Genomic DNA, 69,973 nt, shown 5'->3' with positions numbered 1-69,973 from the left:
GTGAGTGTGTAAGTGTGCATGCACGATGTGTGAGTAGGTGTGTGAATGAATGCTCTGTGAGTGTGCAGAGTGTGTGTGAGTGGTGGTGCCTGAGTGATCACATGTATGTGTGTGCCACATGCATGTGCAAATGAACACACAGGCCTTGGCTTCCCCAAACTTGCCTTATTCCCTACCCTCTTTTTTTTAAAATTTAATTTTATTTTGTCAATATACAATGTGGTTGATTATTGTGCCCATTACCGAAGCCTCCCTCCCCCCTTACCCTCCCTCCCAACAACCTCGTATCTGTTCACTTGTCATAACAACTTCAAGGAATTGTGATTGTTGTGTCTTCTTCCCTTCCCCTCCCCAGTTTATTTATGTATTTATTTATTTTTAGCTCCCACAAATAAGTGAGAACACGTGGTATTTCTCTTTCTGTGCCTGGATGGTTTCACCTAATATGATTTTCTCTAGGTCCATCCATGTCATTGCAAATGGCAGTATTTCATTCTTTTTTATAGCATAGCAGCATTCCATTGTGTAGATATACCACATGTTCCATATCCACTCATCTGATGCTGGACCTTTGGGCTGATTCCAGCTCTTGGCTATTGTAAAGAGTGCTGCGATGAACATTGGAGTATGTCAGGCGCTTCTTGTTCAGGCTTCGTCTTCTCCCTCCCTCCCCTAAAGTCTGGCTCCTTTTAACGAGTTTTCTCCTCAGTCTCCCTATTTTCCTGCAGTCCAGGGAGGTTTGGAAATGAAAGAGAGGATGATGTGGTGTGAGGTGAGGAGTTCTCACTTCCAGGTCAGCTTTACACATGTCATCCTGGCTAATGTTCTTCCACCTGCTCCCACCTACCCTCTACCACCACTTTCCTGCTCCCATTCACATTGAGGAGAAAACAAAACCAAGGCATAGCAGTGTCTGCCCGCTGAGGACTGGTGAGTTGAGACCTCCAGAGCTTTGCAGGCTTGCTGATCACTGGTCTTGCTTCTGACCTGGTGTCTTTGCTAGAACACAACCATTCAGCCTACCTTCAACCACTGTCCCTGGCTCCCTTTTCTCCAGCCATGGCAGGGGTTCCCCCAAGCCCTTGTCCTTGGACATCTTTTCTCTAGGGGACCTCAGACATCATTTGAGTCATTGAGACTTAGCCATTTTCCCAAGGTGGAGCCCTCTCCTGGGAAATCTTAGTAACTGCAGCAGCTTTCATGCCTGTGTGAGTGACTTCAGCTTTGCCTTCTCCTCCAAGCTCCAGCCTGTCTTCCCCAATGCCTGCAGGACCCTGCTCATGGATCCTCTCCATGTCCCCCTTTCCCAGTCATGAAGGTCCCTTGTGGCCCCACTTCCTAGGCTTATCCTCTGTTCAGTCCTTACAGCCACCCCTCCCTATTGCTTTTCCTCTACCGCCACCTCTGGCCCACTTCAGCCTCCTGCACACTCTACTTAGACAAGCTTCCCAATAACAGGAGTGTGGGGGCGAGGAGGGGGGTGAAGAGGGATGTGGGGGTTGGGCCTGGAGGATTTGGGGCTCAGAAAGAGCCACTCACAATCAGCTTGCCCTCCTTACATGTACCAGAATGTTTGATTTTTGGAACACTGATGTAATCATGTTGCCACCCTGTCAATGGCACTCTGCTCTTCTATAATAAAGGCCCCAACCTTCCTAGAGCCAGCTGGGCTCCAGCATACTCTGGCCTCTGTTAACCGCCCAGCCCCCTTTCTTACCATGTTCCCCATGCACTCCCTGAGACCCAGCCACAATGAACTTCTTCATGGTCTTTCCACTCTGGGAGTTCTCCAAGCCTCCTCTGTAGGCCACAGGGCTTTGGGGCATGCTGCTTGCTCTGTCTGAAATGCTCTTCCCTCTTCTCTTCACCTGTTTAACTTGTTCTCATGCTTCTGCCGTCAGCTCAAATGTCACTTCCTCAGAATAGGCTTGCTTCACTTCTAAGCCAGGTAAGCCTTCCCTCCCACACGCACTCCTGGCAACGGGAACACCTCTTTGGTTGAACCTGCTACACTTGTAGTTTATGTTTATGTGATTATTTCACGTAATGTCTGGCCTGCCCACTAGAGGATGGGAGGATGAGGAGTGTGTTTCTGTACATTACTGAATCCACAGGGCAGTGTCTGCTACATGGCAGGCCTTTAATAAAAATTTGAGGGATGAATGAACTAATTAGCAGTTTCAGGCCGGGCAAGAATTGTCACCAAAACCCAGGTGGTACCTGCTTAAGATCTGAGTCCCTTCATCATGTCATTTGCCTGGTCAAGAACTTTCTGTGGCTTTCTATAATTTCATAAACTAAGTCTAAATTTCTCTCCTTGGGTTTTTCATGCTCCAAATTTATTTTCTTTATTTTCTATCACTACCCTTTGTTTCCACCAAGCAAACTCAGTAGACTATAAATACACCTTGTTTAGTCTGTCATGCCATTCTTTCTGCCTAAAAGAACTCTCATTACCTCCTTTTAAAAAATTCTTTCCTTTATTATTCTTTTTTCTTCTTTTCTCATTTCCTCTCTATCTTCACTTAAATCCTACTCATCCTTTAAGGCCAACATTATGTCCCAGTTCTTAAACAAAGCCTTCCCTGCTGAGCTCCTATGATCTGTATTCTCTGTACATCTAGAATATCAGAATCTGTTAATCTTGGAAGGGCCCACAGAGAACACTGGTTCAACCAGATTCCGAGCACCCTCTAAAATCATGTTTTCCAAACTTTAGTATTCAAGTACCAACTTCACAATTTGTGCCATATACATATACCACCCGTAATATTATTTACTTGAGATTTTTCTTTAAATCAACTTACTATTTTTTACTCAGGTTTGTTTATTATTAAAAAAAACTTTATAGCATTACTGTAACTGCAAAACTAACCATCACTTGCTAAAAATAGAAAGTAATTATAAAAATAAGTAAAATAGGCTGTCAGGTTAACTCAGTTGGTTAGAGTGTGGTGTTATAACACCAAGGTCAAGGGTTTGGATCCCCTTACTGGCCAACCAACACACACACACACACACACACAAAAGTAAAATAAAAACAATGTTTTTTTTTATTCTAGTTGCATAACAAGCTGAGACCTCTTGAGGCTGAGGCCTCCTCTTTCTTTGTTAAAAAGGGAAAGAGGAAAAACACATGTTAGAGAGGTGTTAAAGATGCATTAGCACCAACTGAGACTTTCTTTCTTTTTTTTTTGGCAGCTGGCCAGTATGGGGATCTGAACCCGAGATATTGGAGTTATAAGGCTGCGCTCTAACCAAGTCAGCTAACTGGCCATCCCATACTGAGACTTTCTCTTTCATTAGACTTGAAGAATCAAGGGCCGGCCCATGTCTCAATTGGGAGAGTGTGGTGCTGATAATACCAAGGCCACGGATTCAGATCCCTATATAGGGATGGCTGGTTAGCTCACTTGGGAAAGCGTGGTGCTGACAACACCAAGTCAAGGGTTAAGACACCCTTACTGGGCATTTTTAAAAAAAAAAATTTTTTTTTTTGAAGAATCAAACAACACAAATGCTCATTGATGGAAAAGTGGTATCTCTTTTTCTTTTTTTTTTTTTGATTGTGATAAAGTCTACATAACATTAAATTTTACCATTGTAACCATTTGTAAGTGTACAGTTCAGAGGCATTAAGTACATTCACATTGTTGTACAGCCATCACTACCACCCATGTCCAGAACTCTTATCTTCCCAAACTGAAACTCTGTACCATTAAATAATAATCCCCATTCCCCTCCCCACTGCATTCCCTGACAACTACTACTCTACTTCTGGTTCTATGAATGTGACTACTCTAAGTACCTGATATAAGTGGAATTATACAGTGTTTGTCCTTTTGTGACCAGCTGATTTCATTTTGCATACTGTCCTCAACATTCATCCATGTTGTAGCATGTGTCAGAATTTCCTTCCTTTTTAAGGCTGAATAATATTCCATGGTATGTATATACCAGATTTTGTTTATCTGCTCATTTCTTGCTGTGTGCTTGTGTTGCTGCCACCTTTTGGCTGCTGGGAATAATGCTGCTGTGAGCATAAGGAAAATGATATCATTACAATCACCCGAAGCAATCTCATGCAATGTAATATTATGCTGTAGACAAAGCAAAAGAACTTAACTGACATGCAACAATATGGACGATTTTTAGCAATATAATATTATGTGAAACAGAATGTCCAGAAAAGTTATATACAGCCTGATGCCATTTTTAACAAAGTTAAAAACAATTAAAATTTAAAATATACTTTTTAGGAATAAGTATAGGGGCAATAAAACTATAGTGAAAGAAAGGAAACACAATGAGAATATGGGATTCAGAAGGCCTGTTGCCTTGGGTTGGAGGCTAGCTGTCAGTTATTGTCAAGGTCTGAGAGGTTTTGTTTTGGGTGATAAATTTATGGGATATTTTTAATATCATTTAAAAATAACTAATAAAGAAAATTAACTGAATATATAATGAAGTGTTCTATGCAAGGACCAATGATGAGAGTGTGTCATGAACCAAGGAATATGATTAATCCAGTTCTATGAACCCAAGTTCCAACAGAAAAAAAGAAGGAAAGAAAGAAAGAGAATTGACAAGGAAATAACTTTCTCACTATGGGATTCAGTCTGATTTAATGTCTTGTCAATGCACCATCGAAAATCATCTGGCATTGTGCCAGAGATCCACATCCCCCACTGGGTAAACAGCTCTAAAATATCATTACCACAAGACTGCCTGCTTCCTCCATGGACCTTGCTTACCTCCAACATGAGGGAACTCGGAACTTCTGGAGACACTTGCCTGGATAGGTCCTTTTGCTGGGATTTTCCCTTGCTCGGAGACAACTCAGCCTCCCAGCAACTTCTGCCCACCATCTCAATCTCCTCTTGATGCCTGGCACAGGCTTGGGCACATAGGAATCTGGAATTTGCCTATTGATTGCATCACGCTTGAGCCTCCAGCCCTGGAGCAGGATCCCAGCCAGAATTTCCAACTGAAGACAAAAGGATCCCAAACCTGTATGAGACAGAGCCTTTTTGCCAAGTATGATCCATTATTTCCTGCTAGGAGAAAATCAGCGTTCTCGATTAAATGCTTAAGCAATTTTCTGATAAACTTTTAATATCATTCAGATTTCTTCTCAGAAAGCAGTTTCCCACCTACCCTGCTGATTGTTAAGAGTTTGATGAATTTTATCCAGATATTACTTTTGTATGACCATTTAAAAAATGACTTCTTTCCTCTACATGTATCTACCAAAAGATAATCTTGAATTGCCTCTTATAGGTCTCTTTACTTGCAGCAAGATTGAAATAAAACTTTGACACGTGCTCATAAATAAATCGTCTAAAAGCCTTTTTATGTGTGGGGGTTTTTTTTCTTTAACACCACTGAATACCTGTAGGTGGGCTAGAATTTCTCAGCCATATTTTTACTAATCCCCACCTGGGATTAACTGAGATTCTTTCATCCCAAACCTTTGGCCCAACCCTGTGAAGCCCCTCCGAGCTCTGATCAGCCACTTTAATCTCCTGACAAAGTCCATGGCCTTGGGACTTCTGGGGCAGAAGGGGGAAGGGGACGAATATAGGCCTGAATGTATCTCCATAAAGCCTCACGGAACATCAGAACTACAGATGAGACTACCTACTGCCCCTCTCCTGTATCCGCAGTCCAGACCCAGTCACTGGAGTAGGAGGTAAAGACACTTTGAGCAGAAGCTCCCTCTTTTTAGGGGCAGAGGCTGGGGAGGTGCTGTGAACACTGGTGGCCCAGGTTACTGCTTGGCAGACTTAGTTTCTAAACCTGGCCCCCATCCAGCTCGGAAATGAGCCCCCCACCTCTCATTGGACACGGCTTGTCTTCAGGCACAGCTGACTCGCAGCTGCTGGTCTCAGTCCCACCCCCATGGGCTGCCAGGGATCACCAAAGCAGACCTGGGGAGGAGGCAGTGGGCCTGGGGTCTGCAAAAGTTCTGGGTTTACCTTTGGGGTGTCAGCTTGACCCCAGAATCTTCCTACTCTTTTTCATAATTTCTTAATTATAAAAGTAAATGTCGATGGAAGAAAATTTGGAAACTATAGAGAGGTATAAAGAAAATAAAATCATATGTAGTCTTACCATCCAGAAATACTGTCTATATTATGCTGGTTTTATTTCGTTTTTTTTTTTTAAATCTATAGATTTATTTTTGCTCCATAAATGTGGTCATTGTATACCTAGTGCTTTGTATCCTATTTTTTTCTTATTGTCTCCTGAAAATGTTCCTGCATGATTAAAAGTTCTTTGAAAATCTGATTTTTAGTGGGTGTAAGTTACCATAAGGTCCACAAGCTTTGAGAACATGGTCTAAGGAACTGTAACTATAGCTACTATTCCAGCCAGGCCAGGGGCCTGGGACCTCTCTGGGAACAAGAGGAGAACTAGGCCAGGCCACAGGGACTTTCAAACTCATCCTGGGGGCAGATCCCTTTAGCTCTGGTTGGATCCTGCTGCACCCACTCCCCACATCTAGGCACAGAGAAATCGCAGAGCTGTCTTTGCTTTGGGCTCATCCTCATACCCTAGTCATGCATGAGATCATTACTCTGACTCTTTTCACCTTCCATTTTCCTTGAGAAATGGGTTTCCAGGGTTTCTGAGGCTACTCAGGCAGCTCCTGGCCACTTTGACCAGCCTTGACCATTTCCAACCACTTCCCCACTTCCCCCTGGCTCTGGAAGCCCTGGGCTTGGGCTGACTTTCCTGGGAACAGTTAGTGGGTGGGTGAATGGGAGGGAATGGTAGATGGGGGTCAAAAGATGGAAGGGGACTTGGAACCAATGTTTGATGTTTGGGGTTAAAAAAAAAACACCCCTCACCATCTGGGGAGCTGCTGGGAGTCTCAGAATGGCCTCTGCAGTGATGCCTGGGGGGAGGAAGGATTGGCAAGGCCTGGGAAGACGGGGTTATACCCTTGGTGCCTGCACTTGATTCAGCAGAGGGGCAGCTGCTCTTCCCTTCTGCCTCAAAAACTCCTCCTCTCCCGGGCCCTCTTCCCAGCCCCCAGGACCCTGTCCTGACTGTGTTCCTCCACCAGCCCAAAGCCTTTCCCAGGGTCATTTCCATGTTGTAGATCCCCGGCACACTCAGCAGCCAATAGAAGCGTGCAAACTCCTTACTCCATGAGGAAATCTCTAAGCCCAGACTCTAGAGGCAGGCCAGTGTCAGGTGCCCAGCCTTGTCACCCAGTGTAACCTGACTCAGAGAAATAATGGGGCTTGAGAGTTGTCCCCAGGCCTCCTTCCCTGGCCTGATGCAGTCACAATTCCATCAATGGCTCATCTTGTGCAGTACTTTAAACAGCGCGTGCTCATATGTATCTTCTCATTTGATCTGCTAACAGTGCTATCAGGTGGGTAAGACTGGTCTTATTTTCCTCATTTTACAGATGAAAACACTGAGGCCTGAATTCAGACCATTGGTAATGTCAGCACTGAGGTCTTCTGAGCTGCAGATCCCCAACTTCCTCTGTACTCGGCTCTCCTGGACCCTGTGAGATCATGTTCCCTCTGTCTTGGTTTTCCACGCCTGCAGACTTCAGACTCTCTCTGGCTCTCCCAGACCTAAATGCAGCCTAATGTCTCCACCCAGGAAAACCTTTCTGTCTCCCAGGCATTTCTACTTATCTGAATATGTTCCCTTCAGTGGCTGGTTGCTGGGAGGAGGGGTGGAGAAGCTGCTCATTTTGAAACCTCTTCTAATTGATTTCTCTCTGATGAGGTGCCATAATCCTTTCTGGCTGCCCTTATAGCTTCTCCAGTTTCCTGAAACAGCCTCTCCATGTTCTTTCTCCTGGACTTCCACATATTCCGTGGGCTCCAAATGTCTTTCTTGATTGCTGTCTTGGCAGCCACCACCCATGACCGCCTTATGCCCCATGTGTCAGTCAGGAGAGCCCTGTCTCCTTCCCAGAGCCCTGCACACAGGTACACACAGGTACACACATGCACCCTTTGCTGAGGGCTGGGGTTTTCCACATTCTGCCCCTTCCACCATGTTCAAGTCAGACAAAGATGGATTTAAATAATTCTGCCTGCGGTGAAGCCTTTCTTGCCAAACCTGTCAATGGCTTGTTGGGGGCTGAGGGAAGGTTCTTTGTGCAGCCTTGGGACAGTTGGGGGACAGGCTTGCCTGGGCAGCGCTGACCCTGTGGCTAGGGAAGTGGACACAATTCTTCTAGGCCGTGGGCTGCCTTTGCCCATGGATTCCAGTGCCTTCACCAAGTCCCTCACCAGGACGAGTGCCACACCGGTGGTCTAAAGCAGATGCCTTCTGGCCCAGACCCTCTGCAGCCGAGCTGGATGAGAAACCGAGCTTCCCTCCCTATCATTCCCACCCTCCTTCATCTGGCCAGCTCTGCGGGAGGGGAGGAGGAGATTGGCTGGGTGCAATGCAGTGTTTCTGGGGACTGGGGGGCAGGGGAGTCCATTCAAATTGACAAAAATAGAACATCAGCCTCATATCATTTTTCTCAAAACAAGATTTATTGAAGTTCTGTCGGTGAAAATCGCTGCTGTGTGGAACGCTTAACTTATAGATTAGATTACTCAGTCGTGCCTTACTACATTTTTCATTAGAAAAATATTGGCTGGGAGAGTTTGACCTCATAATCTCTGCATTTTAAACAATAACCAGAGGAAAACCAAATAGAAGGCACAAGTTAACGGTTTTCTCCCCCCCAGCATTTCCCCCTGGGAGAGATCCGAGCGAGGGCCCGGGAAGGGAACAGGAGCGGAATCTGCTGCGTGAGCAATTCCCCATCTCCCGGCCCATTCCCCGGAGGCTGCGGGAGGCGGCTGGGGGTGGGAGGAGGCGGTGGGCTGTTCTTAGTCCCTGGGGCTTAGGCCTGGCAGATCCCTGCCTCAGGTGGCCCAGAGCTCTGCAGGGCCCCAGCCCAAGTGGAGCTGTAGGAAGAGTATAGTCACCACCTCACCACAAGGGGATGAGGGGCAGGAGTGACAAGAGGGAGAAGACTTCTTCTCTGCCCAGTCCAGTTGGGGAGACAAGAGCAATAAAGATCCAGGTGAGTGTATCAAATCACGTTGTACACCTTAAATATATTCAATCTTTATTTGACAATCAAATATTAAGATAAAAATTTATTTATTTATTATTTTTTTTAAAAGATGACCGGTAAGGGGATCTTAACCCTTGACTTGGTGTTGTCAGCACCACGCTCACCCAGTGAGCGAACCGGCCATCCCTATATAGGATCCGAACCCATGGCCTTGGTATTATCAGCACCACACTCTCCCGAGTGAGCCACGGGCCAGCCCTAAAATAAAGATTTAAAAAGACCCAGAAGACTCCAGAATCCCAGAACAACTGTGGGGCTCCATATGAAGCTGCTGCAGTGGAGAAGAAAGGGTGTAAATACCCCTGTATTCCCCACCCTGGGGTGGAGAAGTCTTCCTCCAGGAGGACTTTATGGAGGAGGGAGCAACTCCAAGGCTAGGCTAAGCGGGGACAGTCTGGGCTGGCCTAGGGCCTTCTGCCCATTTGTCACAACCCCGGGCAGAGGCTCCTGAGGGGATCTAGGGCTGACACCCCCAGGCTGAGGGCAAGTGTGGGGGAGCTGACTGACTCCAGAGAAGGGCAGGAAGCCGTCCAGGTGCACACGGATCCCGGGCCACTTTACGATTGCTGATCCGATTCCTCTGAGAGTGGCACCCCCACCCCTGTCTGTGTCTCGGTTTCTACTTTCTGAGGCTTTGGTGATTTCCAAGTTCTGACACAGTCATTAGTTACAAAGAGCAATTATTTTTTTTTGTCATTAAGTCATTTTTTAAATGGCTCCAGGCGACATCACAGAACAAAGAAACAAAATATCCATGAAAAGACTTAATCACAAATTACTAATTATTTCACCCCCCTCCTCCCTCCCAAAATCGTGAAATCTGAGCCCCATGAAAAGCGAGAAGGTCTCCCCGTCCATGAGCTTGCCATGGCTCTTAGGCACCTAATCCATCATGGGGGGGCATTTCCTGACCCCCTCTGAGCCCCAGGAGATGGGGTGGCAGGGAGTCCCCCATTCCTGACCTTTGAAGTCACCTTCTGGCCATAGATAAAGCACCTCAGCCAATGGGGGGCAGCTTGAACACAACTGGGGGACTCCATCCAGAGCCCTCATGCCTTGGGCATGTAGTGACTCCACCCCTCCTCCCAGGCCAGCAGTTTCCGCAGCTGGCATTCCACTCTGGGCCCTTTGAAGCCTCATGGGCCACAGCAGAGGAGCCGCCCCCCTGCCGTGGGGCTCCTAGAGTCTCCAGCTGGAAAACAAACCGGAGGAGGAAGTAATCTTGAAGGGGAAGCCCCAGGGTCCTGAGACGTGAGGAAATAAAATGTATTTGACACTAAGATGTATGGGAGGAGGGGGGAGTCTAGGTTATGGCCCCTCCATGGGGCCGAGCCTTCTCCTAAGGCTGATTGTGGTCTCCTTATCTGACCCTTGCTGAGGGAGAAGGTGCTGCATGGAGGAGCCAGCAGTCAGGGAAGCCATCTCAGTCCAAGAGCAAAGGTGGGTCTTCCAGGGAGGTGGGTTCCGAGGGAAGGCATGCCCCCTAGAAAATGCCCACACTTGCCCCTCTCTCTGCCCAACACATCCAGTTCTCCATGAACATCCTACCTTGAGCTTGAGAGACCAACTTGGCAATAATGGAGAGAAAGCTGCTGGGAAGGATGGGATGGCAGGTCCAGAGGCTGGGCCACTGAGAAGGAGGGATAGGTGGGATGGGGGGATGGGGCGCAGCTCTCCCCAACTTAAAAAACCCAAATAACCTTCCAACAACAAGCTCTCTTCACAGCTCAACTCTGAACCTGAACCTGGAGTAAACCCAACCCCATTCATTCATCCATTCAATAAATGCTCACCAACTCTTACTATGTTCCAGGCAACAGGAATATATTGGTGAACATGACAGATATAGATCCAATCTTCATGGAGACCAAGTTTACTTTTCCCGAGAATCTTTTTGTTGAGAAGGTCTGGATCAAAGAGAAAGTTAAAACCATGTCCAGTCTGTCTATTTCAGCCTTTGCCCACTCTGTACTTGTTTGGACAGTTGTCCTTGGTTGTTTTCTAAATTCCCAGTCACATCATTCTCTTAGATACAGGTCTTTATGCCTCCTGGGTCCACCTTCCTGCCAGCCTTGGGTACCTGATAGAGGTGGAAAAAATCATAGGTGGAAGGAAAGAAGACAGGCAAGCAGGCATTTAATAAACAGAGCCTCCTTACAAATGCTTGGAGTCATTGTTCCTACATCACATGAACGGTGAAGACCTTGAGTATAAATGTCCCAAATATTAGAATCACAGTCACTATCCCAGCAAGAGGGCTTAGAACTCATTCATTACCAGATATGCACAGGTACTTGCTCTCCCTCTTTCTCATTAGACTATCCTCTTTCTTCCCTCTCTTAAAACCTTTTTGACCAAGGAACATCTGGGAATATGCTGGGACTTGGGCTGTTTTTATTAAAGACATCTCTTTGAAAGTAGTAGGCTTTTCTTGGCGATTATCTGCTCCACTCTCCTGCTGCCAGTGGTGCTAGAATTCCTCAGACCTGTAGGAGGTATGAGCCTTAGGTGATAGCCCTCCTCTGGGTGTAGTGGAAACTGCTGGTTGTCCCCCAATGTCCATTCTTTCTTTCTTCCTTTAGTAATAAAATCCCCAATGGTTAACTGGAACATGGCCACCCTATTTAGAAGTACATTTCCCAGACTCCCTTGCAGCTAGATGTGTCCAGGTAAGTAGATTCTGGCCAATGAGATGTAAGCAGAAATAAGGTGTATCTTCTGGGCTCTGCCCTTAAAAAGAATGGGCTGAACCTCCACATCCCTTTCTCCCCTTTTCACTGGGTGTAAAATGGATATGGGAACTAGAGCAGCCATCTTAGACCTCAAGATGGAAGCTGTGTCTTGAGGATGGTGGAGCCATGATAGAGAAGGAGACTGGGGCCCTGACGCTGGAGTGGAGCTGCCATGTCTGCCCTCAAGAGCTTCTGCTTGGCCTTTATGGGAGAGAAAAACAAACTTATTATGTGCTTAACCCACTGTTATTTTGTAATTTGCTTCATTTCTTTCTTTTTGTTTCCCTGAGCAAAGGAAAAGCATATGAGCTAAGGCAGCACTGTACAATATGTGAACCACATATATTATTTAAAATCTTCTAGGGCCGGCCCGTGGCTCACTCGGGAGAGTGCGGTGCTGATAACACCAAGGCCCCGGGTTCGGATCCCATATACGGATGGCCGGTTCGCTCACTGGCTGAGTGTGGTGCTGACAACACCAAGTCAAGGGTTAGGATCCCCTTACCAGTCATCTTTAAAAAAAAAAAAAAAAATCTTCTAGTAGACACATTTTAAAAAAACTGAAACAGGTGAAATTAGTTTTAATAATATACTTTATTTAACCCAGTATTTCCAAAATATTATTTCAACATGTAAACAATACAAAAATTATTAAAGATATAGTTTACTTCTTTTTCATACTAAGTCTTCAAAATCCAATGTATATTTTACATACACACCTCAATTGGACTAGATGCACTTCAGGTGCTCAGTAGCCACACATGGCCATTAGTGATGGGTTAGCCAGCACAGATTAAGGGAATTACCAGAGGTTGAAAACCAATTCGGGACTGAGGACTAGCCTTAAATTAAAGAATAACAGCTACAGTAACCACTGCTCCTACTGCTGCAAGGAGAGGCTTTTGGCAGAGTTATCCCATTTCTGGCCAGATGCTTGGCATACCCAGTAAGCTCTGGCTTCAGCCCATGAGGAAAAACCTCTATGCCTTAGTTTACTATATTGGACCCTGGAGCAGGACTATTTTGGAAAGCAAGTAGACCCCTAGGAAGATGGAGAAAGAGAAGGGAAAGCTGAAGTGTGGGTTACCCTCCAACCTCTAGTTTGCCTTTAATCAGAACACAGTGGACCAGGAAAGACAGCACAGGTCTGATCACAGAGGCATTAGGCTCAGGGAGTCCTGAGGCCATGACATGTTCCTCCTGAGCTCACCTAAAGAATCAGACTTATTTCACACACTTATTGGAATCAAAAAAAGAACAATGATACCACAGGAGTCCATATTTACCAACATAATCCTTAGCACCAACTCCTCATATCACTACCACCATCACAACCACCTCTTCACTTGTGACAATACTTATTGTCGCCATCATCACTGATACTACCTTCAACCCCAAAATGATTGTTTCTGTTACTCTGAGCTTCAATGTCACCACATCCTTCACCATGACAATAATTTTCATCACTTACTCCCTTTAACACCATGACAACAACCATTAATAACACCATGACCACTCATCACCTCATTCCTGCTATTACCATAATCACTACAATTTCTGTGATTATCAACTTCATACTTTCACTATCACCATAATAATGTGTATTAGGACCTCCAACATTTCTACAACCTCACTAATGTAAGGACACTTCCAGCTCTCCTTTCCCTGTCTAGAAGTTTTGTGGTATACCCATAATTCCTGCCTGGTCAAAATTCTTGTACCCATTGTCCCCCAGCATCTCTTTTACTCGATCAATCTTGCCTCAGGATCAAGTTCCCATTGTCCTATTTGACCTTTTGGTATCTGGACTCTTGCGTGCTCCGACCACTGTCCATTGAAATCTGCAATCTCTTTCTGCCTGCTTGGATGCTCTGGCTTTTGGACCTTTGGTTTATACCTAACTCATGGCCACTTAGCCCTGGGCATTCTGCCATCAGTTACAGAGGTCAGCCTGGCTAGGCTCGGGGAGCTCAGCAGTGCCTTCCCCACTTAGGGGGATTAACATCCTGCCAAAATCTTTTCTTGGATTTTTGCTGAGTGATAACAGGCTGGGTTTAAATAGTGGGTCCTTGATGAAAACTGTCAGAGGAAGGAGAAAATGTTGCAGGGAAGGGATGAACTCTGTTCCCCTGCTGGCTTGTCTAAAGCAAATCACAATGGTCTTGTTCTGGCTCGTATATTTCCCTGGTTGTCCCCAGAAAAAACAGGGATACTGCTCTTTGGGGGAAGGCTTGCTATAGAGAGACACCCTGGCTTCCCCACATCTCTTTCATGGACAGTGAGATCTTGGGGTCTGAAGCATTTGGGGAGAAGTATCTCCTCCAATGTTACTGATGGTAGTGGCTGTGTCAGAGGCATCAGGAGCTGTGACCTCTCCCTACCCCTGCACTTTGGCCATGTCACTCCAGTCTCTCTCTTACTCTCAGGGATGCACAGGTACCCAGGTTTTCTGCAAGCAGTCAACCCCTTCAGTAACACATGGCTCAAGTCCCAAAAGGAATGGTTTTCCAATCCCTAGATCTGAATAAAATCCACCCGAGGGCTGGGATGACACAAGAAGGAAACTGGATCTTTGGTCTATGTTTTGAGACCAGGCCTCTTCTCAATGCCTGTCTGCAGAAAGGGTGGTTAGTTGTTTCATGGCTTTTACACAAGGCTGCCCACACTTTGGGGCATCCCAAATGCTCTGTAATGACCACCCCCCTCAATGCTGGGTAAATGGATCATGAACTGACTCAGGGAGGTGGCCGGGTGGGAGGGAAATAAGCAGCTTATCCTTGCCACCACCAGGAGATATTATGGCCATAGACATATCAGTTGATAAACAAAACCTTCTCTCTACTTCCATCACCAGAGAAAAGGGACACAGTCCTCCCTTGTCCCTTCTTTTATTCATTCATTTGTTCCATTTTTGAGTGACTACTGAGCTGGAGCTTGGAGACACAAAGATGGATAAGATTCAAGGAGGCTGCAGTCTGATCAAGTTGCCACTGAGAAGAGAGGCAGAAAGACACCCTTGGTCCTTCCAGCTTGTCAAGGGTCAATCGAATGCCTGAGCCAGTCCCCCCTGAGAAGGCAGTGGGTGCGATTCCAGCAGATAATGGATGAGCACAGCTATGCCCTGACAGGGACATTACCTGCAATTGGTTCCAGTCATATATGAAGTCAAACAGCTTTGAAAATTGGGGGAGGACAGTAACAGAGGGGAGCAGGCCTGGCCCCTCCGACCCTAGTCTGAGCTGAGTGCCCTGTCCTGATCCCCTCCTAGCAGAAGAGAAGAAAGGCGTGGCTGCCTATGGCCAGAAGCACAGCAAATCTCTTGCCTCTTCGCTTGGCTGGGCAGATCTCTGCACAGGAGAGAGGGCAGAGGCCGGAGGCTGGGGATTGCCTGCTCTTGAGGTCAGATTCCAGAGCAAACAGCAAGCTGTCTGCCTTTTCAGACTCTGAAAGGACGGGAGTGGGAGTGGGAAAGGAGGGTCAAAAGTTAGAGTTCCTGTGGGCTAGGAAGGAGGCTTCCGGGGTCTGACAGGCATTCCCAGGACTTGTGTCTGAGCCTCTGCTGGGAAAGTGGAGTCCGGTGGCAGCCACCAAGTGAGTGCAGCCCTCAGATTTCACCATAATAACCAGAGTCTCATCAGCACAGTCTGTGCTGGAGGAAACCCAGCCGAGCATTTGGTCTTCCTCCCTCATATAGAGGGGGAAACTGAGGCTTAGTTCACACAAGGACAACCACCAGCTTGGATCTCTTCTGTCGGGCTTCCCTGTGGTCCCTCTGGCTATTCTGAGACAGAGAATCTCTCCCCCAAGGGACTCAGCGCATTTCCTCAGCTGAGCAAGTCACCTCAGTCCTTAGGACGAGTGGGCCTCAGAGACAGTTCCAGATTTTAGGGACAAAGGTGGGGCCAGCTGTGCTGATGGCTACCTAGGCTTCTATTGAATTCCTGAATCCTCTCATCTGTCCCCCTTCCCTCCACCAAGGGCTTGGTCAGCCTCTGTCCTGAGTTTCCTGCTCTGCCCCAAAACTGTTCAGCCCACAAACACTTTCACTTTTCTGTCCCCTTCATGCCATCTTAGCTCTGCTCTCCTGCCACCCTCCCTGCCAAGTCCTCCCCTACCACAAACTGACCCTTTTCATCTCTATGTACCCCCCCCATACATACCCCCACAGGGCTCTCCTTCTCAGGGACCAGAGCTAGTGTGACAAGACTCCTATTTCTACCTGAGTAAGTCACGTTGAGACACAAGCAGGATTGATGGTCTGAACTCCAGGGTGGGGCTGACAATTTGTCAAGGACTGGCCCTGGGACTGGGGCCTGAACAGCACGGGCAGGGGTTTCTCTGCAGTCCAGCTTTGAGAAATGCTGCCAGGGGGAAAGCACGTCACGTGACGGCTAGCCCCGCCTCTTCCTCTCGGTCCCATATTGAACTCGAGTTGGAAGAGGCGAGTCCGGTCTCAAAATGGAGGTAAAACCGCCGCCTGGTCCCCCCCAGCCCGACTCCGGCCGCCGCCGCCGCCGCCGCCGGGGGGAGGAGGGCCATGATCCAAAGGAACCAGAGCAGTTGAGAAAACTGTTTATTGGTGGACTGAGCTTTGAAACTACAGATGATAGTTTAAGAGAACATTTTGAGAAATGGGGCACACTCACAGACTGTGTGGTAATGAGAGACCCTCAGACAAAGCGTTCCAGGGGCTTTGGTTTTGTGACTTATTCTTGTGTTGAAGAGGTGGATGCAGCAATGTGTGCTCGACCTCACAAGGTTGATGGGCGTGTAGTGGAACCAAAGAGAGCTGTTTCTAGAGAGGATTCGGTAAAGCCTGGTGCCCATCTAACAGTGAAGAAAATTTTTGTTGGTGGTATTAAAGAAGATACAGAAGAATATAATTTGAGAGACTACTTTGAAAAATATGGCAAGATTGAAACCATAGAAGTTATGGAAGACAGGCAGAGTGGAAAAAAGAGGGGATTTGCTTTTGTAACTTTTGATGATCATGATACAGTTGATAAAATTGTTGTTCAGAAATACCACACTATTAATGGGCATAATTGTGAAGTGAAAAAAGCTCTTTCTAAACAAGAGATGCAGTCTGCTGGATCACAAAGAGGTCGTGGAGGTGGAGCTGGCAACTTTATGGGTCGTGGAGGAAATTTTGGAGGTGGTGGAGGTAATTTTGGCCGTGGTGGAAACTTTGGTGGAAGAGGAGGCTACGGTGGTGGAGGTGGTGGCAGCCGAGGTAGTTATGGAGGAGGTGATGGTGGATATAATGGATTTGGAGGTGAGGGTGGCAACTATGGAGGTGGTCCTGGTTATAGTAGTAGAGGGGGCTATGGTGGTGGTGGACCAGGATATGGAAACCAAGGTGGTGGATATGGTGGCGGTGGTGGAGTATATGACGGTTACAATGAAGGAGGAAATTTTGGCGGTGGTAACTATGGTGGTGGTGGGAACTATAATGATTTTGGAAATTATAGTGGACAACAGCAATCAAATTATGGACCCATGAAAGGGGGTAGTTTTGGTGGAAGAAGCTCGGGCAGTCCCTATGGTGGTGGTTATGGATCTGGTGGTGGAAGTGGTGGATATGGTAGCAGAAGGTTCTAAAAACAGCAGAGAAGGGCTACAGTTTTTAGCAGGAGAGAGAGCGAGGAGTTGTCAGGAAAGCTGCAGGTTACTTTGAGACAGTCGTCCCAAATGCATTAGAGGAACTGTAGAAATCTGCCACAGAAGGAACGATGATCCATAGTCAGAAAAGTTACTGCAGCTTAAACAGGAAACCCTTCTTGTTCAGGACTGTCATAGCCACAGTTTGCAAAAAGTGCAGCTATTGATTAATGCAATGTAGTGTCAATTAGATGTACATTCCTGAGGTCTTTTATCTGTTGTAGCTTTGTCTTTTTCTTTTTCTTTTCATTACATCAGGTATATTGCCCTGTAAATTGTGGTAGTGGTACCAGGAATAAAAAATTAAGGAATTTTTAACTTTTCAAAAAAAAAAAAAAAGAGAAATACTGCCAGGGCCCACCCAGTCCTGGGTGCCTGTGGCCCTGCTGTGGTCTGTGCATGTCCTTGCTGGTACCTTGATCTTGGACTTCCCAGCCTCCAGAACTATAAGAAATAAACTTCTGTTGTTTATAAACCACCCAGCCTAAGCAGCAGGAAAGGTTATAGCAGCAGGAACAGACTTAACACAGGTCCAGTTCACAGAAATCTTCTCAGGGTGTCAAACAGGCCTGGAAAATGAGGCAGGACAGCATCTGGGGAGGTGGGGAAGGGTTTGACCTCCTGCCATCCGTCCAGGCAACAAGCCCAATCCCATTTCTCCCTCCACCCCTGTTGAACCATAATGAAGAAGTGAAGCTGGCCTCTTTCTCCTCAAATGTCCTCCTGTCTCCAGGTCACTCTTTTCTTTGGCTTGTCTCGGGGTGGGGGCTTAGGAAATAGGAGAGAAAAGTCTTCCAGGAATGACAGTGTTGCTCACTCATGGGCACACACATCTAGCAGATGCACACACACCCTGGCTCGGTTCCACACTTCTACATGCATCTGCACTCACACGTGAACACATGCACCCTTGTCTTATTCATTCATTCAATTATCCAACAAATGTTTATGGAGCAACTATTCTGCCCCAGGCTCTGGCCTAGGAGCTGGTGTTCCAGTGATGAGCAAGACAGACCTAGACAAGTGGTCCCAGCCTCCATGGAGCTTATAGCCTAGCAGGGATGAGAGATATTAAGCAAATATTTACACAAAATTGTTAAAGATATTAAAATCATAATAAATGCCAAGTTTAGGAAAATTCCATTGATTTGTAAGAAAGGAGAGTAGGGGGCCCATGTAGGACCTCACTTAGAGTTATGCAGATTTTATACTGCACAAGAAAGCTCCATGAGAGCACAATCAGGGCTGTGTGTGGTGGTAGAAGGGGTGCCCTCCTCTAATTCTCACAAAGTCACCTCCTGGGCTGGTGGTGGCCTGAGAGCTAGCTTAGTTTGGGGGTCATTTTCACATCTACTATCTCTCATACCCAATCTCATGATGTTTCAAGGGTCAGGTCAATGTCACTGTCACATGTAGGGCATTGCACAATAGCCTATGATACACTGGCATAATCACCCACACGTATTCAACATCACACACAGGGTCACATGGGCTCCAACGCCCTATTACAGACATGACTTTCACACTCACTTAAAGATTCTCACGATCACTCCAAGATTCTCATGCATGTACTGTCACGTGCACACACAGCCTCACAACAGTCACACATAATCTTTCATCTTCTATTATGTACCACGTCACCCATATACTCACGGCTTCACTACAGCCACACACAGTACTTCACACCCTGTAACACACACACACACATACACACAGAGGCTCTTGTACACACAGGCGGCCACGCTCCTGTTAGGCTTCTGGAGACAGGCGTGTGCAGCCCCTGATCACAGCTAAATGTCAGCGAGTCCCTCTCCTCCCAGTTAGAGATGAATTGTTGCTCGGGAGATATTTCATCCTTAATGCCTCTTGCTTGAACTGGAGCATGCGTCTCGGGGAGGTTACGTTTCTCCCAATCCGTCTGCTGCCCCCCGGCTGGCTCAGGGAGCTGCTCTCCTTCCTCTCAGCTTTCATGGGGGGAGAGGAGAGCTCCCTCTCCTCTTACAACCTCTCCACATCCCTTCCCTCCCCACCGGCTCAGCTCCTGGCAAAAGAACAAAGCCCAGGCAGCTGCCCAGTCCCCTTCCCCAGCTCCCAGCTCAGGAGGTATCCCCAGAGCCCAGGGGCCACAGCCTGGACACACCCAACCCCCACCCCAGCTGCTAACTGCATTCAGGGCCAACGTGGACCCTGTAGTGCAGAGAAGAGTTGAGGGTAGAGAAGGAGGACCTGGCATTGAGAGACAGCTCCTGTTAAGGGTCTGTCTGCAACCACACCCCTCCCCATCATAAATTTAAAAAAAAAAAAGGCCAGCTGATACTGATGTGAGGGTAAATTGGCACACCCCTTCAGGAGGGGATGGTAGGATGTATCCACAGCCTCCACAAGGCGTGTGCCCTTAGCCCCAGCAATGCCATGTTTAGGAATTTATTGTAAGGAAATAAACATGGAGAGTCCAGACAATTCAGCTTAAAGGAGTTCATTCCAGCCTTGTTCATAAGAGTGATAAATTGGAAACAACCTAAATATCGAACAGTAGGGACTGGCAATGGGAAAACCATCAACAGAATACCATGGAGCCACTGAAATGGTGGTGTGGAAGAATGTTTAGCATCACTGAAAGGCATTCACAACATCACGTTGAGTAAAACAAGCAGGTTGCAAAACAGTATGTGTACTAAACGCAATGTGGTATCCTGGACTGGATCCTGGAATAAGAAGAGGACATTAGTGGAAAAACAAGCGAAAGCCAAATAAAGTCTGGAGTTCAGTTAATAATAATATACCAATGCTGGTTTCTTAGCTCTGACAAGTGTACCATGGTAATGTGAGATATTAACATTAGGGGAATCTGTGTAAAAGGTATACGGAGACTCTTTGTACAAAGACAGTAAAGCAAGTTTACTGTATATCTAAAATTACTCCAAAATTAAAAGTTTATTTAAAAAATCATTATAATAATTGATCACATATATAATGTGATCCTCCATTTTGGTTTTTAAAAAAGTATAGGGTAGCCCTTTTGCCATGTGAAGACAGAGCTAAAAGGCACCATCTATGAAAAAGAGGTCCCTCCTCAGACACCAAATCTGCCAGTGCCTTAATCCTGGGCTTCCCAGTGCCTTAATCTTGGGCTTCCCAGTCTCCAGAGCTGTCCGCAATAATTTCTATTGCTTATAAGCTAAAAAATAAAATTAAAAAAAAGCATATATAAGGGCCGGCCTGTGGCTCACTTGGCAGAGCGTGGTGCTGACAACACCAAGTCAAGGGTTAAGATCCCCTTACTGGTCATCTTTAAAAAAAAAAAAAAAAAGCATATGTACATCAAGTCCTGGGAGAACATTCACCAAAATATTATCATTGGTAATTTCTGAGGGGTAGGATTTTGGATACTTTTTATTTTATTATTTGAATGTTCTGTGTTTTTGTTTTGTTTTTTAATAAACATATACTTGTTAAGACAAGTGAACAGATATGATGTTGATGGGAGGAGGGGGAAAGGGAGAGGAGAAAGGAGGAATTGGTAAAGGGACATGAAAATCAATTACATTGTATTTTGATAAAGTAAAATTAAAAAAAAATAAAGAAACATATACCATTTGGGTGATAAAAAAAAAAAAAAATCAAACCTGAGTGTCAACGGGGATGCTGAGAGCACTTTAATTCCCAGCCACCCCAGCCAGCCTCCTCAGTCCCCACCTGCAGTTGCTGAGCACCTGAAGGTCTTGAGCCCAGCCGTCTCTGGACAGCATCTTCCATTCTTGCCCAGCCATGAATTGGCACAACCACCCCTCACCCTCTGGGAACTCCACAATTCCAGGATCTGCAATTCTCTCCTTGGATCCCAATCTCCTCTCCTCTCAGCTAGCTCACTGCCTCATTTCTACTGACTTGTCCTCTAGGCCCTTAAACCCTCCTCTTTGTCCCAGTGCATCACCCACATTCTGGCTTCTCTTCCTCCCTTCCTTCCCTGGCTCCACATTAGCCACATGGATACTGTGCTTCCCGCCATCCTGCTGACCAGTCCCCAGTCCTGCCAACACTGCCGTTCACTTCTCTGGCTCCCACTCCTGGGCTCACTAGAGCAGGTAAAAAAAAACTGGCCCATGCATGCTGCCTTGACTCATCTCTCATCAGGATGTGGGAAAAAACCCTTTCCCTTCATCTAGGAGTGGTTCTCTACTCTGATGCCACGGCCATGAGACGGTCTCTGCAAGCCTTCAGCTCCTGGCTCTCCTCCTTGGCAGGACCATTACTCTCACTTGACCGACGATATGGAGCTCATTCCTCAAATGATGTTCCCCTTTACCTGTCCCCAAACCCACCAGCCCACTGCAGAACTCCCCTGATCATGGCCCGCCCCCTCTCTCTCCTCCAATCTCCTCAGGTCTGTGTTTCCTTACCACAAACCCAAACTCTCCTGAGTCTTCCCAGAACTTTCCACATCGAGCATCTTCTCCTGGATCTTGTCCCTCTTGGCTCTCCCTCCTTTCTCCTGGACAAACTTTTTGAAGGAGTTACCACTCCAGCCACCTCTGGTTCTTCACCACTCACTCTTCACTCAATACCCACGCCAGGCTGTGGTCTCTTGCAGTTGCCTGTGGCCTCCAAATAACTAAATCTGGTGGCCATTCACTCTGTCCTTGTCACTGATCACTCCGCAGGATCTGCCTCCAGTTCCCTCCTAAAAAACGTCCGTGATCTCCAGGCTACTCACCCCCTTGTTTTCCTCCTAACTGCCCGATTACTCCTTTTTAGACTCCTCTGACTTCTTTCCTCCCTCCAACTTCCTAAATACAGGGATGTCCCAGGTTTCAGTTTCCAGTCCTGCCTTGCTCTGCCTTCTCTCCAGTGAGCTCCCCATTTCCTGAGTTTTAACTCGCCATCTGCTTGGAAGAATCCCAACTGATAGCTTCAGAGCCCCGGTCTGGCCTGTCCAACGTCCTGCTGAGCATGTCTGAGTGATCGTCCCAGGGCCACCTGCAACTCACTGTAACCACGGTCGTTATCTTCTTCCCCCACACCCAACGAGCCCGCCTTCAGACTGCCACCCCTTTTTCAAACGATCAAGCTTAACACTTAGGAGTCATTGGACTTCACCCTCCTCCTTTTTTGTCTCCCACATCCACTCAACCACCAGGTTTGGCCCAGTCTATGTTAGTCCTGTCTCTTGCCCATCCCCCACTGTTTTCCATCCTCTCCGTCCCCTCTGCTTCTGGCCTTTCTTCCCTGCACTGTGGCAATAACCTCATCCTTGACCACACTGCCTCTCATCTTGCCTCATTCATGCCAAATCCTACCATGGCAACAGCCCATAGCCCCTAAAGCTGGGGCCACTACATGCTTTATTGTTCAAACCTGGAACTTTTGAGAGTGGAAGGAGGCTCTGTTAAATAATAATAATATTTATTTAAAAAATAATTGTAGTGGGCTCTCTCTTGCTTCCCCTCGCCATGTGATCTGCTTGTGCCCGCTGGCTCCCTGCCACTTTCCGCCATGAGCAGAAGCAGCCTGAGGCCCATGCCAGATGCAGCTGTCCCAGAATTGTAAGCCAAATACACCTCTTTCCTTTATAAATTAAAAAAAAATAAAAAATAATTGCAGTGGGACAACAGGCATAAACTGGAACTGCCCTGGGCATATGGTTAACCTTTTTAAAGCACTGTGTGATCCCATCCTTCTCCTGCTCAAAGACCTTCCATGACTCCCACTGAATTAAGTTCAGACATGTCATGCTGGCATTCCAGTCCTACCTTTCTGGCCTCTCTTCCACTCCTCCCTCCACGCACCTGCTTTCGTAATAAGCAGAACTACTCATAGTCCTTGAACAGGACTCACGATATTTCACTCCTGTGCTCATGTTCTCCGAATCCCATCCTTACTTAAGACCCAATTGCAAACTATTGTCTGTAAAGTCTCCCCTCATTCTCTTCTTGCATCTTATTTTCTGTTGTAGCATTTTGTATTTCTTCCTTACTATTGCATTATTTCCATCTCAAAGATGCTGATAAGTGACTGCTCACAGCTCCACTCCCAGCCAGCTCCTGGGCAGCAGCTTATGATGTGGCCTGGCATTAAAAGATGAGCTGGGCTAGTCCGATCTCCTCTCCTGGGAATTTGAACTATGAAATACTGAGAGACTAGAGCAGTTAGCAGAAGTGATGTAGAGAGAGACTCAGAGAGGCCGGCTGGTCAAATGCTAGTCACGGTTATGAGAAATTATGAGGAAACCCAGGAAACTCTCAGTGCTGCACAAGGGTCAGAGACAGTTATGAGCTGGGGCTCGGGAGGCTGACCTGAGTGAGGATCCTGGCTTTGCCACTTCTTGGCTTGAACCTGGGGCAGGTTACCTCACCTTCTAGAGCCTCAGTGTTCTCATATGTAAAATGGGGTTAATGATATTAGTTAACTTCCCCGTGTTCTTAAGAGGATTAACTGAGATAAGCATGGAAACCAATGGGGCTGATTCAGAATTATTCCTCCTCCTCTTATAATAATAGTAATTATTATTAATTTCATTAATAATGTGAGGAGAGAGACACAGAGAAAAGAGAGATCCTGGGGGGTGGCTTTTCACCTTATCATGAGAAACAAGTTGGTCCCCAGAGCTGACTCTGTCCATGTGTACTTTCTGGGCCTCCCCTCTGCTCCCCTCCTCCCATACTCCAAACCCCAGTCACACGCACGTCTTTTCAGACTCTTACCTTCACCTTGCTCTTTCTTTCTTTCTTTCTTTTTTTTTTTAAAGATGACCGGTAAGAGGATCTTAACCCTTGACTTGGTGTTGTCAGCACCACGCTCAGCCAGTGAGCGAACCGGCCATCCCTATATGGGATCCGAACCCGGGGCCTTGATGTTATCAGCACCACACTCTCCCGAGTGAGCCACGGGCCGGCCCTACCTTGCTCTTTCTTACTATGTCTTTGTACCTGCTGTCCCTTCCCTCTCAGTGTCCTTCTCTGCCTTCACCTCCAACAAAAACTCCTACCTATCTTTTAAAACCCAGCTCAGAGCCAGCCCCCTGCTGGAGTCTTCCCTGGACATCCTAGGCAGTTAAATGCTCCTGTTCTGTGCTTCCACAGTCTTTTTGTAGATTTTTATGAGTCCTAGCTCATTGCTCCAATTACCTGTGTACTTGTCTGTCTTCCCTCAAGAAGGTCTCAAGGACAGGAACTATGTCCTATTCATCATTGTGTCCCCAACACTTAACAAAGGACTTGGCTCACAGTAGGCTTTCACTAAGTGTTTGTTGATTGACTGAATGTAAAAATAGATTAACTCACAGTTTCTCCCAGCTCTGGGATCCCTGGTTCCTGCTGTTATCTCTCCTTCTCTGGCTGTTTTAGGCATTTCATGAAGCCTTCTACATTTCTCCCAATAGCACTACTATCCACCCCTAGTCCCAAGCACTGCCTGGTGTCCACAACACAGGACACAGCAGGGTAATGGACCTGGAATATCTCGAGGCTAGAGATTTGGGGGCTAGGTACTGAGCAGGGATGACAGGAGAATGAGGAAAAAGTGGGGCAGGTTGGGGATTTGGTTGTCTTCAATGGCCATTTGGGCCTGATGGGTGGGTCCCAGCTCTCCCTCCTGACAGGCCTCTGACCAGGCTCCAGGCACGGCTGCCACTTGCCCGCCCTCCTACCTCCCCGGGCCCATGGCTGCACGGCTGGCGGAGGCAGCACTGGGCCAGCCCGAGCAGACAGCCCTGCGATTGCTGGCTCCAGGCCTCCCAGCCCAGCTTGTAGCTCCCCCCAGAGTGGCGGGATTGATTGGCTGCAGCCGAAATGGGCACCAGTCTCCCTGGCTTGGACAGAAACGGGGCCATCTGTTACACCTCTAGTTAAAAGTACATAAAGTTGAGCATTTGTGTGCCGACAATACCACCCCTGACACCCTCCACGCGGCACAGCGCTCCGGCTCCTTGGCAGGCTTGCGCTCCGCGACAGGCCGGCACAACAACGCCTACACACTGGCTCGGCTGGCACCACTGCAGGCATCATGGCTCCACCCTCTGGCAGCCTGGCCCAGCTGGGTCCAGCCTAGAATCTCAGATCCCACCTGTACCAGAGATTGAAAGGAGAACAGGGGTTGTGAGGGTGTATACTGGTGGGTGACTCCTGCCCCAGCTCAGACTGCCTGGGCTGCAGATGATGCCAGATTACAGGCTCTCATTTGGGGGGACCTAAGACAGCTGCTCATGCCAGTCCTGGGGGGCAGGCTTCAGGTGGACCCAGGCTGACTCTGGGCTTGGTCCAGGTCTTGGGTTTCTTGGGCCAAGCCAATTAGAAGAAGAGTCCATCTTGTATCCCAATAAGATCATGCACCTTGACTTTGGAGCCTCCAAGATGGCATCTTATACCAACAGAGAGGACAGCTTTGGACAAGACTGGATCCTAGACTTTGGCCTTCAGTTCTGAGTTCTAGACTGGTTTCTGGGCTCTAGGATGTGGATACTGATTCTGGATCTCCGTTTTCTGATCTCTGGCTCTGGGCCTGGAAATTCAAGGCATTCCATAAATTTCTTTTCCCACTTATCTTTCTCTGGTGCTCTAGCAAGACCAGCCTGCCTGCCTTCCAAAGCTGTTGTGCGCATGCCTGCCTCCACCCCTTTGCTCTTGCTGCCCCCTCACTCCAACTTAGAATTCTCTATTTGTCCCCTCCAGCCACTCAACCCTTCCCATCCTTCAAGGGCTAGTTCTAGTCCCAGGTCTAGCTACAGGCCTCTTCCCTGCTCTGATTTCCCAGAGTCCCCTTCCTCCCATGAATGGTTTCTCTTGAGGTTTGTTCAGTGTAAGGTTTGAGATTCTTCTGTATGGGAAGGACCTGGACCGGCCCTTGTCTTACGCACAAACTAGCATAGGGCTGGGCTCATGATGTGGGGGGAGGCTGGGGGCGGCTCCAGAAATGCCTGCCTGGACTAAGTTCAGCTGTGAGGGAAAGGGGACAATGGCTGAAGAGGTGGTATTGTTTCACCCAATGGTTTCCTCAGTGGCCCTGCTGGTCACAGCCCAGAAAGCAGATGGCCAGGTAGACAGATGGCTTTTAGACATTGGTTTGCTCATATGTTTGTTCAATACACATTTATTAAATACCAGCTCTGTGCCTAGTCCTGTGCCCAGCATAGAACAGGAGAGGGAATGGTAAAAAAAATGAGATTAGACACAGTCCCTGACCTCAAAGAGCTTACCTATTAGGAAAGGCCACAAGACAAGTCCACAAATAATAATTATAATGCAACAAACCAGCCAAAATCAACAGAAGTGCTCTTTGTCGTATGCACAACATACTCTCAGAGCTGAAAGGACTCAAAATGTCAGAGTCTCATGTCCCATCCTTGGCGAAAACACATTTGTATACTATACATTACATAAAATAATGTGGGTAAAGCTCTTACTTGGCACAAAGAAAGTAGTGGTAAAATGATGAGGAAGATGAAAAGGAGGACAACAAGACTGCGATTATTATCCTTGCAGGCAGGTTCTAAGCCTGCTTGCATACCCCACCGATTGGGGGAAGCTCACTCCCACACAAAGCAGCTCATGCCATTGCTTACGGTTCTCTCCTTCAGAGAGCTGTTCACAAGGGTGAGTGAATTCAGCCTCCCCGTCTGTCCCCTTTTAGCAACTCACTGGCCATGATTCCACTCCCTCCCCCGCAGACCTCACAGCTGAGCTGGGACTAGGGTGAGATGAAGGTGATACCTAAGGCACAAAACTCAGGGGGTCCTACACAACACTGAGAGTAACTGTCTCCTTAAACTTGGGGCTCTAGACAGCTCACTTGCCTCACCCTAGCCCTGCTACACACGTGGTCTGTGCCTTCCTCCCTGAGCCAGCCCCAGGTGGGAGCTGTCAGATTTTTCAAGTACTTTAAGCCTTTAAAGAAGTTCCCACCATCAGCCTACAGGATGTGGGGTGACCTGATGCAGCTCCTACCCCACAGGGAGGGGGTGATGGGGGCAGAGGAGGCCTGAGAATTATGGGAGGGTATTGATCCTAACTGGGGAGACTCACTTGCCCACTTCAAGCCTCTCCTGCACAACTCCTCCTGCCTGGCCTTATAGGAAAACACCGGAGCATGGAGGCTGGGAGGTGCAGGGACAAGCAGGGTTGGGGGAGAGAAGGACATGGGATCTGGAAGACAGTGAGATCTGCTTTCTAGCTGGGTCACCTCAAAATAAGCCACTTGATACTTCTGAGCCTCTCCTTCTGCTAGCTGTAAAATTCGACTTACAAAGACTATTTTCCTCCCTACAGGGGAGGACTATGTGGGGGCCAACTGTGACAGGTGGAGATCCTTACTAGGTTCAGTTGTCTTCATAAGCTGGGGGTGAGGCCCAGGCATGCAGAAACCTCCCGGGTTTGCTCATACTGGAGTTGCACTGTCTGCTACCTTGACACCCAGCTTGCCATGTTGCCTGAAACCACTCCACGGCCTCCTTGCTTTTTCTCTGGCCCTCATTGATTCTGTCCTGGCAAATCCTCCATTTTTTTCTTTTCCGTTTACAAAACACTGTCCACCCTCAGAGCGTCTTCAGCCTCCCAAGAGTCCTGCGAGGGGAGACAGCGATGGAACTGCTCCCATTTGCATAGATACAAACCAAGGCCCACAACGAGTTAGAAACGCAGGAGATGGGGGTTTGCACTCGGCTCTTCCAAGCCCCTCCTCCCAGGCTGGAGGGTGAGGGGTCACTGACAGACGCACTAGGCTGAGCGCGGGGACGCAGATGTCCAAGCTGGAAGAGCTAGCCAGGGCCTGCGCTTCCCGCGACCCGCCAGCAGCAGGCGCTGTGACACAGACGCCCTCAGTACAGGAGCATTAACTTAAGAATAGCTCACACTAATATCCCTGGCTGTGTGGAAACAGCGTTTTATTAAATGCTTCACACAGATTTGGTATAATAAAGATGAATATATTATATCCTTTGCCTCCCCCGGAGTGAGACAATAATAAAAGAGGGGAAAAAAACACAATAAAGTGAAACATAAATACAATGTAATGGGGCTTGTGGTGAGGGACGTGTGGCCTGTCGGGGCTGCCACAAGGCGACCCCGCGGCTGGGGCTCTGAACCAGGTCGCCGGGGGGTCAGCCTGCAGCCCCTTCCTGCCTGATCAGAAGGTGCCAGGGCCTGGCTTCTACTCGGCTCCTCTACAGCCAGTCCCACCTCCGCAGCTAGCAGGACCCGACCTCAGAGAGGAGCTCCTGGAGACGGAGAAAGGCTGGGGACATCATCCGGGCCAGCTGTCTGCCCCGGGCCGGCCTGTGTGTCTTCTTCCCCGAGCTCCTTCTCCCCCTCGGTCCAGGACTGCGGGAACGTAGGCCACGCAGGACAGACAGACTCGAGCGGATGGACAGACTCGAAGGAGAATAAATCCGAAAGTGATAGCTGCGGCCTTGGCCCGCCGCCGCCTCTTCGGGTTTCGGGTTTCGGGGGAGGTTGCCCTCACCTGCCAGCCCCAGGGGCTCTCCCATAACACGCCACAAGTCCCTCCTTAGGTCTTACCTCCATCCTTCTCTGGGCGCCGCCAAAATCGTTTACCTGAAAATAAAAAAATTCAGAGCTTTCCCAGAGCAGAAAAAAGGAACGCTTGGAGATTCAGCCCAACCCCTCTCCGCTCAGATGGCCCCAGGCCCTGCGAGGTCTGATTCACCGGACCGGTCCGAGGCGGTACCGCGGCTTAAACTCGAGAACAGCTCCCAAGCCTGCCTCGGCTCGGCTCTCACCTGGGGCGCTGGCCAGTGCCACGCAACCTTCACCGCAGTTTCCTCTTCGGCAAAAGGGACACATGGTGATGATCGGAGAGGTTTCCAAGGCCTGGCCCCCCATTGGCTGTAAAATAGAAAAATAAGGGCCGGCCCCGTGGCTCACTCGGGAGAGTGCAGCGCTGGTAGCGCTGAGGCCGCGGGTTCGGATCCTATATAGGGATGGCCGGTGCGCTCACTGGCTGAGCGTGGTGCGGACCACACCGTGCCGAGGGTTGCGATCCCGTTACCGGTCAACAACCACAACAACAAAAATAAAATAAAATAAAAGTAAGCAGTGACCAGCTGCTCCCGAAATATTCGTTAAAATAAATGGCTATGTCATACATAATTCTCACGAACCTCGTTTCCTCCTGAGGCCCCGAGGCAGGTACCCCGCTTTCCCAAACGAAGGAAAAGGCTGTCTCCCGGCACCCTCCCTACACTTACTGCCTTTTGCCACCGTTAAGGTTCAGAGAGGTTGAAAGACTTACCCAAGATCACACAGTCGGCGGCCGGTGGTGGAGCCATCTGAGGTCAAAGGGCCATCAGCCCACCTGCCTGCGTGAAGACACCGGAGCTGCCTTGCTTCAGCCTCCCAGAAACCGTTCAAGAGCTGCCCGTGAACCCAGCGCCCCGGCTGAGGCCACTAGGGTGACAGAGTAAGTGCAGGCTCCTCAGGGGCCGAGGCTGCGGGCCGGCCACATGTCACCAAACGAAGCAAAACGAGAGAAAAACGTGCAGAGGGAAGAGGAAGAGAAGGAGGCGGCAGAAGGAGGAAGATAGAGGAGGGGGCTGCCTCCCTCGGGTCTTCGGGTCTGGCTGCACGGGACGGGTGCCTGTGAAGACCCTGCTTGGGGCCTGGTGCGTGCCGGCCCCGGAGGACCCGCGGAGCCAGTGCTGGGGTCTCGGCCCAAGGCTCGGCACGTAGGAATAGGGAGGCTGCGTGGGGAAAGGAGCGGGTGGCGGAAAAAAGGCTGGGTCGACCCAATGGAAGTGAAGGGTGTGGGGGAGGGGGACTGCAGGAATTAAGCATTGATGGAAGTGAAATGGGCTGAGTGCGATCCCTCAGGATCAGGAACCCAGGGACAAGTGGGAACTGGGAAAAGCCAAAGGTTGCAGGTTTGGCTCGAACGAAATAAGGCTGCGGGCACTATGCGCGGAGCCGTCTCCCAGGCCCAGCAGCCTGGGGCTCCCTTCCCGCCCTGGGGTGAGCGCTGGGGCCCGGGACAGACAGGGGAGTCTGGCGCGGCCGGAAGCGGATCCGCGAGTCCAGGAGAGGTGGAAGGAGAGGCCCAGGAACCTGGGGTCCAGAGCCGGTGGAGGGCCCTTTGGCTTGCCTGTCGCCTTACTTCCATCGCAGGGAAAATCCCAGCCGGGGCGAAGCAGCCGCAAGGGGTCCGGGCTTCAAGTGCAGGACCAAGCCTGCCTTCTCCACTTTGCTTAGAGCCACGCCGCCCACGTTCCCGGTGCGGTTGGGCACAGCTGTTGCCAAGTTTTCTGCAGGTCAGACAGCCCGAAAGTCCTATTCTGGCTTAGGTCCCGCCGCCCATCTTCTTTTGCTTGGGGTCTTGGGGGCACGGGAGCGATTCAGCTGGGACAGCACTGCCGGGCAGGCGGCCTTCTGACCGGTGGGGCCGGAGGGCGTCGAGGACTGGGGAGACTATCTGGACTTGGCCTGGGCAGAATCTAGAATACGACCGGCCAGGGGGTCTTCTACCCGGCTCCCCTCTTCAAGCGTGTTAGTGGCCCCCTCCCCTCGACGGGGACGCCAGGGGCGGGCCGGGCGGCGGCGCTAATGCAATGAGCCCCCGCGCGACTGCTAAATTATTCACGTGCAGCTTATTAGGAGAAGCCTGACTCAGGCCTTTCCCGCGCCCGCCCAGCCGGGGACAGGGGGCCCGCTCCTCAGTCTCCTGTCCTCTCCCGCTTCTGACGCTCAGCCTTTCCACCGGGCCTTGCCCAGACCCCGATGCCCAGCCTGCGCCTGGGCCCTCTCACAGGCAGTGAGGCCTCTGTGGAATGAAGAGTGCTGACACCATCGGCGGTTTTGCTCAGACCCCGGAGTTCCCTGGCCGACTGGGTTAGTAAGAGAGAGAGTCAGTTTCTTGGAGCTTCTGGGGGTGACAAGGAGAACGGAACCCCCACAGCGGGCCTAGGGGAAGCAGCAAGGGGCCCTCATGCAGCCTCTTCTAACCATCTCCTCCCAGCCCTGAGCAGCCATGGCAGCAGCCCCTGGCCCCAGGCTGCAGACCCGCCCCGGGTGCACAAGGGTTCTGCCCTGACTCCAGCAGTTCACCGCCCAGCAGACAGGAAGAGGAGGAGGAGTTATGGGTACTCTGGCTCCCCTTCTGGGCTGGCACCTCTGGCCCCTTGCTGGACTATTCTCCTTGCCCCCAGAGTGGCCCTGCTTCTGCACCTACTGAAATGCTTCTGGCTTCTCAAAGTTCAACTCAAATGCCACCTCCACTGGGAACAGAACCAGACTCCCCCTGTTCCCCCTCCTTAGGTTTCTTTACCCTCTTCACAGACCCTTGGACTACTGGGGTGGGTGTGGGTATCTGTTTCCTGCCACTACTGCCCACCAATCACCCCCCACCCCATCTTCTGTCTGTTCTTCCTCTTTGCTTCTGGACCCAACAAATGATGGGGGCTCATTCCCATTTTCCAAAACACACAAACAAGGCGAACAGTCTATTCCCAAGTCAGGCCGCACCACCAGAGCTGGCCCCAGAACCCAGGAACCCCACCCCCCAGCATTAAAGAATGAGGTCTCTGGGCTCCTCTCCGTGTGCTGAAGATGTGAGCAGCAGGGGTGCCTCACACATCTGCAGGCAGCTGGTGAAAGCAAAGCACCTACCCTTCTCTTGCACTCCTGGTCCTCACTCTAGGGTACAGGCTGAGTTCTTTCTTGTGCCTGGCTCTCTTTTTCTCTCTTAATTACTCATTCAACAAATGTTTGGGGAGACCTTGTATATATCAGGCTGGAACAGGGGCATGGAGAGGAGATTCAGGTCTCTTCCTCAGCCAGAAGGGCAGGCAATTCTTGGCAATGTGACAGTGGCTCCAATAGGAGTGTGCTAAAGAGCACAGAAGAGCTGAATAGGGCAGGGCAGGTTTCCCCAAGGAGGTCAGTTGGGCACTGAAGACAAAGCAAGAGGTGCTGGGAACGGAAGGGACAGAGACTATTCTGGCCCCAAGATAAGGGAAGCAAAGGCTTGGGACTAAAAGAGAGGACAGTTCTGAAAGCTGCAGAGTATGGGCACCCAGGCTTGAGTGGCTCCCAGGAACTCATGTCTTCACATTCCTGCCTCTCTTTGTCACTCGGTGGTCTGTCTATGCCCCCCAGACTTCCAAAAGGCAATCAATCCCCTCCTTCCTTGCAGGGCTGAAGTGCCTGGAAGAGTTTGGCCCATGTGGAGCCACCTTGTCATTGTGCTCTGAAGGAATTCATTTCACAAAAGAAGTAGGGAGGGGAGAAACAGAGAGGTGGAGGCTCTCCAGAGGAGTGCAGGCCTCAGACCCTGCCCCTACCTCTCCTTCTCAGCTGAGGTTCTGAGAGCTGGGCATGGCCAGAGAAAGCAGGGCAGGTCCAGAAGCAGGCTTGGAGCCCAGCCTGAATTTTGGAGCAGCTGGTTCCTGGCTCCCCAGACCTGGGAGGAGGCAGCTTCCCTCCCCACTCCCCATTGGCCTGCCTCCCTTCCCCCGTTGGCCTGCTTCTGGCCTTTACCTTTTCTGGATCTCTAATCCTTTGAGAATCCAATGTGTTATATAATATGCCCCCAGAAAAATGTGTCCACCTGGGCTTATCTACACACAATTTTATACACAATTTCTGGGGTATGTAGAGCCTCTGAAGCCCATTCAAAGAGCCCTTGGTGACATCTGCTTAAGAATACCATGATTCAGGGATTAAGGGCACAGACTGGAGTCAGAAACAAAACAAAACAAAAAACAGTTTTCCAATTCTGATTACTCTGAAACAGGCTGTGTGACTTTGGATGGGTTACTTAAGTTCTCTGCGCCTCTCTTGCGTTATATGTAAAGTAGGGGTAATAGCAGTAGCTACCTCTAAGGGTTGTGAGTAATAAAGGAAATGAATAAAACTCTTAGCCTGGAGCCAGGCACAAGGTAAGTGCTTATGGTATTTATTGTCATGGTTATTGTTACTACAGACAGTGGCCAGGGCAGAAAAAATGTAAAAATCAAGTGGTCAGTCCTGGTTCATCCAGGTTGGCAGGAAGCTGGCTAGCTTAGACCATTTCTATAGCAGAAGAAACAGTTTCTGATTTCCACACAGAGTGTTAGAGTAGCAGGTAGCCATGGGACAAAAAACAGTCTGGACTGGTGGTCAAATTAACTCATTTCAAGTGGTGTCAGACCCTTTTCTCTGAAAAAAAAACAACAAAAAAACTCTAGCCCAAGGGCCAATGCTGGTGCTTACACAAATAATCTGGAAACAAATGGGGCTACCAAAACAATCCAGATCAAATCCACTGGGGACTTTGGGGGTTTAAGTGAACTGTTCTCCCTCCTGTGCTAAGGAATAACTCATTTTGTTTGGGTCTATAGGGTCCTCTGAGGGCAATTCACACAATGCTCTTTCCCTCTTCTTTGTCTGGAATATTCCCTAAACTGGGGGACAAGCAGATTTTTGGCAGAATAATTACTTCCCGTTCCACAGGAGACAGAATAAACCTGGACCCTGGCTGTATAGGCAGCAAACAGGAATTCAATTCGGAGTCTGGATACAGTGTAGATAAGGCTTTAAGGACAGGCATTACATATGTAGAGCCGCTGCTTCCAGCTGTAAGTGAGAAGATGCTGGGCAGCTGATTAGGAGTTGGAAGACCTCCCAGAGTGTCTTCTTACCCCAGCATGGGGTCCCAGGAGGGTGTTGGGCAGAAAGATTAGAGCCTGGACTGTCATGACAGGGTTCCAACCAACCAATCTTCACCCCACTGCCCTGGAGTTCCTTACCTTTCAGATTCTCATAATCTCTAAACTCCTCTGAGGGGGACAGTACAGGTCCAAGCCATTCTCCTCCACATTACACAATCGTTCATACCTCATTTGCATGATAGAAACTCATTCAACCAATATTCAGTGGGAGCCAGGTGCTCCCCAGGCCTGTGCAGTTCTGAGGTGGAGGGAGTCCCCAGATCCAGGCTCCTACGCTCAAGGATCTTGAAGTCTGGGAAGGCAGGAGGAGTTGAACCACAAACCCAAGAGGGGTCTTGGAGGCCAACAAATTTGGGCTCCTTGGAGTCCAGAAGATTCCAGCCACCCACACACTGGGGTTTTCTAGGGGTGGAGGTGGAGATGGGGGTGGGGCCATGGCATTGGGAAAAGGTTGGTGGGGCAATTGGGCTGGTTTTCAAAGGTGGCCTGGATGAGGTGATCTGGGAAAAGTGAAGTGAAATAATAAAACATTGGGAAGTACCATGTGCCCCCCCACACCCCCAGCATCTCCAGCACCCCCAGCCATGTGGTGTGCCTGAGCATGTTTGACCAAGAGGCCAACCAATTAAGCCAAAAAAGCAAAACCATGGGATTGGGCCAGGCAGGGAAGAGGAGGTCTGGTGATGATGGGTCGAGATAATACAGCAGATGACTGTGGAATGTCCTCTCCACTTTGACACGGTATGACCCAAGACTAAAGATCCCAGGAAACAGGGTTCCTCTGTTCCCCAATTCACTTTTCTCCCCTTCCTGGCAGCCTCCCAGCAACCCTGAACTCTGTTGGTCTTGAAGGACCTGGAGATGGGCAACATCAGGGGCTTGACTTGTCCTTAAGATCCTGTCCTTCTGGCCAGTACCAGGTGTAGAAACTAGTAGGCACAAAAAGGTTGGTGAGGCAGTTGGGCTGGAGTTACAGGGCATGGGAGAAAACACACCTCTTTTTCTCTCCCCCTTCCTCTGCCCCTCATCTCTTTGAGCATAGGGACTCAAGGGTCCCAGTTCTCAGATCTGGAAGGGCCTCTATGCTCCCATAGGGGGTGTGGCTTGCCTGAGACTCTGGGTCATAGGGTTGGGGTTATGGCAGGAAAGGGCTGAGGTGAGATCCTGAGAACAGGAAGTGAGGGGGGAGGGCAGACCCTCTTGGCCTCAAAGCTTCCAAGCCAGCAGGGTTCAGGTCCTGGCACCCCCTCCCTCAGGTCCCTCTCCACCAGTCTCTAGACTCTCCACTGCTGCTAGGTCCAGCATCACCCCACGGCTCCCAGGGCAGCAGGGATGCATTAGAGACAGGCCTGCGTTGGGGATGAGTCTGAATCTCTAGGGGAAATGAGATCCTCATTTTTACCATTCCTGCCCCTGAGCACCTGTCATCCCCTTAAATGCAGGACAAAAATGGGGAGAAGGATAGGGAGCTTTTCTTAACACTCCCAGGCAAGTCTTGGGCTGGCACTGGGATCCCAAAAAGAATCCTTTCTCCCTGCACTGTCCCTTTTACTCTGGAAAACTGCAAGCTGTGATTCCAAACAAATAGCTAAACACGAGATAAAGAATCCTGTCTTTGACGTGCAGAGGCCCCTATCCTGGAGGCTTCAAGAGAGAACCTGCCTCCTGCCCATAGCCCAGCTTAGCTCAGTCTTTCTCTATGGCAGATGTAAGAAGCAAGATGTCCTATCCTTCCCATCCCAACCTCTGACCTGGGCCACAAGTCCTTGCACTGTCTGTCCTCTCTGGGCCCTTCTCTGGTCCGAGCAGAGCTGCCCAACCACGCTGCCCACCCAGGAGTTTGCAAACAAAGCCAGGGCTGGGGCTGTGTGTGTGTGTGGTGAATAGCTCTTCCTCCCTTGGTTCCAACCCCCTCCTTTCTCCCCTCCTTCCTCCAAGGGCAGCAATGGAAAATTAGGCAGGCAGGGCCAGCGGCCCCACACAAACCAGAGGGGTAGCAAGAGAGAAGAGGGCCCAAGGGCACAGCCCCGCTGAGGGTGCCTCAAGGAAATGAAAGACATAGCTGGGGTTCAAACATGTTTACACAAACATGCACATGAAGAACCACACAAATACACATACAAGTATTCAAAAACATAAAACACCTTCAGATAACGATGCACACAAAATGCTGGCCCGATATTCACAGACCAGGCCTTACGGTCCCCAGCCTCCAGTCTGACTGGAACCTGGGCCTCCCTGCGAGTTTCTGAGAGCGCAGCCCCAGCCATGGCCCGGCCCCCTCCTGGCCCCCGCCCCGCATCCGGAACAGCTGGAGTCGGCCGGCCGGGCAGTGTACTCAAGCCGGGCGCTGGGCTGGGCGGGGCCGGCAGCGGGGCCCCGGCCCAGCCCCGGCAGAGCACAGCGGGAAGGCCCCGAGCCGGTCCGGTTAGCCCCGGCACCCTGCCCGACTTCCCGTCAGACGCCGGTCATCGGACCGGTGGTGGCCCCAGCCGGCCCGGAGAGCCGTGGCCAAAGAAAAGAGTGCAAGATTGTCACAGGAGGTAGGGTGGCCGCTTCGGGCTCAGGCCGGGGGAGAGGCGTGCAGAACTACCAACTCCCTCCACCTCCTGGCGGGGAGAAGGCTGACCCCTCCGACTGGCCCCCTCCCCCAACCCCGGGAGTGCCCCACCCCCGCCCCGCGTCGCCCACCCAGGAGTTTTGATCTCCTGAAGGCCAGATTTCCTCTTCCCGGGCGCATGGCCCAGGACCGGGGTTAGGGGCACTGGGTTCTTGATCTCAGCTCGGCAAAGTCCACGGCTCCTGGTCTTACCTGGCCCGCGCGGCGGCCGCGTCCCTCCCCGGCTGGAGCTCCCGCTACCCTTCTCGGTCTCTAAATCCTGCGTCTGAGAGCCCAAGACCTCCAGGCCGGCGCTGCCATCGCAGCCAGGCCGGCGGGAGGCGGGTGCTCCAGGAGCGCAGCTCGCAGTTTGGGGTGGGGGCGGTGGCTTTTCAGTCGCCCGAGGTTCGGGTGCAATAAAGGCACCGCTAATGTAATTTACAAACAGCTCGGGCCGAGCGCGGCGCAGCGCCCGGACTGACAGGAGCATTAGGCAGGCTAATTCCAGCCGGCTCCTCCTACCCCCGGCCCGCTAATTAATGAGCTTCCCAACTTAGAGCCGCCTGCATTGGACAGACAGAGAGTGAAAGACAGGGCGAGGGAGAAGAGGAGAGAGACGGGGGGAGCAGAGGAGAGAGAGACAGAGGAAGAGAGAGAGGGAGGGAGGGAGGGAGGGAGAGAACAGAGAGAAAGAGAGAAAGACGGCAAGAAAGGAGAAAGAGAGAAAGAAGTGCCGCTGCAGATAATTGATGACTCCTCCAGCAAGGCTAACTTGTTAGCAATAGTCAATTGCCCCGTCTCTCCGCCTCCCCTCGCAGTCCGGGATCGGCGCCCTAGCCTCGGCTCTTCCAACTGCCGCCGCCAGGATCCGGGGCCAGGAGCTGCCGCGGAGCCACCTGACACCTTTAAATAGCACCGGGGCTGGCGAAACTGGAGCCCCGCGCGGCGCGCCCCGGCTCCGACGCCGGCTTGCTGGAAGCCCCGGCAGCGGCGGCGCCCGCGTCCGTGCCCTCCTCCCGGGCCCCCGCGCAGCTGTGCCCGCGTCAGCAGCCGCGCTAATCGGCCCCGCGCCCGGCCCGCGCCCTGCTCGGCGCGGCCTCCTTCCCGCCTGCCGTCTCTCGCCCGCGCCGCCCGGCGCCCGAGCTGCCCGCGGGCTGGGTCCCCGCGGCCCGAGCCGCCCCGGCCGGGCCCCCGAACGAGGCCGAGATGACTTCCAAGGAGGACGGCAAGGCGGCGCCGGGGGAGGAGCGGCGGCGCAGCCCTTTGGACCACTTGCCGCCGCCCGCCAACTCCAACAAGCCGCTGACGCCGTTTAGTATCGAGGACATCCTCAACAAGCCGTCTGTGCGGAGAAGTTACTCGCTGTGCGGGGCGGCGCACCTGCTGGCCGCCGCGGACAAGCACGCGCCAGGCGGCTTGCCCCTGGCGGGCCGCGCGCTGCTCTCGCAGACCTCGCCGCTGTGCGCGCTGGAGGAGCTCGCCAGCAAGACCTTTAAGGGGCTGGAGGTCAGCGTCCTGCAGGCAGCCGAAGGTAGGCGCCACAGCTGAGTTCCCCTGCGCCCAGCGTGCCCTGTGCTTCCTGCCCCATGCCTCTGCCCACCTCTTCCCGCGCCGGCCGCCAGGGCCCTCCAGCCCGAGTTGCTGCCGCTGGGAGTGAACATAGGTGGGACAGGACCCAATCGCTATTTCCTCTCTATTTCCTAGGGACCCCTGGGTAGGCCAGAGTAGTGGTGACCTGACAGAGGTGGCAGGTGGGGAATCCAGGGTCTTTTGCTAGGCCCTTCTGGATAGGATAGAGTTGGGGTGATTGGGGAGGAGTAAAGAACCAGTATTCACACCCACAGTCCGGTTCATCTCTGTCTGGCTTTCTCTGGTTCTCAGAGACTTCGGATCTTTCAAACCAACTCTCAGGTAGAAGGCAGAGACCAAACCCAATTTTTCCTGGGAACTTCCGGGACACCAGAGACGGGAAAAGGTTTGCCATAGCCGAGGCTGGCTCTGGTCCGGGCAGCCAAATTAAATCGGAGAAGGGAACAAGCGGCAGACTGCAGGCCGGATGGGCCTGGGTGGGGTGGTGAGCTACGGGGGTGACAGCCAGGGTGGGGTGTCCTCTCTCCAGACGTGAGCCTATACTGTTGTTTCATTGCAGGTCGCGATGGAATGACTATCTTTGGGCAGCGACAGACCCCCAAGAAGCGGCGAAAGTCGCGCACGGCCTTCACCAACCACCAGATATACGAGTTGGAGAAGCGCTTCCTGTATCAGAAGTACCTGTCCCCCGCCGATCGCGACCAAATTGCGCAGCAGCTGGGCCTCACCAACGCGCAAGTCATCACCTGGTTCCAGAATCGGCGAGCCAAGCTCAAGCGGGACCTGGAGGAGATGAAGGCCGATGTGGAATCCGCCAAGAAACTGGGCCCCAGCGGGCAGATGGACATCGTGGCGCTGGCCGAACTCGAGCAGAACTCGGAGGCCGCAGGCGGCGGTGGCGGAGGCTGCGGCAGGGCCAAATCGAGGCCGGGCTCTCCGGCGCTTCCCCCAGGCGCCCCGCAGGCCCCGGGCGCCGGGCCCCTGCAGCTCTCGCCTGCCTCTCCGCTCACGGACCAGCCGGCCAGCAGCCAGGACTGCTCGGAGGACGAGGAAGACGAAGAGATCGACGTGGACGATTGAGCGGCGCCCGGGATCTTCAGCCGCCCCGGGCCCCTGGCGCCCGCACGCTCGCCGCCTCCCGGACCGTACCGCCCAGGGGAGCTGGGACCTCCTCTGCAACTCCCGCCTACTCCGCTGTCCCCGGCCCGGACTCGACTCCTGGCAGCCGCCGCCTCTTTCCTGTCGAAGCAATAAACCTGGGCTGGCCGGCCGGGCCGGCCGCCGCACGCGACCTCCGCCAACCCCGGAGCCCTCGCCGTGCAATTCTGTATGGCTTCTGTATAAATATTTAAACCTATGTAGCGGGTTCTTCTCACCGCAGCCTGATTTTTTTTTTTTCTTTTACTTTTTTTAAATCTCGGAGATTTCCATGTTTTCAAAGCTCTCTCGGGCTTCTGGGTTTGCCGAGGGTGAGGCAGATCGGAGGGCGGCGAGCACTAACCCTGCGGTCTAGAGGAGGGGGCAGCTCCGGCTGTTTTGATTTTTTTCTGCATGTGGAGAATGCACTGGCCAGCTCCCTCCTCGCCTCTCTCGGCCTATTGCACTTGACTTTTATTTCTTTCCGCCTTTTTTCCCCCGCGTGGGAAGGGGGTGAGGGGTGCCGCCGGGTCTTGACTTGCAAGTTTCAAAATCGATCTTTCCTTCCCCCCGCGAGAAAAGTCTGTTTTCGATGCCATTTCTGCCTCCCAGTGCCCACTAACGCTATTTTAAAGATTCCTCTCTCTCTCATCTCCTCGGACTGACTGCTGGAGTCTGGCTCTTAGGGACAAAGCAGGGGGAAAATGAACCAACCGATCATCGAAAACAGAACCCAAAGTCCTAGAATTATTTTTTACTCTTTTTAGAATTTTTTTGCATGTGACAGAGACAGAGAGGAGACCGACCCAAGCCCTCACCCCACCTCCTCTGCAGCTCTGGGTCTGTCTTGCCATCTCCAGCAACCCAGCTCCTAGCTCGACTTGGTCAGGCAAGGGTTGCCTGATGAGGGTGGGTCCTGCGTGCCCCTGCCCTGCTCCTACCCTGCCCTCTCCTGCCCCGACTGTACCCAAGCCCTCTTTCTCCAGTAAATAAAGTCTTTGCCATTTTACTAGAACCGGCGGTGACCGTGTCTGGGTGAGTGGGCCTGATTCCGGGAAGCAGCGGCAGGTCGGGCTTCTTGCCGCTGCTGCTCGTGGGTCGCCACAGCTTTGGAGATTTTGGGGGAGTTTGGAGGCAGGCGTGAGAGTGAGGGACGAGAAGGAGGCAGGGGAGGAGACGCTACTTGCCCACAAAGGCGCGGCAGTTATTAAATGAGGGGAGAAGCGGGCTTCGCCAGGTCGGGGTAAAAAACGAGGCGTGCGATGCTAGGAGAAAATGCCTATGTACGTGGGGGCGCCTCGGGTGCAACATTAATTTGCGTGGGGAAAAGAGTGAGGACCTGCCCTGCGGTTTCTGTGTCCCACCCGGGACCCAATGGCATTCTCCCTGCGTTCCCTGAGATAAGGACTAAGCTCCCGGTGCATGGCAGGTATCACTTGTCGGACATCCTGGTGGAACCTGGGGGTCTCCCAAGTTTCGGTTCAGGCCCTAAAGGAGGGGGGATGAGCCCAAGGCAGCAACGGCAGGCTGAATTGCTCACAAGGGCACCCCGTGATGTGAGCCCAAAGCGTCTAAGGGCTGGGGTGAACTTCTGGGAACATTAACAAAATTCTGGATCCCGAACTTGGCTGGGGTCAGAGACATCGATCTCTCAAGAACTCTCTGGGGTCTGTGGCATCCCGAAGGCGGCTGGGACAGGGATTCAGGCGTCTTTCACTTTCCCGGACAGAGCGCGTTTCTCTCTGGGCTTTTGTTGTCGCTGCGCTGGCGAGTGGTCGCTGTCACCAGAGTAGGGTCCCGCCTCCGGGCCGCTAGACTCTTTTTCTCCACAAAATTGATGTGAGAAATGCGCATCTGGTCTTGGGCAGACGATGGGGCCCCCAGGCCTGAGTCAGGAAGGTGTGTGTCCGGGAGGAAACTGAGAGACAGAAACAGAAAAAAAGAACAGAAAGACATTCCAAAAGCAGAGAGAAAGTGGACAGCCACAGAGACAAGAAGGAGAGAGAGAAAGAGGAAAAGCTACGCACAGAGAGAAGCAGAGACACGGGGAGACGGAGACAGAGGGAGAAAAAGAGAATGGGAAGAGGGGAGAGAAGACAGAGGAGAGGACCAGGGAAGGAAGGAGGTGGCCGGGCAGCCGGGCGGGCGTGCGGCAGGTTCCTCCCGGGCGACATAAATCGCCCTCTCTCAGGATGGATGGGTCTGTAATTCGGAGCGCGGACCATGAAGGCCGGGACGAATGGGCCTGGGCGGCCGCTGACAAGCGACAATAGCCGGGCCCAGCCCCCCGCGGCTCACGGTGCGGGCACGGCCGCGGCCCTCCGCAGCCCAGAGCGCGCCGGCGCTGGCGACCATATGGTTTTTGAATTTTCTTCACAATTTGTAGACAATTTGATGGATTAGGTCCCCGCGTGCGCCTCCCCGGCACAAAGGCGGCGCAGGGACCGCGGCGCGGCGGTCACCCGGGCATCTGCGCCCGCCGTGCGCACCCCCCACCCCCGTCCGCTCCCCGCCCCGCGCCCCGCGCCCCGAGCCCTGGGCCGCCCGCCCAACACGCCCATGAATCCCAATGAAGCGGTCCTGGCACCTCCGGCCGCTCCCTGCTTTTCGGCCCTGGGCCGGGCCCTGCTGGGTCCTTTCGGGCTGGGGGAGGTGGCCCCGGGGCTGAGCCCACCCGAGCTGCGGCGCCCGCGGGGCGCGCAGCTAAGCAGGCGCATCGGGGCTGAGGAGATACAGGGCCATTTATCCGCCCGTCTCGTTAAAGCGGGTTATTTGTTTGCTTCTCTGGCCTCCTCTCCCCTCCCCTCCCCCTCCCCGCTTCCCCCTCCCTTCCCCTTCTGCCTTTTATTCTTTTGTCTCTAAATGGATTTAATGAGCCTGAAAAACATGACAATTGAATATAACCAAGAAATAAAAAATAACGAGGGAGGAAGGAAGGAGGAAAAGAAGGAAGGAAAGAAGGAAGGGGAAGGATTAATAAAATAAAGGGAAAAATAAATTCAATTCAGCAAATGTTTATTGTGCGTCTTTTCTGCGCCAGGCCGCACGGGGGGCGGTTGGGGAAATTGAAACGAATCCGATCCGGTTCCTGCCCTCAAGGCGCTCCCAGTCTGGTGGGCAAGACTCGCAGCACCCCCCATCCCGGGCGCCAATAGGAGACCCCGACCGAGCAGCAGGAAAGTGCAACTTTGCAAAATGCGGAGAGATGGTTTCGGTCTCCAGACTGGTGAGGGCTTCACGGAGGCGGTGGCTTGGGACCCGGGCCTTGAAAGATCAGAAGTAATTCGTTGTTCTACAGGCCAGAAAGGAGGGCAGGAGGACGAAAGGACCGGACGGTCGACCGAGGGTAGGGGAACGAGGTGTACCAGGGAACCTTGGGCTGAACCCAAGCCGGGGAGGCCCGGGAAGAGCGCGCCGGGCTCTCAGCCCCACACAATTTGGCCAGTGGAATCGAGCCGTGCTCCTCGGCTCTGTTGGATTTGATGCCTCCTTCAGGCTCTCGGAGCCCCCACCGATCGCACGTGAGGCTGTTGAAGCCCGACTCGGCCCAGCCGAGCACCGCGGCTTGGGGCTCATCCCCAGGCCCCATCGCGCAGAGAGGCGGCGGGGGAGTCAAGAACTGTGGCAAGGGCTGAGGGGCTTGGCTACAGGCGAAGGCGAGGAGATGGGATCCAGGGAGGCCTGGGCTCTAGCCCACCCTTTCCTTAGCTGTCCCAGTTCTGATGAAGACTGTTACGCGCGCGTGGGCCGGGGGTGGTCGGATGGCCTTGGTCATACCTCGGAGGCTGCCTCGCAAACCTGTGATGTGACAGTTCCTCGAACCCCAAGGCCCCTTAGCGGGCGCCTGTCGGGCCTGCCTCGGGGTGCGGCTGTGTGTGGTGTGCGCGCCCACGCGTGCGTTCCGTGGGAGCAAGGCGTGTGCATTGCGTATCTGTTTCTTCTCCGCGTCGCGGGGTACGCGTGAGTATGGCATGGATCGTGTGAGGGGCTGTGGGCCCTACACCCATTCTCCAGTCGAAATTCGTTAAGGCTTGGGACCCCCCCAGACCCCCGCCGCCTTCGGCCGGAGTGCCATCCCTGCCTGGGGCCTTTGCCGACCTGTTCCCTCTGCACTCTGGCCTCTCTGCGGACCCACTTTCGGTTCCCGGCTGCCCAGGGGAGGCGACTCGGCTTTGTTTCTCCCTTCCCGGTTGGGTCCCGGGCATCGGCGCGGTTTGCCACATCCCGGGACGCCGGCGGTTTCTGTCTTTCCGGCTGGGAACCCCTCGGCGCTTGGAAAGGCCGGGCCACACTGCGCGCTGCGGCTGGCTCGGCTTCCTCCGCTCCGACTTCCGCGGCCTGGCGGCCTGGCGGCCTGGCGGGCGGCGCCGGGTGAGGCCGGGAGGCGCAGTTCCTTATTTTACGAGGTGTCGGGCCGGTGTCAGACGCAGCTCCGATAAGTAATACTCCAGTCTGAGGGACCAGAACGTGGTAATTAATCCCAAAGACTTAAGTGTATTTTAGTTCGGGAGGAAAAAAATCACTAATTCAATCGTCCGGAAAATTGAAGTTTGATGCATGAGTCCCCCCTGAAAGGGACGGGCTGGGGCCGCGCGCCTCCCCTCCTCCCCTGCCCGTCGCCGCGGGGACCCCCTCCTCCCCACCCCGCTGAGACGCCAGGTCCAGAGAAGTCCACTCTCCCCTCCCTGCGCTTTCCCAGCCACCTGAACCAAGGGGCACCTGGGCTTTGTTCCCCACCCCTAACAACCAGTCCGTCTTTCTTGGCCCCCCAAAATGGTTTGTGCCAATAACACACATGCTCCCGGAACACACACACCTGGGAGGGGATATAAGGGAGCCTCGGAGATGTAGGGGGAGCAGCTAGATCAGGAGCCAGTGTGGGTTAGGTCAGGTGCTGCAAGGCATGTGGGAGAAGGGCCAGGGAACCTGAGTGGATTGGGATCATGAGGTTCAGTGGGTAGGAAGCTGCTGTGTAAAGAGAAGTACATGTGGCTTCGAGGGGGGTGTGAGTGGAGGACAGGACTGGGTGTGCTGGGTGGGTGGTGGTGGTTAGGCTGCAGGTGTGAAAGGTTGTGTGGGAAATGGGTGAATCCCTAAACTGTGCATGTGCAGGAATGGAGGCCTTTGGCCAGAGATTGGCGGGCCTTGGGGAACCCGGAGCCTGACCCCTGAGGTCTCCACAGGCTGTGTCTCCCAAAGAAGAGGTTCCTGGGGCTGGAGTGAAGGAAGGTGGGGCATTCCTGGGCTTGGTGCATGTATGTAGGAGGCCAATACCCTCGAGAGAGGAGAATTTCCACCTTAGAGTTTCCCTGGAGCCCCACCTCTGCACTTCCAGGTCCAGAGCTGCCATCAGCAAGTTACCCTGTCTCTTCACAACAGCTGCCAGTCCTGGGAAAGACTTGGGGCTGAAGGGTGTGGCGAGCTGCATGGGGACAAACAAGGGTGCATTCCTGACTGCGTGCAACTGAGAGACTGAGCATGTGCGGCTGATTGATGAAAACGAAGTGTGTGCACCTGGGGGTGACTGGGTGTGTGCTGCAGCATTCATGTAACCGATTGTTGCAACTAGTGTGTGCAACTAGGTGTGACTAAGTTTGTGCAATGGAGAGGAAAAGAGTAAAGCTGTCACTGGAGTGGGCGTGACCAGTGGGTGAGTGATGCCCAGGTCGTGTGATGTGTGCAGGGAGCTGGTGTGAGCAGATAACCAGGAGAACGAATATTGATGTGGGACTGAAGCTACAGAAAGACAACCAGAATCTTAGCTGCAAACAGCATGGCCAAGCTAGTTACTCAAACTTACACTTACAATGCAGGTGGGGGGTGGGGACAGGGAGCACGTGGCCTGACAGGAAGAGGGATTGTGAGAAGAGTAAGCAGAAGGTGGGATGGAGAACCTTCAGCCTCTGTGTGAGACAATTTGGAGGGCAGCTGAGGCCAGTTGATGAGTACTACATAGGCGCAGACTCTGCTTCTTTGAGAATGCGTGGGGGGTGGGGGGAGGAGAAAATGACCAGGTTGCCTTGCCTTTCCGCTCCTATTCAAGTTGGTCACCAGGCTGAACCTTTTTCTCTGGAGGGATCTGCAGACCCATCATCCTTAGCTGCACCAGTATAGGTAGCCCTCGAAGACCCAACTTCCCCCCAGCTCACTCAAGGGAAGTTCCTCCTCCCTGTGGAGGCCAGCTCTGTCCAAACTGGGGAGGGTAGAAATGACAATGTGCATGTGTGTGCATGTCAGATGGGTGATGCTGCCAGCAGGGCTGGAAATGAATTAGCCCTGCCCACACTGTGTATGCGTGAGTGTGTGCAGGTGTTGCTGTACATTGGTGTGTGCATATGGGCATGTGCAGGTTTCCCCATGGAGAGCTGGATGTGGCTAGTTGTCTGTGAATGAGGGTGAATATTGTGGGGAAGAAAGTTTGGTTATCTATGGGTATCCAGGGCCTATGTAGGTTTAACAGGTATATAGGGGTTTGGGTATATTGTAGTAACCACATCTGGGTGCAGAAGTGACATCTGAGCACATAGGATGGAGGCATTCCTAACAGGGTGTTTGCACCCCCACCCATCCCAAATTCAGGGGCCCAAATCAGAAGCAGTGGGCCCAGTACCCTGTGCAGAGAGGGATGCAGGGCTGGGAAGCCCCTCTACCAAGAAGTGAGGGCCCTCTCCCCTTCTTCATCCCCCCCCAGACAATGACATTGGGACTAGGGTGGGGAAGAGGTGACCCCTCCCATGTCCCAGATACTGTTCAAGGTGAAATGTCCGTGTCTCCATAGGGACTGTCCCTTCTCTCCTGATGTCCATGATGGGGCCTATCTATCGATCACTACCTGAGGTCCTCCTAGGAACACTCTTCCACATGTAGATGAACAGTAGGCCCAGGCAGACCCACAGGCACACAGCCAATCCAGAGCACCCACCACATGGGCACACAGTGTCTTACAGACATCCTAGAAACAAACAATGCAAACAACATACAAGGCAGACACCCAGCGATACAGATCCACAATGCAGAAACCCAATACACACCCATAGTGACAGACACACAGGATGCCTGAAAACACAGTACACTCACGTATGACACAGCACACCCATCCAAATGCAGGCAGCCAGGAGCACACACAAGACTTAAACAGAGAGGGCCAGCCCGTGGCTCACTCGGGAGAGTGCGGTGCTGATAACACCAAGGCCGTGGGTTCGGATTCCATATAGGGATGGCCGGTTAGCTCATTGGGTGAGCGTGGTGCTGACAACACCAAGTCAAGGGTTAAGATCCCCTTACCGGTCATCTTTTTTTAAAAAAAAAAGAAAAAAAAAAGACTTAAACAGAGAAACCTTTGCTGTTAAACATAGAACCTTTGCTGTTAAACACAGATACATCCCCACCATTATACACAAAATACAGGCACAGAGATGGGGACACAGCCCACAGTTACCACAAGCACACGAAGCACACACTTCCTGACAGTCTGTGCAAGCACAGGAGTGGGAAGGGAGCTAGCTGGTTTAGGTGACTTTGTGGATAAGCTTCTGGTGTTCTGATGTTCCGAGGGGAGTCCAACGGCAGAGAGGGCAGCTAGTATCAGACAAGGGTGGTGGGGCAGGGAGGCTTAGGCTGTCTGGGGGAGCTCCCAACCCTTGGCCCAGGAAAAAACAAAGTCCCCAACCACCCCAGAAATGCAATCAAAGCCGTCTGCCACCCACCCGCCCTACACAATGGCTCTGGCTGGAGTCGTTATCATTTTTGTTAACTTTTTATCGACTGTTTGCTAGATGGCGTGTCAGTAAAGTGTATGATTTGAGATGAAAAATTAGGCAGATTAACCTGAGGGGAGAGCCTGATTGATTACTAAATAGGATCAATTTGAAAGTTTTAGTCCTGGCGTTTCTGCAGAGCCTCTTAATACTTCAAACTTCAATTTTACGGGCGATTGAACTAAGCATGTTTCTGACAAAATTGATATATGTATTAATTTGCTTTAACTGGTGATTAATTACTCTCCACTGAAAGAATTATATAGAGCTGTTTGCCTGCGATTTGCATATTAATCAAATTCTAGTTGATAATTCTGCCGGTGGGGGGGTCGGGGGCGGGGCGTGGGGCGCAAGGGTGTGAAAGGGTGTTTGCACGTGTGCCGGTGTGTGCGCTGGTGTATGTGGGGGGCTCCCCGCCCCCCCATTTGCTCGCTCCCTGCTTAGCTGCCAGTTTAGTGCATTAAAACCAAAGATGCAGAACGAGTTTGCTCGGCTATTTGGCGGGAGCAGAAATTGCCTGTCCGGTTTTATGATCTGCTCAGCCTGAGCAGCCGGGTCCTTAATGTCCCCTGTCAAAGTGTCCGCGATTTAAAGGGAAAACGGCCCCCGCTTTAGCCTCGCACCGGTCTGACAAGAGATGAGGCAGGGACGAGCACCCCCTTAAATAACTCCCCCCCCATCTAGGGACGATGGTTTCTGGGTGGCGCTTCAGTTCTGGGGACCCTCGAAAACGGAGCCGTGTCCTTGAAGTAGTCCAGCCCCTGGGACACTCCAGCCACGGAACCCCCCAACACTCATATACTTAGGGTCACATGCAGGCACAGCAGAGACCGAGGGACACGGTCAGGCACTATAACTTGAGCAGACGGGCAAGAAGCCAACGCCTTAGACACGCACAGACACAGCACCCAGTCACACTACTATTCACTTAGACCCCCACTCTCTGGCCTGTCTGTAGACACACTCAGCTCCCCACATGCACATCCAAACACAGAGCCACACACAGGCAGAAAGGGCACATAGACACACAAATCACGTTCACATGGCCTTTCAGGCCCACGTGGTCATACACATTCAGACACATGCACATTTCAGATCCACATGCAGACCTTGTCCACACACATCCAGGCATAGAGACCCCTCTCTCAGGGATTCTCGGCTGGACATACACCTGACACCTGCCCACACCCTCTGGGGCACATGCAATCCCCATCGCCCCTCCCGGTCCCCTAGCCCGGCCTGATTCTAAGCAAAAAGGGGCGGTGTCACCAAATCAACTTTTCCCATCTCCGGATTCAAAGGGTAGGAGTGTAATTAAAACCAGATAATTAATGAGACAATATTCCTCCAGCTACATCTTTAATGAACAAACCCCTTCAGGGCAGCCTCTTCTTCTAGGCTCATTAAAGAGAAGAAAGTTGGGCGGCTCACGGACTTCCCAGCGCGTTAATAACGAACCCGGGGTGGGTGTCTTGGATCAGAGCGCGGGATCCGCAGCTGACTCCCAGCTCTTAGCCCTTCCACCAGCACTTTGTCCCTTTGTCCGCCCTCATTCCCTCACCCCCGACCCCTTCTCACCCCACTTTATCCTCTCACCCCTCTTCACCCCCATCCCACCTCACCCCCTCATTTCCCCCCTTGCCCCCTCCACCTTCCCACCCCTCACATCCCCACCCACCCCACCGCTTTCACCGGCCTGGCCCCATCGTCTCCAGCTGCCCCTCAGCGGCCCGAAAGCTTCTGTTTAGTGACCCCCAGCTCCACCTGAGCTTTCTCTGGTGGCCTCTCACCCATACCAGGCAAGCCGTGCGCTCGGACGCGTCAGTGCACAGGGCCACCCAGTTCCCAGAGGGCTGGGCGCTGAGTACTCCAAGCCCTCTGGATGAACTGGGCCGGCTCTGTAGAAGGGAAATAGAAGCAAGGTAGGGGCTCAAGTCTCACTCTGAACCTCAATGCCCTAGCTGGATGACTGAGGACTGGCGTTTGAGCTGCCATCCTGAGAACAAGAGGGCTGGGGAGGAGGGGGGACGGAGATCAATTCCTTTTCCACGCATGCCCTCGAGCACTCCCAGGAACGCGCACTAGCAACCACATGCATGTGCACTCGCGCGCACGCGAGTGTGCACACACAGAGGTGCCCACTCGCTCGTGTACACACGCGATGCCTGGAGTCCAGACGGCGCGGCCCAGGCACCTGGGAGAGGCTGGCTTGGGCCTTCTCCCTGCCCCCTGAGGTAGCCCTTGGGTCATTCACCTCCTGGGTGGGAGCTTTTAGTTTGCAGCATCCCAGGCTTGGAGCGGACAACTCGGCCCGGCCCGAGAGATTAACAGCCGGCAGCATACTGAGAAAGCGGGGCCCGGGGAGCCCCAGTCAGATCCGGGTGGTGGCGGTAGCTCTGGCGGCGGCTCTGGCGGCGGCGCCTGTGCTGGCTTTTAGGGATGAATTATGTGGCAATGAGCGAAGTAAATCTGCATGCGCAAAAGATGCTAATTACTCTTAATAGCCTACCCAGACGCCCCGAGACTGGAAACCCAGAAACGTAAATCTGCTCCCGATAAATATTTTTAATTGTGAAATTTCCTAGAAAAAAGGCTTTGGGTGCGCGGGCCAAGGCATTCGGATTTGGAGAGAGGGAAACGGCCCCATCCCGGAAGCAGGGTCGGGAGTCACGGTTACGCGCGGGGCGACCAGCGCGCACCGAGCGACCTGAGCCGGGCTGGCCCGCGCTGGGTAAAGTTAGTGATGTATCGCATTAATTACCAGTGTGAGCTGCAAATGGTTCGGGGCCCAGAGAAAATTAATGGGAATCCAAATTCTAATTATGTAGCTGTTGTTAAAGAGTTTAACTAGATAGTCACGGAGAAAATTGGATTATGCATAGAAATATGCAGCCAGTGTGCGCAGACCGGGGGAGCGGTCAGGGGACTTGCAGCCAGGCCACCCCTTGCCCTTGAGGACCCTCCTCCTCTCCGAGGAAGGAAAAGACCCACCCCCGCCCCAGCGTCTAAGTAAAGATCCCTCGTGTTCCGATGGCAGCGGCAGGGCGGGTCTGAGGCTGGGAGGAGAGGCCGCAGGTTGCAGAGGCGCGCGTTTGGATGCGGGGCCGGTGTGGAGGTCGGGGGCTCCTGGGTCCCGTGGTCTTGGTAAGCGTTTGCGCCCATTTCTCAGATTGTAGGTCGTTGCTCCAGATCTCAGCTGACCCACCTTGCACTCCTAATTATCACATTCTGAACGCTGTGGATTTACATTTTTTCCCACTGTCAGTTTAAGGAAATAGCCACCAAACGGAAGCCCAATTACACTCGAAGCCTCGTCACTCACTTTATTAAGGACCCTGGATATGTTTCCATTTTCGCAGGAAATGAGGTCTGATCAAGCAGCACTAATACCTCCGGCCTCGGGGAGGGGGCGGGGACTGCCAGGGGCGGGCTCCATTCTCCCGGAGGCCGGGCCCGGATGGTGCCGAAGCCTCGAAGCTGATGGAGCACCTTCAAGTGGCAGACTCCCAACCCTCCACTTCTCCCAGAACCCTGGATTCGTTTCGTCCGGGGCCACCCACTCGGCAGACCCACATCATCCCGCATCCCAGCCTACTAGGCTTGGGGCTCCCGCACGCTGGCGCGGCTGGGAGCAGCCGCGAGGGCCTGGGGAGTCGAGGGGACTTTGCAGCCCCTAAGAGAGACCCAGAAACTTTTTCAGGCGTAGCTTTGGCAACCTCCAAAGATGCTGCTAAGGCCTCTGGAGCTGCGCCAAAGGACACTGGACGGTCGAGAAGCACCTTCCAGGCACAGGCCCCGCCCCCTTCAGTCTCTGATTCCAGATTTTTCTCTCCCCTTCCGTGAGACCACACCCTGTCCCCGCCACTCTTTGAGCTCCAGTCCGCTAGGCCTGACCGCGCGCAGCTGGCTGCTTTTAGCGGCGCTCATCGGACCTCGATTTCCTAGACGGCCGGCGGGGCGCGATTAACGCTTGCGCTGCCAGCAGCGCGGCCACGCGGTCTGTCCAGGTCTTCCCTTCCTTCCATGCAGACTTCCGACTGAACCCGGAGGGTGAGGACGAGTGGGGAGGGATGAGACCCCTGGGCCGAGCTTCGGGAGACGGGGATGGACTGGAGCGAGAACCCCACGTTTGGAACGTCAGCATCTCTAGTTTGCAGGCGGTGGCGACAAGCCGGCCTGGAGTCTGATGGATCCGCCCAGGGGAGGCCTCAGGCAGAGAAGGGCGCGCAGCGCGGGGGTGTCCCAGAAGGACTGCTGCTGACCTGGGGAACGGGTCTGAGTCTGACACATTCAGAGCCCCTTGCCCGTTCCTCCTGGGCCCGGGGGTGGGGGTGGAGGAGCCGTCCTGGAAGCTCGAGGCAGATTCCCCATCGTCAGGAGAAGCCGCTGAGGGTATCCGAGGAAAGCCCGGCATCCGGAGATCCGGGACCCACGCCCTCCTCAACCACTCGCAAGCCCAGAGCCTGTGCACATACACAGGCCCACGAATCCCGGGACAAAAACACATGCGCGTGCTCAGGGTGTTTGACTCCCGGGTTGAATCCTAACTCTAAGACCCCGAATTCTTCTGCCAGCCGCCTCAGAACGGAATCTATAACCCCAGAGAGGCAGGTGGGTCAACGACAAAGACCAAGGCTCCCCCATGCTCCCCAGCTCCCGGGCAAGGCCGGGATTCACCCGCTGTCCCTCACGGCGCGTGCCAAGCCTTCGGCCCCCTATCGCCTCGACCCTTCCAGGTTTTCGGGGAACGATGGCTGCTCCATAGGCCCCCATGTATCCCGGTTGTCCGTTTGTTTCGGTGAGGAGGATCCTTGGACCCCGGCTCCTTCCTCCAGCCCTCTCGGGTCTCCAAAGCAGCCTGGTCTTGAGCCCCGCTCTTCAAAAGCCCGTGCTTCTCCGTGACGCGGGCTTCGAGCGCCACCTAGCGGCACTGTGGAGACTCTCAACAGCGGCGTGGGCCCTCAGCCACCCCTCTTCCCACTACCCCATTCAGAACCCCAGTGCCCACCCTGACGCGGGCCCACCTTCAAATCACAAGTCCTTACGTGAGCGTGCTTTGCCCCCGCTTCCTAGCTCGGAACCTCTAGGAGAGGGCTGTGGTAACGAACAGCGTGAGTACGGTGGGGCGGGGGGGGGGGGGACTCCCCCTTGGATCCCGCAGATGAGGGGGACGCGCTATTAGGGGTTCGTATGGGGGCGGGGCTGAGGAAGGAGCCACCCATGTCTCTGCTGGTGGGGTGTGAAAAAAGTGTCCTCCTTGGGCCACCTCAAGAGGCCACACCATCTTCTGGTCGAGCGCCTGAAGGGGACGTTATGAGCCCCTAGTCATCCCTAATGCCACCCCAGCCCAGACCCACTCTGCTATCAGCGGGACACCGGGAGCAAAGATCAGAACTCAGGAAGCTCGCAACGTTCCGGTCCTCGACCTGCCTCGGCGCAGGAAAGGTTAGGCAAGAGCTCCCTCTGCTGTCTAAAGTTTGGAACTGCTGCGGGCCGCGGCTCTAGAAGGCAGAGAAATTCCTGATCTGATCTTCAGGAGGTCATTTTAGCCATCCCCCTGCCTTCAGGAATGAGGTCCTTACCCGAAACCGGCAGAAGGGGTTTCTAGGGTCTTCATGAGTTTGCACAGGGAAGGGATCACTCAGTGCTGTTAAACTCCACCCCTACCGCTTGTTCCGCACCAATCTTACCTCTTTCCCTCCTGCTGCTGGGCCAGCTGCCCCCCAGCTGATGTGGTGCCTGTAAGGTTAGAAACTTCTTCCCCTACACCATAGTGTATACATACATCAAAACATCATGTTGTACACCATAAATATAAAAAATTCTATCTGTCAATTAAAAAGTAAAATAATAAAAAGAAAGAACTTTCTTCCCCTACAGTGTGCTCATCAAGTCCGACTTGGGTGGGCTGTGGTCCCCGGCTAGCATGCTACAGATGGAAAGGTCAGGGCAAGAGTGAGCGCCAATCTAGGGTCAGTACATAGGCCTTGGGCCAAATTTTTCAGAGAGTAGATTAAAAGTGGTGAGAGGTGGTGACAGTACTGCCTGGCACTTCTGGAAGAGCCAGAGACCCTTGAGATTCCAGGTGACAGCCTGGCAGAGAACCCAAGGGGTGGGGGTCACAGCAGTAACCTCTTTGCCCCATGAGAGCCCTCATACACCTGACACATGCCGACTCCCTTATACACCAAACGTTCCCTCACACTGCCCAGGCTGCCATTACCTGTTGACACTGAACCCCTGAGCCTGTGCAGCTACACTCACTAAAGACCCACTCCTGAGATCTGCTCCCACCCCGTTGCAGGAGGTCACTGTGTATAGGCCTCCCAGAGCTCTGACCCAGGCCCCCTCCCACCATGTCCAGAAAACAGGACTCTCACCTGGACACAGATGAGATTAAGCCACAGTACTGGGAATTTGCAGTTACTCTAAGTAGCCAGAGAAAATGAGAATTCTGAACCCCAGGTCTTAGGTGGGGAAAGAGATGAAGGAAATCTTCTGTCCTCCTTCCATTCTTTTCCATCCTTTCTTTCTTGGAATTTTCAGTAGTTTTCCATAGGGGGCCATGGTACTTCCTCTTCTCCCCATTGTGGACATCTTGGGGTCCTTGGAGTCATTGCACTAGAGCCAGGACATCACATGTCTCCCTTTTCCTCCCCACATCTAGGAGGAGAAGGCAGGAAGGTGAACTGCTCATGGGCCTGGCTGTATGCTAGTCTGCACTTGAGAAAATGCACATTTTAGGGCCACACTCCAGAGCTACTGAAGTGGCATTGCTGGGAGTGGGGCCTGAGTGTCTCCCCTTTGATGAAGCAGCTCGCTCTTTCTTTGCCAGTTTCCCAGACTCATGAACACTAATCTGTGAGAACTGCGGAACCTCTTCCCTTCCTATCACTTCTTCCCCACAACATGACTTATAGTTGAGGAAATCAAGCCTGTCTTTTGGAATTGGAGGTGCTGGGTTTAAATCTATAACTTCCTAGCTGTGGAATTGGCAAGTCACTTCATCTCTCTGAGCCTCAGTTTCCTCATCTGTGATTTGGGGACCATAATCTCTGCCTCAGAGGAGTGCATCGAGGGCTGGATGAGCTAATGTCCCCACAAGGTGCTTTGCAAAAGGCACTTTTTGGTACAAATATGGGTTTTTATTCAAGAACTTCAGTGCCAGATGTAGGATGTTGATAAGTCCCAGAAAACCACCGCCTGGGCAGTGAGCTCTGGAGACAGAGGGGTGTGGTCCCGAGATGAGAGCCAGGAGGGGCAACCCCCTCCTTCTCATTTGCAGCTCCCCAGTGTCTGCACAGTGCTTCCACCTTTTCTTCCCAGCCCACTTCTCCACCAAACAAATGTAACTGATCTCTGTGGGAAGACAAAGGGGAAAATACCCATGCCAGTCACCCTCCCCATAAAGGAATTAGGTTTACCTAGTGTCACTTTTAGACATTATGAAAGTATGCATCAAGTTCTAGGGAATCTGTTAAAAATACTCAGGCTGAGCTCTGGTACATATTTATCATGATCTTTAGGCAATAGGGATTCCTTTGTCCCCAGGGGTGAGACCCACTGCCCTGGAATGTCTAGTGTTAATGATTATAAGCAGTCAGCAAGGCCCTCCTGACTTGGCGCAGAGGCCAAGGTTGGGGTAGGGAGTAGTGAGCTGGGCAGACTATGTGGACAATAACTTAGAATGACATTGACCTAGAACAACAGGAAGCAGGTCTAACAGAAAGAGCAGGGCTCTGGGGATGGGGGTGGGGGGCAGGACAGCATTGCACACGTCCCACTCATTCTAGCTGCTCCTTAGCCTCACTAAGCCACAGTTTCTTCATCTGTAAAATGGGGGTTATACTAAAACCCATCCATTTCCATAGTGGTTATGAGTAGCCACTATGTCCACAGAGCAGGTTGCATTTTTACAACCGTACTTTTATAGATGTGTGCGTATGTGTGTAGAAACAAGAACAGAACATGCATCCTTTTCTGAAATTTACTCTTTTTTCTTAACATATCTTGGATATCTTTCCATGCTGATATTCCATGGTGGTACCTTGGAATCAAGCCCATCATTTGGAATCAGAGATCCTGGGTTTAAGTCTATAACATCCTAGCTATGGGACTTTGGCATGTCACACAAAATATTGAAATGTTAGTTAATTTAAATAACTCAGACAAAACACTACCCTTTGGGGAGGATTGGAGGGCTGTTTTCTCATAGGAGTGCAGTGTGTGTGTATAATCATGTCTTTGTATTGATAAGTTGGAGGAAAGAAAGGGTTTCTGAGTATGCATGGGTGCTTCAGTAGCTGTGACCCAACCAGGATGGGGACTGTTCTGATTTTTAGTAATATACAGCCTGGAGTGAAAATGAATGGACCCAATTAGGAAACTTCAGCCCCTAGAGAGCCCTCTCAGAAGACTCCCAGGAGTCTGCCTGCTTGACAACCACCTTAGAGGGGCTCACACTCAGGGTTTGGATAGGCGAAGACCTATAATTACCTCTGAGGTAGCACAGAGGATATGTTAAGGTATATCTAAGCTGCTGAAACAAAGAGGCCCCCAACTACAGAGGCTAACTGGGATAGGCATCTATTCTCCCTCACATAACAGTACAGTGTATAGATCTCTGTTCAACATGCTGTCATAATTAAGAGCACAGATTCTGGAACCAGGTTGTCTGGATTCAAATCCTGCTCTTGGTGACCTTACAGAAACTACTCAACCTCTCTCTCTCTCTCTGGTTCCTCATCTATAAAGTTTGTATGAAATAGTACCTACCTCACAAGATTGTTGTGAGGATTACATGAGTTAAATCCTTCCAAAAATATTCATTGAGCACCTACTACAGTCAGTCAAGTCATAGTCAATCACTGTTCAAGGCCCATGGTAACTCCTATCAGTGGTCTCAAAGTGGCTGCTCTAGCACCTGCCATCATGCCTGCCTCCCAGTCAGTGGGAAGTAGGAAAGGGCAGGGGGAGCACACACCCATTCCTTTTAAGGTCACAACATTCACGTGGCATACATCGGACCTCTTCCTAGCCATCAATCAGAATTTAGTTGTATAACCTCACATAACCTGCAAGGGACCTGTGAAGTATACCCTTTAGCCATATGATCATGGGCCCAGCTAAAACTCAGGCATACAAAAGAAAGAAGTGGGGAGGGACTATTGGTGGAAAATTAACAGTTTCTTCTCTCTTCTGAGGAGGCAGAAGGAGGAGCAAGAGGAAGCACAAGAAAAAAGCAATAAAGCACTCACTCAAGAAGACAGGGCCTTGAGACAGGGACAAGGAGCTGGGAGAGGACAATTCAAGACCCAAGGCCACCTGCTTGTGGCCAGGATCTGGAGCCAGGGAGAGGTCCTAGGTAAAATGGACCATGTTTATGCCTTGGGATCTTGTTTCTTTCCTTCTGCTTCCTCCCAGCTCTGAGTGAAGGTCTGTGGACTTCTGTGCTGAGAGAAAAGGTGCTTTATTTTTTTGGCCTGGCCTGAGCCCAAGAAGATGAAAACTCAGAGTCACACTGGAGGGCACTTGAGGAGTCCTGGAAGTGAGAAAGGAATCAGGATGCTGAGCCTTGGCCACAATGCGCTGAGATTCCTGAGGGCCCCAGGGCTGCCCAGGCTGAGGGAACCTGCACCTGGACCTGGAGACCTGGGCCCACTCAGCCTGCACCCAGGTGGATGGAGGATGATATAAAGAGTGCGTGCCAGGTGGATGGAAGATGTGGCCACTGATAGAGTCGGGGACTTGAGGGCACAGGGACAGTGTTGTTGACTGAAAACTGGGGACCTTAGCCATGTCCATCACCTGACCCTGTTGTCTGGCTGTTTTCTCCTTATGTAAGGTTACAGGAGCCTCCAGACCTGGCCTTCTTAACCTAATGTCCAGAATACCCCACAAGGGTGAGCAGAGTTGTGTGAATATGTGCTTAAGTGTGCTTTTCTGGTGGGTGGTGGCATAGTTCGTATCAGATTCCTAAAGAGTCTGTGACCCATCACAGGCCAACAGCATAGCCTTCCTTTTCTTTTCCTCACATCTGCTGTGAAGATACCACCTTGACTTGATTTTTAAACTCCTGTGACTATGCCTGTAAATGTGTTTGTACAAGTCAAGCTTGCGGGTGAGCTAGGATTCCTTAGCTCCTGCCCCTCGGAGGACAAGTGTCAGGGTGTGGCTGAGGCTTGGGCTGGAGCTCAGCAGCTAGAGAGAGAGGCTCTCGTGTGGGAGGAGGGGAGAAGCTGGAGCCCCACAGCTTCCCCGCAGGGGGATCCATGAAGAAAAGAGGCAGCCAAGGGAGGTGGGAGTTTTCTGTCTTCTGTGGACCCCAGTCAAAGAGGGCTGTCAGAGTGTGGGGAGAATAGAGGATTTAGAAGGACAAATGGGGACTTCTGCCTTGCAAGGTGGAGGTAAGTTTCAACTGGCCTCTTGCTTTGCTTCAGCTCTAACCTTCTATAAATTTGGCTTCCATGAGAAGGAAGACTTCAGACGGCAAATTCTTTGGAAGCCCATGGTGTGATTTCAATATCTCTCTGTTGACTGAATGATTGAATGTGCAAAATGACTTTATGAGGGCACAGCCGTGTTGATAAAAAACAGAGAAATACCATCTTTGTGAATCACTTGAAACCATTCTGGCAGGTGCCTCATTCGCTTCGACAAGGAGCTGCACCGTGCGCAGAGCCCTCGCCTGTGGTCACCCCATTCAGTCCCAAGAGCAACCACCAGGAGTTGAGAAGCCCGTTTTACAGATGGCGCCATGAGGCTGGGGACAGGGTGGGGTGCTTGCCCTGTGCGACAGTTTGCAGGGACATGATCAGAACCGGACCCTCCTGGTGAGGCTGGTGCCCCTCACTCTGTTCTGCTCGCCGGACCGCCTCGGGGAGCCCACCCTCCTCCTCCAGCCCTGGCAAGGTTGAGAGTGGGCAACTTCAGGGATTCAGCCTTCCTTTTCAGTGTCTCTTTCCTTCCTCCCAGGTGAGTGGTGACATCCACTCCTCCAGCTTCTTGCAACCCAGGGTGTGGTCCTGGATCACCAGCATCAGCAGCACCTGGGGGCCAGGTAGAAGCGCAGACTTGCAGGCCCCACTCAGACCTGCGGAGGCGGAATCTGCAGCTTAACAAGGGCTTCTCTGAGAGATTCGAATGTCGCTGAGTCTGGGTTTATCTGGTTGTTTTCTCATGGCTAGGCCAGAGTTATGGGCTGGGGGAAGGAAGACCACAGAGGTGAAGAGCCCTTCTCATCACATCACACTGGAGCACATGCGATCAACATGGTTCACTCACCACTGATGATGTCATACTTGCTCACCTGAGGTCCTGCCTTACCTTTATTTATTTATTTTTTAGGCGGCTGGCCAGTACTAGGATCCGAACCCTTGTGACAGCATGCTCTCACCAGCTGAGCTAATCGGCCAGTCCTTGCCTTACCTGTAACCCTCCCTTTTTTCTTTCCCCAAGTCCGTAGAGTTTCCTTCCTGGTAACTGTTGTCATTGTTTTAGTAGTTAATAATATGTTTGTAGTGTGACGTCTCCCTCCACCCTGTGCATTTCTCCCTATGCCTCCAAGTCTGCTGCTGTGATGCTTTTATTACTGACAAGAGGCATGTTGTCAGAACACTTCCTCAGCCAACAGAAGCCTCCTGCCGGCATGAAGCCTAAATGCTAAATGGAAGCTGCCCACCGGGGCCTAGAGGCAAACAGGAGGTTGGGCTTTGGACAAGCCAAGATACGCTCAGGGTGATTTAGGAAAGTGTATCCCACTCAAGTGGAAGGAGAAAATTTGAATTAGATTAGAAAGTGATTGGGAACATGGCTGTGCTGGACGTGTGAGGGAGGGAGGTCCTTAGACATGCTAATTGTTGGCATTTCTTTGTATTTATTTTACATTCTGAACAATCCCTTTCAGTGGTGTTAGGAAGTATCTGTGTGCTTCAGCATTAACACAAGCCAGTTGTGTTTTCATTTTATTTTATTTATTTATTTATTTTTTTAAAGATGACCGGTAAGGGGATCTTAACCCTTGACTTGGTGTTGTCAGCACCACGCTCAGCCAGTGAGCGAACCGGCCATCCGTATATGGGATCCGAACCCAGGGCCTTGGTGTTATCAGCACCGCACTCTCCCGAGTGAGCCACGGGCCGGCCCCAAGTGTTTTCATTTTAGAATAGCAACTCTGAATGGGAAACGTCCTGCTGTCTTTCTCACTTTGGGCCTTCAATCTGCCTGTGCTCTGTGGGGTAGCCCCCATCCCCAACCTGGATCTAGGGCTACCTGTTGCCAAGTCATGGGAGAAGAAGTTAAGGCAATGCCACAGGAGCTCCACCAAGCAAACCTGATGCTCAGGAAAGAAAACTCTGGCCTCCAGGCAGAATTGATGTCTTTAGAGTCCTAAGTGTAGAAGTCGGGGAGGTGCCCAAGACTCATCCTGACCTGCCTCACCCTCTGTACCCTGCCTACCTCCCTTAGTGAAATCTGTAGAATCATGTCCAACTTCCAGAATTCTCCATTCAGTGTCAAGTCTGCATGGTTTCAGGATTATCCAGAGATGGAGAAATAATGGTGTTTGTCCTTCCTGAAAGGACAAGTTATGATCAACAGTCAGTCATGTACATGCCAGGTAGGAGTCTGCCTTGGGAATGCTCTGTAGGATTCTTTGCCACCCCCAAAGAATGCATGATGAGTCCAGATAATATGTCACTGGCCAGTTCTCCCTCGGGGATGGTGGTGCATGGTGGAGGAAGGGAGAGACAGTCAGCTACCATCACCATGAATTCTAGTTCACATGATATCCATTGTGGAAGAATGTTCTCAGCACTTACCTAGGATGAACTAGCCCTTCAACCCAGCTGGACATACCCTTGAGCCACACACTTCAACAGGGAGAGATGAGGGGCAAACAGGCACCCTAGAGCTACTGGCAATTGCTTTCATCAGCTCTGTTCAATGGCAGCAAATGGAAACCCCCTAAAGTAGCTTTATATAACATGGCTGTAGAGGACTCCACTTTGACCCTTCCCTGGAGATGGGCTACAGCAGATGGGATTCAATGTGACCCCCACTCCACCAGACGTGGATGACTGAGCCTGCCAGAGCCTTTCTCCTGGACATTTGGGCAAAGGCTGGATAGTAATTGGGACATCTCTGTGGCCACTTGAACTTGCACACTCTGGGGTTTTGAGCAGCCATGTTCAGCCTCTTGCACATGGGGGACTTTGTCTTAATAAGAGCATGAGACCATGGGGCCCAGGGAGAGAAGAGCTGCCTGGCTTTTAGGTTGTGCTCAGACCCAGGTGTGCCACCTGTCCCAGGGCTCCAGGGAACACCTGCATCCTTATAATGACTACCCTTTTTGCCTAAGTTAGCCTGAGTGGGTTTCTGTTAGTTGTACCCAAAGAAGCCTAAGACAGGTTATATTGTAGGGTTTAGAGAATGTCACAGAAAGGAAGGACAGGGAGCACACTGGAGCTCAGGAATTGGGAAAATTATGTGTTGTGTCTCCCTCTCTCTTTCTCTTTCTCTCAATTTGCCCATGTGGTTCTTTTCTCACTCCTATTTATCTCAGCAGATAAGCGTTCTTTTTTTCCCATCAATGAACCCCCAAACAAATTGTTTTCCTAGTCCGGGATCTACACAACCTTTGCTTCCAGCTGTCAGACTACAATCTGTATCTCTTAGTTTACTTATTTATTTTTTAAAGGAAGAAAATGTTTTCATTTTTATTTATTTTTTTATATGGTGGCTGGCCGGTACAGGGATCTGAACCCTTAACCTTGGTGTTATCAGCACCATGCTTTAACCAAGTGGCCTAACTGGCCAGCACCTCTACCTCTTACTTTAAATATGAAGGAGGGAGGGAGGGAGTGGGGGGAGAGAGAGAGAGAGAGAGATTCTGCTTGGCTCAGTGCAGCCTACATCTTGGTTTCGTTTGGGTCAGTGTCCACTCCTGCTCACACTGACTGTGACTGGGGGAGAAAGAGGATCCCACAGAACATTGATCTGGACCCATTATTTAAAAGAAGAGACGGAACTCCAAGTCAAACTAGCATATGGAGAAAAGCAGAAATGGCTTGGTGCATGTAACTCATATGAACAGAATGGAGAGGGCTTCAGGGCTTCAAGAACAACTGGATCCAGAAACACCAACATATCACTGGGTTTCTGCTCCTCTCTCCGTGTTGGTTTCATTCCCTCATGTTGAACCTTCCTGTGGGAAATGGGGAAGACTGACAGCTCTAGGCTTATATCACTCCAACTGAGACTCCAGGGTAAAGAAGGGCCTTCTGTCTCCTATTACCTGTATGTGCAATTCCAGTTAAGGAGCTGATCACCCTGGTGTGAGTCAAGTGCCCTTCTCTGGGCTGATCACTATAGCCAGGGGTGCAAGGATACTGTTATTGGCAGTCCCTATATGTACACATTGGGGTGGGGTGGGCTTTCTTAAAGAACAGAGCTGGTTGGAAGGGAGCTGTCCCACTGTGCTTGCTCTGCAGTGTGACACCCCTTTCAGGGGCTTGGGGTGTGGCAGACAAACTCACAGGGAAGCTGGGTGAGACAGGTGGCAGGAGTGCCTCCAGGTCCTCTTCTGTGGTCCTGGTTAGCTCTCACTCGGAGGCCCGTCTTCGCATATCTGAAGCATTCTGCTAACAGCCCTTTGGCCTCCTTTATGTTCTTGTTCTCCCTGGAACTTTAGTTTCCTGCTGTGACATTCTGCCTGGGCTCGGCCCCTGGAGGCGCACTCCCACTCTGGGAGAAGAGTCTCAGAGAAGGGCTCTGAGCAAGAGCCTATAACTCTTCCCCCCATGGGTTGGCGCTGCACACGGAGGCTGCAGGCCTTGGCTCTCAGGGGCCACTGGGGCCAGAAGAATTCAGTTTATGGAGAAAATGGTCGGCACCAGGTACAGCACTCCAGGCCCAGGCATCAGGCCTGACGGATCCCAAGCTGAGCTGGCTTATGTCCCATGGAGGGTCTGAAGAGTAGCCCTTCTAGAAGCAATTATAAGCTCCCCTCTGTGTTGACTTCTGTCATCCCCAAGTCTTAAGCAAAGTTTTGTCAAATGCTAACGATAATAGAAGGACATTAGAGGTCAGAGGCCTGCAGGCAAACCTTGCCTTCAAAACAGACGTGAGGAGACACCAGGATTACTTCACAGCTCTACTTGTCTCTCAAACAAGTCTGTTCAGACATCTTCAAATATGCATTTTAGCACTTCTCTCTGCCAGAGTGTTGACACTCGGGCTGGCTTTCCCAGGGTGAGTGATGCCTCGGTGGCTCAGCAGGGTGGTGGAACATACTGCTGGTGCTCGGAGGCCCAGCCATAGCCAAGAGGCAGGGGCGTGAGCCAGGGGAGCATTCCTGCTTCTCAATCAGTGCCTTTTCTGTCTGCAAAATCCCTCAGCACAGACCACTTGATACATGTGGACAAATCTGTCCAGACTCTCAAAAGATACAATTCTTGGGAGTGAGGAAAGAGGAAGGACTGTTTTCTCCTTACCTGCTACCATCACTTCCTGTTCCCCACCTCTCAGGTCTGGCCCAGAAGATTCTGAGAGTGGATATAGCAGAGCTGAAGCTTGGGGACCTCAGTGGAGGCAGATGGTGGGTGAGGACCTTGACTCCTGTCTCACTGGGCAGCCTGGGGTGGTGCTGCCCTTGGGACCCACTGTCCTGCAAGGGTAGGAACTGGCATCTAGTATGTTCTAATAAGTGCCAGGCTGGACACACCACTTGTGTTAATTCAGTAACTCCCTTTTAACAGCCTTTCTATTTTGAAAAAAATTAAACTACAGAAAAGTTAAAAGAATAGTATAATAAACTCCTAAATACCTTTTCACTGATTACTAACGTTTTATTACGTTTGCTTTATTCTCTCTCTTTCTCTACACACACACACACACACACACACACACACACACACACACACACACGTACACACACAGATATAATTATTTTAGTATTTTTTTGTGTGAGCCATCTGAAGATAAGTTTCAGACACCATAACTCCTCATTTCTAAATACTTCAGCACATATCTCTTAAGAACTAGGACATTCTCTTATAAATCCTTAGGACAATGACCAAATTAAGGATATGTCATTGATGACACTATTATCTAATACATAGTCCATATTCAAATTTTGCTCTTTGTCCCAATACTTTCTTTTATAGCATTTTTTTTTTTCCTGACTCAGGATCTGATCCTGGATTCTGTGTTGTCGTTGGTTGTCATGTCACTTTTCTTTAATCTGGCAAAGTTCTTCTCGATCTTTTTTGCCTTCCGTGATACTGACATTCTGAAGAGTTTGGTTTCACGAGGGGACTAGAGAAAAGGGATTAGATTCAGTTCATGCATTTTTGACATGGACAGTGCATGAGGGATGCTCGTCCCCCTCAGCGTGTTAATCAGGAAGTGCAGGATGTCGGTGTGTCCTATTATTGGTGGTAACTTTGATCACTTGGTTAACTTGGTTCCTGACAGATCTATCCATAGTAAAGGTTACTTTGAAATTAATCAGTACTCTGTGGGGAAATACTTTGAGACTGTCCCACCCCTCACCCCAGTAAACTCTTGCCCAATAGTGTCAGCATCCATTGATGATTCTTGAATCAGTCATTATTATAATGGTTGCAAAATGGAATTGACTGCTGTCAACATTTAGAATTAGCTGCTGTTTATTATCTCATTTTCCAGATTAAGTCACTGAAGCTCAGAAAGGTCAATTAACTTGCCCAAGGCTACAAAGCTGTGGGATTCAGATTCAGGCCCGTCTGGCTCCAGAGCCTGCAGCATGCTGCCCCTCCAGCCATTAGATCTGGGAGATGTTCCCCCACCTCCACTGCACCCTCCACCCCCTTGCTCCCCTCTCTAAACATGAGGCTGAGGCTCTGGACACAGTTAAATGGAAAGAAGTGAGGGTCAGTGTCATCTTTGCAACTCTCCATCCCCCAGCCTTTTCTCTAGTCCCCTTGTGAACCTTCCAAAAACTGATATCCACGGCAAGAGTCTCACAAAGAAGTCACCTGGATTATCCTGCCCCTTCCCAGCGATCTTGGAGAACCAGGAGAGTGGTGGCTGGCAGGGGCTGGGCTTTGCAGTGCAAATGAGACATACATGTGCTTGGAGGAGGCCAGAAGGCACAGCTACAGGGCAACTGCGCTTGGAAGGGATTCTGATAATGCAGTGTGCACATGTGTGTGTGAATATGAGTATGTGTGTGTGTGTGTATACAGTTGGGAGTTCTAGAAGGGAAAAAGGAGAGAGGGAGGGAGTATATGTAGTGCTTAAAAGTATTGACTCTGGAGTCAGACTGCTGGAATTTGATCCTTGGGCCTGTGTAGTGGATTGAATTATGTCCCCCCAAAACTCCCTGAAGCTTGAATTGTGTCTCCCAAGTTTTATGTATTAGAAACTTAGCCCCCACTGCAATTGTTAAGAGGGTGGGAGGTCCTATTATGGTAATTGAAAGGTGGAGTCTTGAAGATGTGATTAGATTGTAGGACCTGGCAGTAATGAATGGATTAATAATGGTGCTCAGGGGAGTGGTTCTGAGGGCTTTAAAAGAAGATGAGAGTCTGTCTCTCTCTTGCTCTCTCTGCTTCCACTATCTTGAATGTGAGACCGCTGGGTCACTGTCCCCACCACCAGATGGGCTTTGGACTTCCCAGCTTCAGAAACTGTAAGCAAATAAATTTCATTTTCTTTACAAATCACCCAGTTCCATGTAGTTTGTTATAAGCAACATAAACGGACTAATATGGCCCATCACCGGCCTGTGCGACCTTGTACAAGTTACTTAACCTCTCTAGGCCTTGCTTTTGTCACCTGTAAAATGGACACCATAGTATCTACCTCATGAGGTTGTCTTGAGGATTGAATGGACTAATCTGTGTTTTGCCCAGGTGAGTTACTGCTCAGTTGGTATTGGGGGGTGTGCCGAAGAGGAAGATGATGGAGGTGATGGTGGTGGCCAGAGGAGCCTTGAGGGGCCAGGCCCTAGGACAGTGTCTGCATCAGGAGAGAAGCCAGGCTGGCTATTTGACAGACCGGTGGGTGAGACAGAGGCAGGATGGATATTCCTGTTATGGGGCAGGGAGGGCCGGATGACTTACCTGTTTCACTTGTTTACACTTTATCTCTCACCTGCTTCCAGAAAGGCTTTGAGGTGGCTCATGATTAAGGCCTCGGGTGCCTCAGCTTGCTGAGACGGGAAAGGCCATGTTCCAGCTGGAGGATGGCTTGGGTGAAGCTGGCACAATTTGGCAGGTCCTGGGCTAATCCGGAGGGATGATGGAGTGCAGACTTCTGCAGCAAAAGGCGTGGAAAATGAGGGGCCAAGGAAAGAAAGCGGCCACCTGCCCTGGGCCAGACAGAGAGGGGCTAGAGGTTGGGAGTCCAGAGTAAACAAGGGAATGTGGGAGAGTGGGCACTGAGAGGGGGCCTGGAAAGGTCTATTGAATCTGGCTGGGCCATTTCCAGTATTTGTTCAGTTGGCTGTCTTTGGGCTTAGATCATCCTGTTTTGATATTCTCATTGGCCAGTTCTGGGCCCTCCAGCTGTCAGTCTTCAGCCCTCTCTGCAGGAACCCCAACTTCTCATCTCTGGAGGGAGAAACTTTCTCTTGGGGTTCAGATGCCTGTGGACTCAGGCTGGGAGGCTTGTTAGAGAAAATCCTGTCCTCTCCCCACCTCCTTAGCCACCCTCCATCCCAATCCCCACCCTCCACTCCCCCTACCCTACCCACACCCTCATCAGCATGAGTTGGGCCCGACCTGCCCCATCCCAATGCAGTTGGGATATCCTGATGGTCCATCTGCCTTTGTCTGGCAGCACAATGACAAGGAAGACCCTGGCCCCCACCCACTGGGAGCCCTTCTTTCTCAGGCCACCCCCTGGGGTCCTGAGCTTTGTCCCCCTCCCCCACACCATTTCCTGCCTCTTACCTTGAACATCCAGATTTGCCCCAGCTCAGGTTTCCTTAGGCAGCATGTTGACAGCATCCCCACATTACACCAAGTTTTGGCAAGTCCAGCCCCACTCTTTGACAGACTTTCTGTCACACTTCCTTACAGCTATTTAAATTGCACTTCACCGTGTCATGGAATACCTTCCATTTAGGGAGGTGGCGGGGTCTCCCCCAGGCAGGATTAAACACGATGACAGTTCCGAATAGGAAGGGGCTGGAATTTAGGCTAAAAGGTAAGGCAGGAAGACTGGAGGGAGGCAACCAGAAGTTATGGAGCCAGCTTCTGCCATGGGGTCATGGGGCTGTCCAGCAAGAAAGGTGGAGAGGAGAAACATGGGGCTTCCCTGCTCGGAGGATGCCCACCTCCACCCCTGCTCTGCAGGGGAAAACCCCACCCTGAGGTCAAGGAAGATGAGGTGAGGGCAGCTGGGGGAGAAGAGCAGGAGCATCAGGGCTGGAGGTGCACTGGCCTGGTTTCCTGAGGCCAGAGGGAGACAGCCTTTCCTGCAAGGACAAGGAGGGAGAAGGCAGGAGGCAGGAGGTGCCTGGACAGACAACCACTGGCCATAGGCTGGAAAAAAAGCATTCTTATAGTTTGAGATGCATCCATGTGAGAGCAAAGCTCCTTGTTAGTAGGAGGGATTTTTGGCTGCAAGGAGCAGAAACTTATCGTACTTGCTCAACCAAAAAGTACAGGGATCTGAACCCTTGACCTTGGTGTTATGAGGACTGTTTTAAAACATATCTGAGATTTTGTTTTTATCCAGGTATGGTGAAGCTTCACAGTTCCCAAGAGAAGGGGCACACCACGCCATACGGGGCCACACGAGGCCACACGAGGGAGAGAGGGGAAAGCGGGCGCAGGAGCCTTTATTGAGGTTTCCACAGGAAAGGCCGGGCAAGTCAGGATAAGCAGATAGGGTTGGCTAGTTTGCAGAGGTTTTTAAAAAAGTTTCTGGCAGCTGGCCAGTATGGGTATCCAAACCATGACCTTGGTGTTATAAGGCTGTGCTCTAACCAACTGAGCTAACCATAGGGCTGTCCAGCTTGAATCATTCTGGTGGGCCACAGGGGCTGTTTCTAGTTGTCTAGTACCTGGTCCTGGTCCAGGTCCTGGGTCGATTAGGATGGAGGAATATTGCCTTCTGGAGTGTAAGAACTGTGGGAGAAGGTTCAGAGTATGGGCTTTGGACTGGTTGGTTTGCATATGGAAGGCACACTCCCCAGTGAGGTGAATTATTTGCTACCTCCAAGAATTGGCCAGCCCTAGGAGGGGCATTCTGTCCCCAGTCAGCTAGGTCCCTGATTCCAGAGCATCAAGAACACAGAAAATAAGGCTGGGAGGGAACCTGGACACCTCCAGCCGGGGTTGTGGTGTCCTCTGGTGTTATGGTTCTAAAATCCCCAAAGATAGGCTGTGATGATCCTATGTGAGGCACAGCAGAAAGGTCTGGGCCTGGGTAGGGGCTTCCTAGCCCGACCTGCAGTTGTGGGAGAATGGGAAGATTATTGGTGGCACGTGGCGAGATCGCACCGATAAAGAGAAACAAGAATATCTAAATGACTATGAACCAGAAAGAGTAGAGTATAGTGAGTCTATGAAGGCCTATCATAATCCCCCACATACCTTGCTTCCGTAAGTACAAAAAAGTCATGCAGAAGCTGCTTTAGAGGAAGAAATTCGACAGAGACGGTTTCATGTGGAGAAAGAAGAACCTTACCTGAACACTCAGCCTGCTGGAGATCCAGATGTTTATGGTGGTGGCTTATTTATTTATTTAATAGGCTTTTTAAAGAGCAGTTTTAGGCTCACAGCAAAATTAAGCAGAAGGTACAGAGCGTTCTCTTACACCCCCTGTCCTTCCACATGCGCAGCCTCCCCCAATATCAACATTCTGCACCAGGGTGGTACATTTGTTACAATCAATAAATCACACTAACACATCATTATCACCCGAAGTCCACAGTTTATATTAGGGTCACTCTTGGCGTTGCATATTCAATAAATTTTGACAAGTGTATAATGAAAGTTTCTTCCATGTCTTTTTTGACTTGATAGCTCCTTTCTTTGTACTGCTGAATAACATTTCATTGGCTGTACCACAGTTTATTTACCCATCTACCTACAGAAGGACATTTTGGTGGCTTCCAAAATTTGGCAATTATGAATAAGGCTGTTATAAACATCTGTGTACAGGTTTTTGTATGGATGTAAATTTTCAGCTCATTTGGGTAAATATCAAGGAGCACAACTGCTGGATCACATAGTAAATGTATGTTTGATGTTGTAAGAAGCTGACAAACTGTCTTCCAAAGTGGCTGCACCAATTTGTACTCCCACCAGCAATGAGTGAGAATTCCTGCAGCTCCACATTCTTGCCAGCATTTGGTGTTGTCAATGTTTTGGGTTTGACCATTCTAATAGGTGTGTAGTGGTATCTCGTTTTAATCTGCAATTCCCTATTGACATACGATGTTGAGCATCTTTTCATATGCTTATTTGCTCTCCATATATCTTCTTTGATGAGGTGTCTGTTCAGGTCTTTTGCCCATTTTTAAATCAGATTGTTTGTTTCTTATAACTGAGTTTTAAGAGTTCTTTGTATATTTTGGATAACAAACAGTCCTTTATCAGATATGTCTTTTGCAAATATTTTCTGCTAGTCTGGCATGTTTTCTCATGAAGAAATTATTTCTTTCATGGATTTTGCCTTTGACATTGTATCTCAAAAGTTTTTGCCATACCCAAGGTCACCTAGATTTTCTCCTATGTTATCTTTTGATGATGGCTTTTCAATGAAGCATCCAGCTACTGTTTCCAGAGAAACCACCACTTTATCAGTCAAGTACATACCGAGAATGTGTGGCCAGACATTTGGTCAGTTGCCACAACAGCTAGGATGCAGGTTCTCAAACAAGGTCCAATCCTTAATGGTCCATCAGCGAAAACTACAAGCTGAACTTCAAAGAGATGAGCAACACAAAGAAAAGAAGACATTCCTGGGAAGCGCAGGTTAATTTAACAATCAACTTCAAGGTTTGTGCAGTTTGAAAGTAGAAGCAGCTATGAAGAAAATTGCAGCTGAAATTGCACAGGTGGAGGAACAGGCCCCCAAGAGGCAGAAGAAGGGAGAAAGAGGCAGCAGAGAAAGCTCAACACAGCCAAAGCAGTGTTGTCCCTGAGGAAGAGCAAGCAGCTGATAAAACCAAAGAAAAGAAAGAAGGCAAGAGTATTTCAATGGAGACAGAGGACTTCAAAGAAACGACAGGAGGCCAATAGAATGGTGAAGAGGCACGTCTTCTCCTGAGCATAAGGCAAGTGGGCATGGATCAGCTGTAGGGCAGAGGGAGGAACCAGTGGCAGTAACGGGCTTGGAAAGCAACGGTGCCCCAGGGGAAGACTACTGGCAGATCCCATACCAGAGGATGAGAAAAAAGAATAAGTGTCGCCTGTTTTATGTGTTCTAAATACTTACATAAATGGGGGAAAAAAAGGTTTTGGGTTAAGAAAAACAAAATCAGTGGACTCCTCTCACCATCACTGCACATCCAGGGTCAGACCCATGAGTGAAGTTTGACTGGTCAGATGCTCTCTGCAAAGACTGGATCAGGAGGGAGAGACACAGGAGAGGAAGAAGTGGGTGGAGGCCACTCACCCCAGCACTGGTGGCTGGTCACATTGTTCTGATGGGAGGCTGTTCCACTGTTCCTCCTTCCTGATCCCTGATTCTCCAGCTTTCTTAGACTCCTTCTAATACATTCCATTTTCTTTAAGTTAA

At 51.3% G+C, this 69,973-nt stretch overlaps 3 protein-coding genes and 1 pseudogene across 4 annotated transcripts; 3 read left to right on the top strand and 1 right to left on the bottom strand.

Annotated features, from left to right (window-relative positions):
• The first annotated feature begins 16,265 nt into the window (after nucleotides 1-16,265).
• Nucleotides 16,266-17,448, top strand: LOC134382242 (heterogeneous nuclear ribonucleoprotein A3-like). Of its 2 annotated transcripts, XM_063102651.1 has the most exons (2): nucleotides 16,277-16,308; nucleotides 16,378-17,448. In XM_063102651.1, exons 1-2 carry the CDS (start codon nucleotides 16,303-16,305, stop codon nucleotides 17,443-17,445), a joined length of 1,074 nt encoding a protein of 357 aa, XP_062958721.1. In that variant the 5' UTR covers nucleotides 16,277-16,302; the 3' UTR covers nucleotides 17,446-17,448. The 2 variants fall into 2 exon arrangements, with proteins under 2 accessions (XP_062958720.1, XP_062958721.1); XM_063102650.1 differs by having other exon boundaries at nucleotides 16,266-17,448.
• A 19,042-nt stretch (nucleotides 17,449-36,490) lies between these two features.
• Nucleotides 36,491-40,494, top strand: LBX1 (ladybird homeobox 1). Its single transcript, XM_063102949.1, has 3 exons — nucleotides 36,491-36,696; nucleotides 37,571-38,283; nucleotides 38,902-40,494. Exons 2-3 carry the CDS (start codon nucleotides 37,959-37,961, stop codon nucleotides 39,420-39,422), a joined length of 846 nt encoding a protein of 281 aa, XP_062959019.1. The 5' UTR covers nucleotides 36,491-36,696; nucleotides 37,571-37,958; the 3' UTR covers nucleotides 39,423-40,494.
• A 2,000-nt stretch (nucleotides 40,495-42,494) lies between these two features.
• Nucleotides 42,495-50,821, bottom strand: LOC134381792 (serine/arginine repetitive matrix protein 1-like). The gene is made up of 4 exons (XM_063101603.1): nucleotides 50,627-50,821; nucleotides 49,027-49,134; nucleotides 43,257-43,931; nucleotides 42,495-42,743 (listed from the first exon to the last, which is right to left on the bottom strand). The coding sequence occupies exons 1-4, from the start codon at nucleotides 50,819-50,821 to the stop codon at nucleotides 42,495-42,497; spliced, it is 1,227 nt and encodes a 408-aa protein (XP_062957673.1).
• Nucleotides 50,822-52,007: 1,186 nt separating this feature from the next.
• Nucleotides 52,008-69,662, top strand: LOC134381791 (SWI/SNF-related matrix-associated actin-dependent regulator of chromatin subfamily E member 1-like; annotated as a pseudogene).
• Nucleotides 69,663-69,973: the final 311 nt, after the last annotated feature.

Source organism: Cynocephalus volans, chromosome 7 (assembly GCF_027409185.1).
Source record: "Cynocephalus volans isolate mCynVol1 chromosome 7, mCynVol1.pri, whole genome shotgun sequence".
NCBI classification, from domain to species: Eukaryota; Metazoa; Chordata; class Mammalia; order Dermoptera; family Cynocephalidae; genus Cynocephalus; species Cynocephalus volans.
Note: the sequence above shows the minus strand (reverse complement) of the source record. Positions and strands in the feature narration are given on the sequence as shown.

Coding starts and splice junctions, on each gene's coding strand:
- LOC134382242 (XM_063102650.1), top strand. CDS start 16,303: ATGGAGGTAAAACCGCCGCCTGGTCCCCCCCAGCCCGACTCCGGCCGC.
- LBX1 (XM_063102949.1), top strand. CDS start 37,959: ATGACTTCCAAGGAGGACGGCAAGGCGGCGCCGGGGGAGGAGCGGCGG. Junction 38,284..38,901: donor CGTCCTGCAGGCAGCCGAAG/GTAGGCGCCACA, acceptor GTTTCATTGCAG/GTCGCGATGGAATGACTATC.
- LOC134381792 (XM_063101603.1), bottom strand. CDS start 50,821: ATGCGGGATGATGTGGGTCTGCCGAGTGGGTGGCCCCGGACGAAACGA. Junction 49,135..50,626: donor CCCCCTCCCCGAGGCCGGAG/GTATTAGTGCTG, acceptor TCCCTTCTACAG/AGCCGGCCCAGTTCATCCAG. Junction 42,744..43,256: donor TTTGCGAGGCAGCCTCCGAG/GTATGACCAAGG, acceptor TGATCTTTCAAG/GCCCGGGTCCCAAGCCACCG.